Raw genomic sequence first — 72,089 nt, forward strand, 5'->3', positions numbered from 1 at the left:
GCAAACCAGTTCCAGTGCTTGCATGCTAACCATTTTGCCCAACATTCCCTTCTTGACTTGCATACAGGTAACCATCTACTTTTTCTGAAACATCAACACTTTTTTTCTTAAGCAATTGAATGTTTTTCCTATTAATTGCAATAACGTCATAGAAGAGTAACCAGAAAAAACCTGCAGTATAATACAAATGTTTCCAAACTCTGCAGTAAAAACCAAAACAATCCCCAATATTTTTTTCAGTACACTAAATGTTGTTGTAGAAAAATATACAGAAGCCCTTCTGTCCTCTTTCAGTATGCATAGTTAAAGCTCATATTTTTTAAATACTTTTTTAGAAGTGTGTTTTACACTAGTTATTATCAGTGTTGGTTCCTAGAGAGATATCAAGGTTAAATTTAAAAAAGGCTCTGCTAAAGCAGATCTTCTGAAAACAAAAGGAGACATCTAAAAACTAAATGTTGTAAAATATTTTAAAATAAATTGTGGTTACTCTTGGGTGGTCATTTTACAGAATTTCATGATCTGCTATTGAATAAAATTATGCTTTTACTAAAAGAGCTGCCATATAAAATTAGATCAGTTTTATGTACCTCTAACATATGTGTTCTTCCTCTTGCAAGACTTTGTGATTACCAGTATTTTGAAACAGCTCCTTGTTATTTTCCTCAATATTTTAAAGAAAAATATTTGAAACTCATTATCTTGCATTTTTTCATTTAGACTAAAGCATCATTGGAAAATTTTGTCAATGATTTTTTTTTTTTCTGGGACAAGAGGATTTTAGTTAATGGACAATGATGTCCAGATGTCTTGTCTAATTCATTCTTCTGTATCTGTGTGTGTGTGTGTCTCTCACTCTTTTTACCTGGAGCAGTTTCAGGAAACATTTGAGCAAATGGTCCCTGTCATCAAAGAGATTTAATCTTGTGTGTAAAGCAACATGCATTTATAGGTTTAGCTAAATGGGGATTAATTGGGCCCTTAACATAGACTGATTTAAGAATGATTTTGTGGGTGTATGGCCCAGAATAGAATCTATCCTGTTTGTCCAGTAAAGCTCTAGGTAATCTGAGAGTTGTTGCACTGGTATTCTATATCGTAATTCCTGTAAAATTTCCTTGTATTTAACTTCCAGGTGCAGATGGTCCTGTACACATCAGAGCATTTGATCACATGGCAAAGTCATATATTAAGTAAACTCAGCCACTTTCATATTAATAGGACATCAGGACACTAAGAGTTGAATTATTTGTATTAGTACCCTTCTTTTACAGGTGGCCTGGGAAAAACTCTAAATAAGTAAGAATCTAAATCTAAATCTAAAGAATCTAAATCTAAATCAGTAAGAATCAATGAAAATGCTCAAAGTGTAGCATCCCTCTCTTTCACTGTAAATATAGATGAGATCTTTTGATCAGCTTTAGGCACCAAAAGATTTAGTACATAGGAAGATTCCAATCACAGGCCTTTCAGATAAATTACAGATACTTTTTTTCAAATATATGTTTTTACATTTCAAGGACAATGGAAGTTGTTTCTAAAAAAAAAAAGTCACCATAAGGGCATTTATTGCCACATTATGGCAAAGATACCAGTTGCTGGTAGCTGATATGAGATACACAGATCATGTTCTTAATTACATTATTAATGAAACCTTGATAAGCAGGGATAACCCAGGAAATTTAGGAGAGTGAGTACTTACAAAACTTCCCTGTTCTGAAGTTCTTCAATCTTCAAACCAGAGTCTTATGCTGAAATATGAAGGTATTTCATTTTTAAGGGAACTCTTTGTGGCTTTGGAGGTTTTTTGGGGGTGTGTGTGGTTTTTTTCTTCTTCTGAAGCTTTCACATAGTCAGCTTAAGCTCAGATGAAGTCCACTTCTCTTTTTAGCTCCACTCTTAGAATACAGCAGTATTATAGCACGGCAAAACCTCCTGGTCGTGAGAGTGTCCTGCTAATGGGCTGCTGAGCCAGAATAACTATTCCCAAAGATAGCTCATGTCATCTCCCCATATAAACTTTCAAACTGTGCCAGAAGGGGCTGGTTTTTACATCATAGCCCTTTACTGCATTAAATATTCACTAGCCTTGAGAAAAAAACATGTTAACATTCCCATATGGCAAGCATTTTCAATTTGTGTTTTCACTAAAAAACTTCATTGAGTTGAGTTTTCTTCCTTTGGTTCCAGTTTTTACTTGAGGTTGCTGATACAGCACCTGTTGTTCTTCATGTGAAGTCACTTTCACGTCTATTTCAGATGTGCACTTCTTTGCTAAAGAGTGAATTTTACTCTCTCTTTTTTTCTTTCTTTCTGAGCTATGCAATTGGGTTTATGAAAGACTAGGTTCCTTAGGCTGAATATTACACTGGAAGCAGCGTCTAACCCAGAAAGACATTTTTTGGCATTTTATGTAGAGATTTCTCTAACTGATTCACCTTTCCCAGTAGAGATGTAAGAAAATATTTAAATAAATTATGTCTGTAGAAATAAGGGCAGTCAATTACCCTATATATACTTCTTACCACTTACAAGAAGACACTATGACCAACATTGGAAACTGCTATTGGTGATGAAAAAAATAAGACTTTATAGTTCAAAGTTGTGCTGGGTTTGGCTGGAATAGAATTAACTTTCTTCACTGTATCTGGTGTAGTGCTGTGTTTTGGATTTGGTATGAGAATAGTGCTGATGGCACATTGATGTTTTGTTGTTAAGTAGCAGCTAGGTGTTGCTAAGTAGTGTCCATACTAGTCAAGGACTTTTCCAGCTTCCCATGCTCTGCCAGGGGCACAAGAAGCTGGGAGGGGAGGAGGCACAGCCAAGGCAGCTGTTCCAAACTGACCAAAGGGATATTCCACACCATACGATGTCATACTCAGTATATAATGCTGTGAGAAGAAGAAGGAAGAGGGGGGACATTTAGAGTGATGGTGTTTGTCTTCCCAAGTAACTGTTAGACATGACGGAGCCCTGCTTTCCTGGAGATGGCTGAACACCTGCCTGCTGATCAGAAGTGGTGAATGAATTCCTTGTTTTGCTTCGCTTGCGCATGCAGATTTTGCTTTTCCTTTTCATTATATTGTTATTATTATTATTACTATTACTGTTTTGCTTTGCCTGTTAAACTGTCTTTATCTCAAACCATGAGTTTTCTCACTTTCATCCTTCTGCTTCTCTCCCCCATCCTGGGGTGGGGAGTGAGTGACTGAGTGACTGCGTGGTACTTATTTGCCAGCTGGGACTAAACCATGACAAAGGTAATGATGCAAGATCCATAGGTTTTCATTCTTAATAATTTCACATATTGTATAAACTCAGCTTAGAGAAACAGAGACATACATTAAGAGAAGATTTTATTTGTTTTCGGCAAACATTAAATCAGCAGAGTCAGATTCATATATCTTCTCTTAAGAAGTTACTGCAAAGAATAAAGGTCTTAGATTTAGATATATCCCTCTATATTCCTTAACATATCTTTGCCACAGAACCAGCTATATAAAACAAGCAAGGCTCCAGCTACTCCTCTGTAATCAAAATTTGCACACGCTGTGAAAAATACAGACCAGTAACGGTAATGAACAACTTTGCAATGAGATGTTCTTTAGCATATCTGATAAATGGAGTTCCCAAACCTTTTACTAAATCAGTTCATGACTGAAAAAGAGTCCAGGTGGCATTTTTCATAGCTAGCATTGTGTATGTACCAGCAGTAGAAAATCCAGTCTGTCATGAGCTCAGATATCTCAGAACAACCTGCTTAAAGCAAACAGAATGAAGTAAATATGTTTTGACTGCATCTTTTGGTCCTAAAAAGAAAATATTTAAATGATTCAAGACATTCTAACCTTATATTATTTATATTTTCCTACATTAATAATTCGTTTTGAGAGACTGAGACCCCCAGATTTTAAGTTATGCAAACATAATTAAAGGAGAAAAACAGCAGACTATTATTTATACCACCATTTCCTTTGAACAAATAAATCGCCTTAATAAATGTAGGCTCACTGTGAGGTGTTCATGATTAGTCTAACGGTTTAGTTACCAGAACTAACACTCAAAAGAAAAACAAAGAACACATTCACGTAATGGGTGAACTCAAGGAATCATGATTTTATGAGGAAAAAAAGGGAAGGGAAGGGAAAGGAAGGGAAGGAAAAGTAAAATTCTGTTTGTAAGGAGATTGTTATCTTTATGTAGGATCACTAAGCACGTATTCACATTTTGGGAGAGGAAGGAGTGCATCATACCATCCTACTGGGACAATATAGTCCTATAGGACAATGCCCTGTGTCATACAGTCCTATATGGTAATTGTCACTGCTTTTAAAGTGTGAGAAAGAACTAGTTCCCTCACCTGAACCTATCGCTGCCCATTCAGGTTATTCAAAATTGATCTACACACTATATGACAAGCAGAGTGAGTCAGCTGTCCTCACGTACATTCCCAGTCCCCAGACCTAAGAAAGGTAATATCTGCTGTGCAAGCAGTCCTGAGCAGGCGTTATGCATGCTGGAGTTCCTTGTGTTTTCTCAAGCAAGGAGTAATAAAGCTTATCTCTGCTTCAGTCCATCTCTGCCAAAGAAACACTCTGCCATTGGAAGCTGCTTGTTGTAGTTTCCATGTGTATAAGAAATATTACATCAAACAATTGGCACAGTTTAACTGCAGTCAGCAACTACGTACGACATAGCTGCTCGCTCACCCTCCCTTCCCCGCTGTGGGATGGGGGAGAGAATCAGGGCGGGTTGGGGGTGGGAATTAAAATCCATGGGATGAGATAAAATCAGTTTAATAAGGCAGAAAAGGAAAATAAAGCAATAATAATAATAATATACTTAAAATAAACAACAAATTATTATTATTATTATTACAATAAAAGAATATACCACACAAGTGACACATAATGAAATTGCTCACCACCAGCTGACTGATGTCCAGCCTATCCCAACTCCATGGTGTTCCATTTGCCTGGGTGACATTTAATATCTTCCTTGAAAGGATACTTTTCCTTCAAGCTGGACAGGAGTCACCTCCAGAGGCTGAGGGCTTGTGCCTCCTTTCCAATTGCTTTATCAATGCCCTGTTCCCTAGAAAGGGATCCCAGTTGTTTGGCTTCCCTACCTTCTAGTTGCAGGCTACTGGACCCATTATCCCAGCATCAGAGCAGCCAAGTGACAATGTGCTCTCATCGACAACGTCTGAAATCGTTTTGCATATCTCGCAGCTCCCTCAGGGATAGGGATTGGGTGGTTGCAGTCTTGTTTATGAGTTCTTCCTCTCCCTCTGAGGAAGAGGAGGAAAACTTCTGCCAAGATCTTCCTTGAGGGGAAGCGAGGAATTCTGCCTCATCCTGCTGTTCTTGTGACGGCCATGCTTTAGAGTAGTCTGCCTCCTTGCTGGGGGGGCAGTATACTTCTTGCTGCTGCTCCCTCTTAGGAGAAGATTCTTCATTCCTTACTAAACAAGCTGACTTTCACTTCCAAGAAAGTGGGGGTCACTGAGGGTGACAAGTGCCAGCACAGGTTGGTTTTTTAGTTCAGCTGTGGTCACTGGGGTTTGAGTAGCCACAGTGCCTGTCATGGGAGTTTGGAGTAGATGCAGTATTCTTAAAGAGTTTAACCCTAAGCAAGATCTGACAGACATTCAGGAGACATAGCAGTAGGAACATGAGGGTTTGAACTTCCCAAGGATATTAAAAATTCTCAGGAGATATTGTAATTAGCCTGGAGGGGCAGGGGAAGATGGAGGAAGGTGTCTCACAGCATCACAGAATCACAGAATAGTAGGGGTTGGAAGGGACCGCTGGTGATCATCTCATCCATCCCCGCTGCCTGAGCAGGTAACCTAGAGCAGGGAGCACAGGGCCGCTTGCAGGCGGGTTTTAAATGTCTCCAGAGAATGAGACTCCACAATCTCTCTGGGCAGCCTACTTCCTACTAGGAAGAAAATTAACTCTGACCCAGCCAAAGCCAGGAAAACTATTCAAAAAAAGAGGTCAATAATTAACAGGGCTTTTCTAAAAAATAAAGAGATGGAAAGTTGGATTTCCTTACCCGTTGATTTGGAGACTACCTGAAGAGATTCTGCATAACGAGTTCTTGCTTTATTTATTTCTTTTTCCCTGTGTAGCAGGCTAAGTATAGACCTGGGAATTTAATAAGGAACTGAATGAAATTCAATAGAGGTTTGTATCTCTCAATCTGCACTCTGATTGCCTAATTCTCCCTTTTTAAAAGTAGTAAAGATTTGCTTTTTTGTTTATTTGAACCTTGCTAAACTGAAATAGGCACTGATGACTTAAACACTTTCAATAATAAAATCATCAGTCTCAAAAAACTTCATTGCTGTCAGCTTTGTGAATTTTACAGGAGCATCGGTTTTATGTATTTGTATATTTGTGTATTCTTTGCTGCGTATAAAATTTGAAAGTTATTTCTTTAGTGCTCTAAAATAAAACTGAAGTAATTTGATTTTTTTGTAACATGACTATCAAGTGTATATCCAAGCAATGCTGTGTTACATGCAGATACATCATGTTATATATGAATGTGTTAGAGGCAAAGCACTGTCTGGAAATCTAGACAAGTTGAGTGATAGCAAAATAAACAGGAGACTATTTTATGCCAGACCAGCATTTCATGGATTTCAGGCAACATTTTTTTCTCCTTTCTTTTTAACTAAATCATGTGAGACGAAAGAACTAAGTTCCCAGCTCCACTGGGATTTCAGTAAACAAGAAATAGATATGGAAAAAGATCTGGTTTTGAAAAGAAATTACTTTTTATTCATCCAAATGCAAAACACTGTTCATCTGAAAACCTATAATGTTTGGTAGATGATTTTCAGTTTTCTGAAGAAAACCGCATTCAGTACAAGACCAAATACTCAAATCTAAACACAAATTAGAGAAAAAGTTAATAGAAAACTCTAGCTGGGGAGAACCAGAGCTGACGCCAATGTGCTATTAATTAGTTCCATAGGCAGCTGATCTAATTTTTTGTGTCTCTTATAATTTATTAAAATCTGAAGGACTGATTTATAAAAAATTTTTGCAAACTATTTAAAATGTCACTAAAATGCTTTCAGTGTTAGTGAAAATCTCCATGTACCTCATTTCAGCTCTGTGCTGGCTGTTCTCCTTTGTGGGACTGCCTGGACCTGAATCCAGGAGTATTAGCTCCCTAATTTTCCCAGAAAATGAGGTGAAACTGCCTGGGCTGCAGTTTTCCTACACTCTCCTTCTTGCATTTTTTGAAGGTAAGTGTGATGATTGTCTTTTCCCAGAGATTGGGAACCTACCTACTCGCCATGGCCTTTCAAAGGCGATATATGGTAGTCTTGCAAAGACATCAGCCAGCTCCATCAGCACCTGCAATTGTGAAAGATCTGGTGCCATGGGCTTGTGTGGGCCCAAGTGGGTTAAATGATCTCTAACTCTGCCTTCAGTTTCACTTCCACAAAGTCTGAATGTAAGCAAGCTCAGGAGCCTGTGAGACCTAATGGCAAAGCTTTCAAAAAAATCCATTGAGTACCTCAGCTTTCTTGACATCAGTTACCACTAGGTCCTCTCCCCACTAAGCAGCGGGCACACAGTTCCCTCAGCCTTCCTTCTGCTACAGATGAACTTCTATAACTTTGTCTTCTTGACCTTGACATCTCTTCTGAGTCCTAACTCCTGCTCTGGCTTTCTGATGTCTGACTCAGCACACACAAGCAAATCTCAGTGGTCCTCCCAGGTGGTTCGTCTTTGCCTCCACTCTCCTTACACTTCCTTTATGCATCCAAGCTCAATCAGGCATTCCCTGTTCATCCTTGCTGGCCTTCTGCCTTGCCTGCTCAACTTTCTGCATTTCAGAATGAACTGTTCTGTCCTTTGAGGACACTGTCCTTGAAAGTCAACCAGCTCTCTGTGCCATCTTGCTTTTCAGTCCAGTCTCCTGTGGGATCTTACCAAGCAGAACCCTAAACAAGCTGAAATCTACTCCAGAAGTTCATGGCTGTAACTCTACAATTTTTCTTGCTCATTTTTCTCAGGTTCTCAAACAACACTGTCTCAGAGTAGCTATAGTCAAGACTGCCCTCAATAAGCAACCAATTATTTGTGAGAAACAACTCCAACACAGCTGCTCCCATAGACTGCCTGTGTCAAAAAATTCTCCTCAGAGCTCAGCAGGAACCTTGTATAAAGCTCTTCTGTCAAGGTTAGCAAGCCAGATGACAAAGGTGTGTGTGCCTGCGTCATTTGACTATTAATTATTCACACAAATTGTGCCCTAGTTGTTTGTGAGACATAAGTCTTTTCTGTAGCTGATGCTCTGGTATTAACTTATTTGTATGATTTTCCTTCTTCTAAGAAACTTTCACATTTCATAAAAGTTTAAAAAAAAGAGGAAAAAATGTAAAGTAATTATGACACAGAATTAACTTCTAATTTGTACACTATTTTAAACTTAAATATATACAAAATAATTTAAAAAATCATTCTCACCTTTCCTCCTGGGCATAGCTGTTTCAGATTTAATATGGGGAGAGTACTTTGTATTTTCTTCTTTATAACATCTCTTTTCATTATATTCTTCTTGAAGTACACACATACATTTTTTGACCCCTAGCTATAGAGCTGTATAAGTTTAATTTCAATTTAAAAAAGTTTTCACTTTTTAGATGTTAGCAGTGCCATATGAAACAAGACATTTTTGCATTCCTCAGCTCTCAAAAATAATCTTTTGTCTGATTTACAGTTAATAGAAAAAAGTGGAAATATATCTTGAAAGTAAAAAAAGGCTAGGATTTAACCTTTTTTATTACAAAGGAATCTTCATATCATATGAATTCTGTTAAAAGCAAAACAAAAATCTGTCTTCCAGGTGTTTTCAAATTCGTACTGCTTATTATAAGCTAAGGGGATTTTAAAAAGTGCTCCATTTATACAAAACAACCTTTTTACATCTTTTCTACTGATAGTTTAAGGATTTTCATTGCAATAAACAATAAAATAAAGTTGGCTCGATGCCTTTCCTTCTCCTTTGGTTAAAATAGTAGGAAGCTTTTCCTTCTTTTCCTTCCTTCTTTAGCAATAAAGTTGCAAAATTCAGGATTTATTCAAATAGAAAGCATTGAATTACACAAAAGAAATTCGAAGTAGCATCTGTGAGTTCAGTCAGTTGACTAAAGCATATGACAAGAACAGTAAATTTTCAGTCATATCCACAGTTTATGAAAAAAAAATTGTTTTTCTTCTTAGAATTAAGTCCCCTAGCAAAAGAATTTTTTCATCTTTTTCTCTAGGTTATTCCAAAAGCTCTCCCTCCAAACACTTCTAATAATAGTCAAGTTTCAGCAATACTTAAATATGTATTCTGAAATCAGTTGAAAGTTAGACATCTGTTTTATCCTAATATGACACTTGCAGCAGACTACTTTTATTTCAGGGTTTTCTTAGGCTAAGATGACTTAATATGTGTCTGATTATTCAAGGGCTCTGCTCAAATTTATTTTGTTGGTAGAAGATCATTCAAAGAAAAAGAAACAACTACTAAATTCAGTGATATTACTGTAATTTACCTCATTAAAAGACACTGTTTTCTCATTGGCCTTTGGAATTTCTAACCATCACCTACTATTAAAAGATCAGTCAATTGTTTGAAATCCATTATAAAAACATTTTTCAGATGGCAGTGTTTATTGAATTTGACATTAGATGTAACTCCGGGTGAAGTAATTAAACTTTACATGCCATTAAAACTGGCTAGTCACACGTATACTTAATTTTCATTAATACTCCTTAGAACAAAAGATGACAGTATTTAAACAATACTACACATTTATGTAAGACAGCCATCATTTCCCATTTCACAAACATTTTTTAATTGAAGATAAACCCCAACGGTCTGAAATTACAGTTTTAAACTGCCTTTCTGTTATGTTGAGATATTTAAATGCAAGCTATCTAATGAATCTCGCTATGGCCCCTGTGCCTAGAAGTGTTTTGATACTGAAGACAAAGAAACGAAATCAAAACAAAAAATCTGAAATAAGGAATCCCAGTCTTTCTCCTTTTTAGCTCCTTCTTCACAAAGTAAGGCCTTCTTTCATTTTGCCTGAAGACTTCTTGCGTTCTGAAAAGTCTTGTTTTAATATTTAAAAAATATAATTAAGAGACCTTTATCTTCTTTTTTTGTTGTTGTTCACAAATGTAAGAAGTATATAATTCATATATATATTTGTGGTCTGAGAGTGATCTCATCTATGACAGTGTACAAAGGAAATGCAGTAGCATATCCTTCTTCAGCCGTGTGTGGATCAGAGACCATATCTATCGTGGCTGGTAATAAATTACAATGAGCATACCAAGAACCAAACAGAAAGTCACCTGTGGATTAGGCGGCCATTGAACTATGAAAGACTTCAAGTGCTAATTTAGAAGCTGAAATAGACAATCTGCATTTGAGAGGAGCAACTCGTTTAATTTTAGCTATACGAATGCAGGTTCCCCTTTTAAGCGATGTCTTGGTTCCCTAGGTCTCAGTGGAGTGAGGAGAAGACAACACTTCCTTCCTCTCATGCACAGCAGTAGAATGGGGAGGCTCATTTCCTTCATGATACACAGAGAGGTGGGAAGTGTCATTTTTAGGTGATTCCTTCCAGATGTCTTGTGCTACATCACGTTGGAAGTCTGTAGCAGTAGTGGGAAATGAAGCCCATCTGTGGAACTTAAAGTTCCACAAAACCTGAAAGTACTAAATACTGGTTGTGAATAATGGAGGAAACTGAACAAATAAGCATTTGCTCATGAGAGATATAGCTAGGAAAAAGCCTTCAGATAAATTGGATGACATGAATCTGTCATCTATTTTCTTTTTGAAGATAGCATTTCCCTTCATATTGTAATATGCGTATTATAGCTTATACCAAAATACTCTCATAAATTATAGCAAAAGTCTTGCACTGCCTCCCAAACTCCTTTTCCAGTTATTTAAGGCAAAACTGAAATTAATGTTAAATAGTCCCATTTTCCCCTCTTCATCGTATTACAAACTATCCTTTCTTGATAATTAGCTTTTAGTTTTATTTTCTGCCTTGTACAGTTTCAAGAAGCCCTTAATTATGTTTAAAATACTCCCTTCTATTTCAGTAGATTTTACTTCTTTAGTTATCCTAAAACAAGTGTTCCCATTTATTTTTACAGATGTCTTAGTGTTCCTCCTTACCAGACTTAGCTAAGTAATTATAAAATAAAGGACCTCTTATGAAAAGATCATGTAACAGAATTAGAATATTGGGCATGGAGATACTACCGTTTGCAGTACATGGTGGTAGTAAATAAGTATTTCAATCTCAATATAATAGCAGTGTGAGGAGGTGATATTTCTTAATTTTGTGTGTGACAAATCAGTCACACATAATATAAAAAATCACAATTCAACAGATTTAAGGAATACATCTTCATAAAATCACAACTGCTTATTTCCCAAACAATGAATAGGAATTAATTTTCATGTAGTGTACATAAAGGCTGGTTTTTTTCAAATTATAAATCTACAGGAAATATGATGTCTAATGTAGAATAAAAGAGCATTTTCAATTCCCTAGGGAGACTTTATTTAAAAAAGAAGATCTGGTTGTCTGAAACTCATGTGAGGTTTCTTAAATACCACACTTGAAATTTTTAATAAGGAAAATAGGAAATGTTTTTTACAGATATGTTGTTAATGTCATAACTGTTAATTTTATATTAGAGTTTAATTTGCAAATTGTAATAGGTATCTGTTTATTATTTTGCTCTAAGATCTTTTCTCTACTCTAAGTCTTATCCTGCTAGGACATAAATCGGAGACATTTTTATGTGTAGAAATTATAGGAAAGAATCAATTATGGTGTTGTGAATGGAAAACTACTTTTTAATTTAATAGAGAGAAATTTAATTTTTATTTCTAGATGTGATGTGAAGAAAGATGTACTTTGACAAGTTTCTTACAGTAACTGCTGTTATAATGAACATTAAAGACCATGGACATTAATACAATTGTTCCATTGTAATTCTGATATCAAAATGTAAAGAATTAATTATGAATAAAAATTTGATTACAGTCAAACAGCTCAATAGCACATCAGCAAATTTTATACACTTCAATTCAGCTTGTCTTCATTTTCTGATGACTCCTTCTGGTTAAAAGACAAAATTGTTTAAAACCTACCAAAATTTTCACTTTGCTGCCACCGACTAGCAGTTATGAAGTAGTTCATGCTCAAAAGAAGAGCTCTCTGAAACATTTCTGATGTGTCTGATTCGAGACCTGCATTGTTCATCTTCTCTTTTGAAGGTGAAAATGTCCAAGCGTAGGTGAAGAAAATAAAAACCTTTTGTGTCATGTGTAAGAAGAAATTAAACATTATTTTGAATATATGTTACTTTCAGATCACTTAGACAAGCCCTCCAGTGTTTTGCACATCACGAGTTGCTCTTCTGACCCTTAACGAATCTGATTCTCCTCCCTTACCCTTCAGTTCAGTTCAAACTTCCGTTCAGTACCATGACACAGGATTAGCATTTAGTTTCTAATCCTCTGTACACTCATTTAATCTTTAAACTCAAATGACTACATTAATTACCATAAGGTTGCTTCTCACTTCCACCAGTGTTAACAGGAGAACAGATAGTCTTTCTCCAAATCCCTCTGAAACACCTCTCCTCTCATTACAGAACGAATAAAATAATTTAACTTATGGATCACGTGCACTAGGTAAATAACATTTTTTTAATATAAAAAGCAGCTTTTTAATCACTAGATATAGGGATTAAAATTTCTGTCAAAAGCATTTGCTGCAAAGGTATCCACCAGAGAATGACAATGAATTGAGAATGTAATTCAAACATATGCGCTTTGACTGTGCTCAAAAAGGAATTTTGTGAAAATAGTTTTGTGTCATTACTTGTAATATCAGTGAAAAAGAGGACAAACACTGAACTACTTGAAGTAAAAGGAAGATTTTCCAGTTGTTTCCATGGACCATCATTTATGTCAATAAAGGGAAAAAATGAAAGATCCTAAAGAAAAATCAAAACTAAACCAAACACAAAACCACCACCAACAAAAAATACCCCAAACCAAAACACCTAGCCATACCATTTTTATCAGTCTTTAAGGGATTTGAAGAAAGACAAAGCCTTATCTCTGTTTGGTTCACTAAGCAGAAATATTTTGAACCTCTGTCTATGACTTAGGTAATCGAATGTTGCACTGGGGAAGATCAGGATCAACTGCCAAGTGGGAAATCTATGTGCCTTAACTGGAGGTTTAATACTTATATCCTTTCCAGATCATGAGCGTCAGGACACCTCCAGCCTAGAACATTAGCTTTACCTCTGCATATGCAAACCTCTGCTGTTGTGGCCCTTTCTTGGGAAGACCAGTCCTTTTCATTAACTGTGAAGTTCATTAACAGAGGCACAGTTCCTGAGCTCTGCAGTTCAGCTTCTCTACTTTAAAAAAGCTCTCTTGCTGAGTTATTAAATCATCTCTGGAAGCTTTGTGGCTTTCCTTGGAAGATAAGGGAGCTGTTGATTTTCATAGTGGTTATGATTACAATGATCATTACAATATGTATATACTTATATATGTGCGTATGTGTGCATGTGTATTTGTGTGTTTACATGTGTGTAAATAATATGTAGTGATCATTAATATGATTCTTAATCTTCAGTAGTGCCTTTAGGTACAATAAAAGTATAAGGAATTCCTTAGTAAAAATATTTTAGTAAGAAAAAGAAATCACACCTGCTACAAAAGCTAAAATTAAAACAGCAAGCATGATATAAGGTACATAGCAGTTATAAAAGCAATGTTGGCTGGAATTTAAGTGACAAAGGAACAGCTTAAATACGTTCATCAACGTGTAGGGGTATATGAATGGAATTATAGAGGAGTTAGAAGAAAGCACCGAAGAATTAAACTTTGAGAAGTGTGCAAAGATTTGTCTAGCAGTCAGCTCTGCTGGTACATGTGCTGCCATTCCCAAAAACACAATATTCAAAAATCATTTCCTATACCTGTCTCTTATTTGGAAGTCTGGTCAGATTAACTACCAGCTAAAGTCTATGCTCTCAAGAAACCCCAGGGTTTAGCTTCTAGCAATCCTTTATAGTTAGCACATTAGTCATCTTCAACTGGAGACGAACTTGAAAAATACCCAAAATATCTCCCAAATACCAGCCAGATGTAGAACTGCCACAGGTGCCCCTTATGGGAAAAATGTCACCATGTCTGTTAATCAACATTTTATTTCAGCGGAAACAATTTTGACAACAGTGTTTTTGAGGACAGTATTCAGACATGATATGAGAAACTCAGTAGCATCCCACTGCAGGTGTATAGGTTATGTCATGGCATACCTGACCTCAGCCACCCAAGTGCAACATTTTCATCCTCACCTTCCTATCATAAATGCCAATTTTCTGCAAACTGTTCTGATCTTCCTCTAAATTCCACTTCTTTAGACAGAATTATTTTTTAGCTGTATATTACCAGTACCACAATGTGTTTACATGTCAGAAAGGAATAGCATAAAAGTAAGTTCTGCTCATCTGTGACAGGCAAATATTATAATTTTCATTAGTTTTGACAGGACTTAGTTTGCCATAGGTAACATACATTTACAAGTTATAATTTACTAGCACATCAAATCATGTTGCACTGAATTACAATTTGTCACATAGTATTAGTGTTACTTTGTATCTGACAGGACATTGCTTCCACTTAAGCATACTAAGAAGTTGATAAACTTATGGGAACTTTATGTATTTTGTATATATCTTCAGCTCCCAAAAGGTGGTGGTGGTGGGATTTGTTGGTCAGCTGAACACATTTCTACTAATTAAAGTTTTGGGACCAGGTAGTATATTCTATTGATTGAAATCTTAGAATCTATTTTTTCTCTTTTTTTTTTTTTTCTTTTAAATAATCCTTTTTTTTAGCAAGCTTTAAAACAATGTATAAAAATGTATCATGCATCATTCACTAGTGGCCTAATCCTGTGTCATTGCAGTAAGTAGGGGCTTTGTCAATATCTTCAACCATTTGTTCCCTTTCAATAAAAGTGCTCAAGCTCTATTGCACTTTTTTACAGTTTGTGCAAAGTATTTTATGCGGAGTGTGTTCTGAACATTTCATAGAGTAACATGATAGGATTGCAATGCTAACTGGTATCTCATACATACTGAGAAATAGAAATTAAGAAGGATAAATTAGATATGTTTTCAGGAAATGGTGAAAACACATTGACCTAATTATTTCTTTTACAGCCTTTTTTCTATTTGAAGCAGAGGTAACATCTCATGAGACTTAGAAGACATTGTTAATGTATACTAACAGCCGTTACAGCATGCATAGGTCCCCCAGTCAGCCAGAGAAGGATTCCACAATATACTTCTCATTTGTACCTAATAAAAAAATAGCAGGAAAAAAAAGAAAATGAAAAATTTGTAACAAAAATTTTATGGACTAACATATGACCAGACATGCAATAAAGGTGAACAGACATGCAATAAAGGTAATCAGAAAAAACAGTAAAAGCCCACAATGAGATTATAACAATCAATTTAACAGGTTTGAAATACAGTGATTTTCCCTCTGGATCAGCCAGTTGTGAAGTAACTCATTTAATCACTTTTTCTAACTTCAGATGTATGTGTAGTCCATAAATTGTGCAAATGATTTAAAATTATTTTCACCTATTGAATTTTAAAATAATTGTTTAACAAAATCTTTTCCAAAGGTATAGCTCTTCTCTGCTTTAGGAGCAGCTTTTTACAAATAGTAATGAATATATATTGTTCAAAATTTGCATCAAAACAGGAACTCTGATTTAAATCTATTTAATATTTTGTTGTAAGTAGCTGTAATCTAATTAGCTACTGTTTAATATTTCCTATTATTCCCTATTGCTAAGGGTTTAATAATAATCTACAATCAACAAATTTTCCAGAAACTAGTAAATATATATAAACTATACATATTAATTATCTATAAAATTATATATATATTAATTATACATATACATACAAAGAACATAAAAAACAAACCCTCTCTCATTCAGGAAAATGCAGACACAGCCAAAGAAAATTAATCTCTCTTCATCTTTACAAAAGAGCTTTTCACCTTCATTTTAAGGCATCTTCTGTTATGATGGTAAATTATTGATGCCTTGTTGACCCAGCACCTAATTACTCTCCACCAACATTGTTATGGTTAAGTGAAACAGCAAAAGGTCTTTCAGTGTAAGTTTTTAAGATGGGATTTAACAAATGGATGTCGACCCTAAATATATGTCATAGTGATTCTGCATTAGACTGCATGACCTGGCAAGATTAATTTCATTATTTCATTATGATCTCTTTTATATGCATCCAGTCAGTAAAAGGTATTTTGGTTTTCTTTTTAGGTGGTGTGGCAAGTTGAGCTTGGCTGGCTGCTAAGTACCCACCAAACCACCCTCCTACCCCACCTCCTCACCAGGGCAGAGGAGAAAATCAAATTAAAAACTCATGGATTGAGATGAAGGAAGTTCAATACAGAAAAGCAAAGTCCACATGGAGAAGTGAAGCTAAGCAAAAAGATTTATTCTCTACTTCCCATCAGCAGGCGATGTCCAGCCACTTCCTGGAAAGGAGGACCTCAGTAGTATAGCAATTACTTCAGAAAAGAGACACCTTTACAGCAATTTCCCCATTCCTGCTCTTTAACTCAGCTTTTATTGCTGAGCATGACATCATATGGTATGGGATATCTCTTTGGTCAGTTGGGGTCAGCTGTTCCAGCTGTGTTCCTTCCCAATATCTTGCCACCCCTAGTCTACTGGCCTTTGTTGGAGGGGGGGTGTGTGAAGAGACAGCCTTGATGCTTTGTGAGTACAGCTCAGCAGTAGCCAAAACACTGGTGTGTTATCAACACCATTCTAGCTACAAATACAAAGCACAACACTTTAAGGGTTACAGTCCTGGGTTTTGGTTAGCTTGGAGACTAAATCCTAGCCTAAACAAAGTTTTCCTGGTTTTCCACCCCAAGAGCATTACATTATCTAACATCAATTATATACTGTATGTAGTTCTAAAATGTTTTAGGTTCCTAGCATAAAAATTGCTATATGCCCGCTACCACTACAAAAGAGAAAATGACATGTTCTAACAGTTTAAATACAAGGTAGGGAACTGGGTATTTGTGAGTTCTTGTACAAAATCCTGCTGTGGCTTTGGATAATAATAATAATTATTGTAGCTATTACTTAATGTGTCATATGCCATAGCTTGGAAATGTCAAGTGAGATTATAATCAATTTTGATCCCACACAAATTCTACAGCCTTTTAGTCAGTTGTTATCCCCCCAAAAAAAATCTAAAATATGAATAGATAATGTAAAGGAAAGGCTGAAATTCTTCAAGTATAGACCGGGAGCAAAAGCATTGAGTAATTAAGGAAAACAATCCTATGGAGCACAATCCATATGTAAAAAAACACCTTTTTTTTAAATCCTCAGAAATGGGTTTATATAGCAAGGCTATTAATTAGATTTATATTATATTTAAAAACAAAGAATATGACCTTGAAGAATCTGGACTCAAGTGTGAGGTACAGCTAAGACTGGGAGTCTGCAATAACCTTGCAACAAATCAGGAACAGTGCTTTATTCTTGATCCATCTTTGATCTCCTTGAATTAACCTCTACTGTAGTTAAAAAGAAAACCAAAACAAACAAAAAAAAAACCAACCACAAAGCTAAAATAAACCCAAACTTGAGATAATGAGATCAGTCCTATAGATTTGTTGTAAAGAATAACTAGAAGACCTCAGAACTGTGAAAAACCCTTACATTACAATTCTTATTTGATGAACTTAATGCATAACCCATTCTCTTTTGATATGCACTGCACATAGTACAGCACTGTTGCATATTGTGGAGGAAAGATATTATTTACCATTATAAAATGTCACCTCTTTTCCTGCCAAAATTCTTTGCCCATCTTTAAAGTAATTAGTTTTGTCATGACTATTCGAAATTCATTAATAGAAAATTCTGGCTGATTAAGCATGTCGAAGGCCAAGACTGACAAATAGTGATTCCTTTGATTTACACAGATTCCCAGAGTAAATGTTTATCTGACACTGAGCCAGAACTGCCTACATCCTTTATATTATGTTATCAAAGATTAGTTTTGCTCTTGATCACACAATCTCACTACCCTTATAAAAAATGGAATAGAAGGTTCAAAAGCCCATTACTTACCTGTGGGAACTAAACTCTAAAAGCATTTTGCCATTGTTCAAAAGATAGCATTTCCAAAAGCTTTTTTATTTCCCTGCTAGTAGGGGAAAGAAACTTGAAACTTTAACACAGAACCTGATTTTTTGTAAAAGGGTTCCCACTCCACACAATAAACCAAGAGCATGAAGTCTCTGATGACTACTTCCTTTTTTTTCTCCATCTCCTGATTTCATACATTCTTTTGGCAAACCTATAGAGAAATACTTGTTACAGTGCACTGCTCATATTTTGAAAACATCTGCAAATTATCCACTGTCAAAGAACATATAAGTGCAGCCTGCATTCAAAGAAAGGGGGAAAACAAACAAGCAAACTTCTGCAGCAGGAACACAAATGTTTAATGAAAGATTTTGTTTTTCTTCTGAAATTAAGCCTCCTTAAATTCAATAAATTCTTTTCTAGACTTTTCTACAGAGGCACATGAGCTCATGAAGATGTAAACTTGAAATTTTTTTATTACTGTGTGTACTGCAGAACTGTTTTATTTGCTGATTAATTGAAAAAATAGGACATTTATAGCCAAAAGTTGTTCTCACTTATGGACCAAGAACATCAGGAATCATTTCAAAATTATGGAGGTGGTGTTTCTATGTATTCTTAATTATGTTCTGAGATGCCTTAACTCTAGGAAGAAATACCAAATTCTGTATACACTGTTGTTATGAATCACCTAATAATTTCAATGTAAATATTTGTTAGGAACAGTCTTCTCAGTTGTGTGTTTATGAGGTTCCAGCCTAGTATTACAGGTCATGAATTAATAATATCTCTTTGCCATTTAAAAAAATGAGTCACATAAATTGCCTTTATAGCTGTGAATAACATCTAAGAGTGAGGACAGCTATATAGGGAAAGTCATACTGAACTGAAAGCTCTTAAAATTGCAGAGGCACACTGGTATTGCAGCAATGAAAGCACACTGGGATTTGGACTAAAATTCTAAAAGTTAGGTAACACAGGTGAAAAATAACATTTTGAAAGTGTTCTACTCCCATCAGACCTGCAAAGTTAAAGAAGGTTCAGGCAGCTTTTGTACTTTTGGATAAGCAAAATGTTTAAGACAGTTTCCCATGACAGTTTTGCTCACAGCTACAAGAACATGAAAAAGAAGCCATTCTCATGGTAGCAGCTGATGTAACCAGTAGGAATAAAAAGCATTTGTCTCTTTCTGCCTTCCAGCTTCTTGCCAGACTGAAACACAACTTATAGTACCTTTTTCTTTGCTTTTTTTTTTAAAATAAACCTCCCAAGATTTAGTCCCTATCAATTTTCATTAAAGTGATAGCTGTTGTGTAAGATGAACATGTAAGTGATTGTAAACAGGGAATAAAAATAACTTGAAGATTATATAAATTAAGGTATTTTTATATGAATATGTCACAATTAGAAAGAATTCCAGCCCTCTTAAAGCAAATTATTAAGGATCAAATCTTTGATAACACAAATACACAGAGTTCTATTGCTTTCAACAAATTTTATAAGTTAATTACAAAAGGAAAAATGGTCTTTTGTATTAGTTTTTCATAGACTTGAGGAATATCTTGTTTCCTGAATACTGTCACTGCCAGCACTTTGGAAGTGAAAGAGTCAGAGGGACATTGCTCCATCGTCCAACCTGATGTGTCTTCTGAACTCAGTTTTGCAAAGTGTAAAAAATCACATAATAGAATCTATTACTCAGATCCATAATGAATATTCACTGTGCATTGTTTAATTGTAGCCCCTGGCAGGAAGAACTAAAAATAGTTCAGAGGCCTTTAGAGGATATATTTTCATTCATTTCCATTCTTCTCCTTTGACATCCTGCACAAGTTTAGCTACTGTTTCAAAAATTGAGAAAATTAGTGGGGCTTAGATATAGACTCATAGAATAATATTAGTTGGAAGAGACCTTTAAAAGTCATCTAGTCCAACCCCTTGCAATTTGCAGGGACTCCTTCAACTAGATAAGGTTAAAAAAAAAATTCTATTGTGAGCTACTAGTGTGGTTTCAGGTCAAGAGCTTCTGAAAATGGAGATTTCTATGCTTTAGTTCATGTTATGAAGAAATAAAATGCAAGATGAAGACAAATATTCAAAGCGGCATTCAGTACTATTATAGTAAAATTATAAAAGGTTATTATAGTTGTATTGAACAAATAAATTGCATGGCAGTTTCTAAATTTTACACTTATTCACCACATGATTCAAGTTCAAACATCAGTACTTGTGTTTTCTCTTCTTGATTTTCTAGAAATCTACTTTGGGACCCCTACAATCGTATAATTCATTCCAACATGAAGATAGTAAAATTCACATTTCCACATGTGCAGGTGAACTACCTGTTTAAGCTCCCATTACAGAAAACAGATATCTAGTTAGGCAGTCAATGTGGCTTGGACTTATGCAGCTCACTCTAACAGAAATGAAGGTTAACCTCCATAGTAAACTGGATTCCTACCATGAACAATTACTTAAAGATGGTGAGCACCTCCCACTACATCTCATGCTTTCTTATATTTGGAAAGTTTTGTAATCAGACCCAGAACCTCTTTATGCTGTGAAATTAAGATGTTCCCATTTCAAAGGGCAGTACTCATCACAATGTAAAAATTGCGAAGATTGATACAGAAAGTGTTATTTATGATTTTCCATGTGTCAGAAGTGATTAACCTGTCTTGTGGAAGATAGGGAATCAGTCTGAAGACTGACTGTATTTGTACATAGCCACTGTAGGGCCAGGAGTTTGCGGGAGTGTGTCCTGGTAGCAATAGTACATTGTCCTTTGGAACCAGCAAAGCACAAGACATAGAAGCAAGATAGTAAATTCATCATTTCCCAGGAAATTGTTTCAGAATAGAACTTCATGTCAGTGCTGATTTTTCTGTCCTTTACAGGTTTCCTTCTCAGAGAGAAACCAGTGGGACCAGGTTCGTCTCTTATTGCATTCCTACTTGTAGTTCTAAAGCTTGGTGTTCTTTGGGACCTGTTACAGTTATTTAATTTCTGTTGGATGATTGGTAATTTTGTAAAAGTTGACATTTTTCACTAAAGGGGATTCTTCATATTCAGTTCAGTTAGTTAATTGTAAACATAGACAATCAGATTATTAAAGATTCCAGGCATAATGTGCAGCACCAGACTGCATTAATCCTACAGTCTATTGTATCCAAGAGGGACCTGATTCTGATATTTTACTCTTATTGGAGTCCTGATACCTGTTTAGCATAAATGTAAGATACCCCTAATCAGATCTGGAAATTTTTCAAACCCATTTTGAAAAATAATTTGTGTCTAAGCAAGGAAAAACAAAACCAGATGAAGAACGAAAGACCTAAAGACCTAAGACCAAAAGAAATACATTGAAATCACTTTGTTCCTCAGCTACAGCACTGCAGATATTTAATAGTTTTAATAATCTCAAAGAAATACTATATATTTTATTGATAAATAACATATAAAAAGTAATTTCTTCTCCCATTGTCCCAGGACTATCCAGTAAGCTGTTAACAGTATACAACAATTTGTTACTTTGCTGTCTACGTCCTTACCTATATTTTGCTGCATAAGGCAAGAGAAATGGAGCCTGTATTTTTAACTTACAATTTTTTCTCTAGTGATTAACACTTCTTTTAGTGATCTGAAAGTGTTCCAGTGCTGGTAGGTATTCCATACACTTTCTGCTTCAAAGGCTTAATTTGTGACCTAGGGTCATCGAAAGGTTACTGAGCCTATCTTGTAGTTTCTCTCTGAACTGAGGGTGGTGCCAGTCTGACTAATATCTGCAGAGTTTCTTAATAAGTAGAATAACTGTTTTATCAGAAGATCAGTAATTTGCATTTAAGAGAGGGTTCTCAAGATGAAGCAAAATATTTCCTCTTTGATAAAGGGCTAAACCATTTCAGACTGCACTGATGTCTGCTTACGAGAGCTACTGCTCAGGCTTTCTCTTAAACAATAATTATTGTGATTTAAAAGATGATCTATACCATCCAGATACATGTCCTGAGTCTACTCCATGTGGCAGTGCTACTTAGGTATGCTATAACTTAATTATCATTGCTCTAAATAGTGAAAATCCTTCGCATGTTCAGGAAAACCTGTAGAGATTTCAGCTAGTAAAAATGCAAATTATATTTGAATTTTAATACTCGATTATGAATACTTTGAATGAACAATAGCACTGCTTATACTTGTTGAGTGCCTGAGAGTTCATTGGCTATATCTTTATTGATTTTTAGTAACTATTTATCATCCTGAAATTAAAATAGTGTAGCTTAAATCATCCTGATGTTTGCATTTTTATTTGAAATGCTATCATCTCACAATTTGTTCAATATTAGATCATCTAGAATGTACTTATACTGGCAGCTAAATTTAGATAATGAAGAGTTGTCTGTGTCATCAGCCTTAAATTGTGACCCTTGAAGTTTTGACATATTTGTATAAAATAATGAGATTTTTCTAAAAACTTTCCCTTCGCTTTCCCTTCCCTTCCCTTCCCTTCCCTTCCCTTCCCTTCCCTTCCCTTCCCTTCCCTTCCCTTCCCTTCCCCTTCCCTTCCCCTTCCCCTTCCCCTTCCCCTTCCCCTTCCCCTTCCCCTTCCCCTTCCCCTCCCTTTCTTCACCAGCTTATACAAAGTCTTTTCCAAGTTACCCTACACTTGTAAGGTCCATAATCTTACCAGAAATTTTCCATTTCTGAAATACTTTTAAGTGTTAACATTGAGAAAATCACAAGAATAACTTATAGATATTGATTAAAATAGAATCTTGAAGGAGTAAGCTCTCTCAGTCTTCATCCAGGACTAGGTTTAATATGTTGATTTTGAGACTATGAACTACTGCATGAGTAAACAGTTACTCAGCTGATAACCTTTCCCTTCATTAGCAAGAAAGAACTTTGTCAAATGAATATTTTGTGTCTTTTTTTCTTGCTATAGAAAGCCTAATTGGGAAAAAAAGAAAATTGTTATCCCATTGCAAATAGTTTTACAGACATATCTAGTTAATTGCCCCAGAGTGAATTATCCACCCATTCAGGAATATAGGTGGTAATATAATTATGTGTTTTGTTTGAATAACTTCGTTGGTCTTTTATAGATTCACAATGCTTTTAATCCTAATATATTACTGAACAAAGCATGATGAATGGCATGAATTTTATGAGTTTTTAAAAAAAGAAGTTGCTTCCTGAGGAGGTGTGTTACTACTTATATACCCATTTCATGTGAAAATTTATAGAAATATATATACATTATAATGCCCATCTACAAAGTTACTCTGTTATTTTTTGTTTTGTTTTGATTTTTAAAGAAGTGTCTTCCAAACATGGAATTTTTTTAGCAGAGATATTGCTTGTTTTGTTAACAGATCTTATTTCTCCCACCTACATTTCCCGACAGTTTACTTTTCAGACAGCTACACAGTTTTTTAATGTTGAAAAAAAATCATTAAGTCAAATAAATTATTTTGGCATATGCTTAAGTGGTAGAAAAAAATAAAATCTGGGATCTTTTTTACAGTGTTCTGGTCTGAATAGTTTGTCTTAAAACAGATTTTGCCACCTAGGTTTTCACAGTAAAGCTATACACATTCTGCTAGGGCATTACTTTTCACCGAGAATAATATATACCAAATACATTCACTTCTGAGAGGCATGAGGATTGTTGGAGTTTCTGTCTGCAGCCATTATTACATGTAAGTGAAACAGTGAATGAATTAAACAAGTGAGCATTTGGAACAACGAAAACTAATTATATCCTGGGAAACTAACTAGGGAAATGCATACTATTAGGGGTTAGAAGATTAATAGCCTTACCATGTTCCAATAATCATTGAAAGTGTTTACCTAATGACTCTAGGGTTTGCCTAAAGACTCTAAGGAAGCTATTGTCTCTTTCAATTGAGTACACTTTGTTGAAGAACTGGGAAGTAAGAAGGAATAGCAAGAGAACATAGAGACAGGAAAAAATACAGGGACAAAGTGTAAGGATAGTTAATAATTAGGGCTGCACATTAATAATTAGGACTGTATTTTACAAGCAATAAGATGCACCTTGTGCTTGTATCTTCTATGAGCTCTGGGACAAATCGTTCAGCGTAGTACTCATCTCAGCAAATGTTATCTGTAGTCATCCAGGCTCCTTTTATAATCAATAGAGGGAAAGAGGCCCTGAGCTTATCAGAATGCCTGAGCAGATGCTTATGTTCCCCTGATGTAGCCATTTGCCCTTAGAGAACTACCTTGTGATTAGTGATGGTTAGATAAAGCAGCTTGGTGTCTCCTAGCAAGCAGTTACAGTACCAAGTATAGCAGATAAAAAGACAGGTTAGGATTGTAGGCAACCTGAGTTCAGACAGCTATAAAAATATAACGATATAGGCACTTAGAATTAAGACTGGGATGCACCAGACTTCAGGCTGCACAGGCTGAGCAGTATTATAGTTAATCCTTCTAAGAGCCCTGGCCATAAAATGGGAATATCTAGTACTTTACTGTCCCATGGGGGAGAGGAAAAGAACCAGTAACCACAAAATGGTAACCAGTAGTAGTGACAGCAAATCCTGCTTAAGGCTGATAGAGTAAGAATCTGATTTTGTCTAAAAAATGGTGAAAGAAAATATAAATATGAGGTTTGGGATGTTTCTCTTAATCAATACATCTAGAATGACTGGTAAAAAAGAGCAGTATTATCAGTAAGTGAATCTACCGAAAAAAAAGTAAGTCTTAACAGTGCAAGCAGCTAATTATACAATTTATATTTAAAAAAAAAAAAAAAAGGTTGTAATTTTGAATTCTTTTACTTTTCTTTCAAGGAGATGTCTACAAAGACATCCATAACATTGTGCTGTCATGAGCTGCCTAAGGAACAAAATGTCTGACCTGCAAAACATTTCTACCATTTACAGATGACTGCAACTCGATTCAAAAAAAAAAGAAAAGTTTAAAATTATTGGCTTTTATTTAGTGGAAGTGAAACCCCACAAGATTGTACTGAGTTTCCAAATTTCCACAGCTGCACTTTAATGAATTACTTTCTTACCAGGTTTCTGCAAACCCGCAAGTTAGCTAAGTGAGTTCTGTGAGTCAGTAAGGGGAGCATTCAATCACCAGACAGTAGCTCCCAGAGCTGCTACTAGAATTTAGCTGCTTCCAGGAAAACTTCTATTTCTATCTTTTTGGGGGTGTCAATAGTCCAATGAGCCTGGCAATCAGGCAGGACAGTTATGTCAGAAGCAAGTTGCTCTAGCCATCTGGAAAGCTTGGGAGATGCTTAGTCACACCTCCAGACCAGGAGCCAACAGAGCCAGTTGCTAAGGAAACCTTAAAGTTCATGAGGCACTCCATGAAATGCATCTAGCTAAATACCTGATTGCCCTGAAAACCTGGTGTCCTCGTTTCAGTTTGGATAGAGTTAATTTTCTACCTAGTAGGTGGTATAGTGCTGTGTTTTACATTTAGGATGAGAATAATGTTGATAACACACTGATGATTTAGTTGTTAAGTAGTGCTTACATTAGTCAAGGACTTTCAGCTTCCCATGCTCTGTCAGGTGCAGAAGAAGCTGGGAGGGGAGTGGGCATAGCCAGGACAGCTGATCCAAACTGGCCAAAGAGGTATCCCATACCATACAGCGTCATGCTTGGTATATAAGCTGGCAGGAGTTGGCCAGGTAGCGGTGATTGCTGCTTGGGGACAGGCTGGGCATTGGTCTGTGGGTGGTGAGCAATTGTATGGTGCATCACTTGCTTTGTATATTTTTATTATTATCACTAATCCTACTGCTACTATTTTACTTTATTTTTTTCAATTATTAAACTGTCTTTATCTCAACCCATTGGTTTTCTGACTTTTACTCTTCTGATTCTCTCCTCCATCCCACCACAGGGGGAGTGAGCAAGCGGCTGTGTGGGGCTAAGCCACACGCTGGGGTTAAATCACAACACTTGGTCAAGCTGGTGCCCTGACAGCCTGGGTTTGCCAGTGTCTGCCTCCCTGGGATCTCTGCCTGTTGGCCAGGTAAGAGGGCTGATTTGTTCAACAACTTTGCAGTCTTTTTGGCTGGTTCACAGGAGGAACAGATGTGGCGTGCACAGGATTGGAGAGCCAGACAGCTCAGCAGATGGAGAGTAGCAGAAATTTGTAAAATGTGTTGTGGGAGCTTGGGAAAATCACATAGATTTATTTGGAAGGCTTAGGAAGCAGAATGATTTGGTTTCTTGGTTTCCATATGAAGCACTGATATGATTTAATATTTTCCTGAAATATTGGATTTTTCTGGATCAGCGTTTTCTGTCAATTTTTTTAACCAGATCTAGTCTCATGGCCTATTAAGATCAGTTAAATATATTTGGTAGGTTCCACATAACTGGAAAACAGAATAGTTCATATTCAATATCACTATGTATTTTTATTTTTTACTTTTCATTTAAAGAGTCAATTTAACATTGAAAGACAAACAAAACAAAAACAAAAACAAGTGTCATATAATTTGGTGCTTTAATAGCCAACTGAGAAATCCAACCCAGCTGAAACACTACCAGCATCCGTTCTCTTGACCTTTTAGTCCTGAACCCACATCTCTTTCCTTGGCTCTAGAGATTTCTAGGCCTGGAAGGAAGTTTTTTTCTTTCAAATGTAAAATATCACACTCTGGCTTTGGGGCTAAATTGAAAATCTACTTGTCTGATTTAACACTTTAAAATGTCATTGGTTCTTGTGCTATTATTGACTACAGTATTTGCAGCTCTCTTAGGGGTGGAAAATAGCTGCTCAACGACGGAATCTGGATTGATTTTCATTCATTAACTTTGAAAAAGGACATAAACATCCTGAACTATGTATTCATTTAAAATTTATCATTCCTCCTTATGTTTTAATCATGCTTTAGGAACTGATCTTATTGTTCCTTTCAAGAAAGTCAGTAATAAGTAAATGAATTAGAACTTCATTTTAAAAAAAATCCAATGAAACTGCTTTTCAACAGATTATTTAGCCCTATAAAAATTAAGAAATTTTAAGAATTTGTGCACACACACACACACCCCCCCCATACTTTCAGGTACATAGAAGAACTAAAATACATCCAGCTTCATTTTTCTACTTGTTTTGATTGAAGTGAACTGTAAATTATAATAGTTTTGAGACCTGATGCTGGCTTCAAAAGAACATATGGCACCCTCTAATTGGAGCAATATAGCTAAGGTTTTAAATACTTGGAATAGTTTACGAATAAGATAGTCTTAGAACTTGCCATATGAGATTAGATAGAAGGGAGTCTGGAGACACTGTATCCTTGAGTAGAATGAATAAGGGAAATGTACTAGAATAAGATAGTTTAGTATCAGTAAGTATTGTGTAACCAAGCCAAAAATGAACTGAGCATGCCCAGAGACTGAGTTCAATGAGCGGCATGGTGAGGAAGACTACAGACGATCACCAGAGGACCCTGGAAGACCACCAATGGACTTGAATGCGCATGCATTAAGGACATTTGAATATATTAATGAGTTTCAAGAATAGTATTAATATGATAACAATTTCCTAGAAAGCTAATGAATATGTATGTTTTGCATATAACCCCTGTAGTAGAGCAACTCGGCATGCACACTAGGTGGAGTGACCCCCTGTGTGCCTGGCACCGCAATAAAGAATGTCTGCTTTCTAAAACTACAAACTGAGTTTTAGAGGGTTCTTACATTTGCTGACTTAGGGTATCAGTTTTACTTACACACCCACACATACATATGATATTAATTCTGAATTTCTCTTATAAAATAATTTACAAATCCTTATATGGGAAATTCACACATTTGTTTTTCTGATAAAATGAGAAGGTGTAGGAATGTGTAGTGAAATACATATAGTATAATGCATGCGCATCCTACAAAACATTTCACTATTTACCATTAGATTTTGGAATGCAATCAGAATTGCCAGAATTCCCCAAATTATTTACATCTGTAGTATGACTAGCATCAGAAAAAAACCTACCAAATAAAACAAATAACAAGTAATGAAGTAGTTCAGGGACTTATGGGAGGATAGGTTGCTCAACAGATTGAAAAACTGCTAAAAGCTTGATCTTCTCGCATCTTATGGCTGCCTTAACCCTTAGGATCTTCAGCACCCTATTAAGTCTTCAGCATGTTGACCACGAATTAACTCCTGGATAGAAATTTTCTCGTTCAGGGAATCAATATTTTACAAAAAAAAAAAGGGAAACACCACACCCACACACCCCCATTTTGTCATTGGAAGATGTTTAATCAGATTTATTAATAGGTGAGGAATCTGGGAAAACAGGCTTGAAGGAATAAGTTTCATCCACATATACCCCGTGGAATTCGATGAAAGACACTGGAGATGGAAAATTATTTTCTTGCATTGCAGGAATTTAATATTAAATAAAATAAAGATGACTTTTCTTGCCTCTTAGCAGAAACCATTAAAGTTTGAAAAATATTTAATGTACGTAGAATTGTTTTTAGAAAACAGAAAATTAAAGAATATAGGGCACATCTATACATACTGAGAAAAACTACTTATAGGACATCCATGTTGTTTCTTCTACATTTCCCTATGTACCTACCCCCAAATAATAAAAAGTCTGTACACTAAATCATACAACAACATCCAGTAAGATAATTGCTAAACAGCTCTAGATTTCAACTATATTTTGATGTCTTATCACATAGGAAGAATAATCTTGTGAAAATAATGGATACAGAAATAAAAAATTCCTTTCTATAGGACGCTACAAAAGTCACGGATACAAATCACTTCTGAAACATGATTGGACAAAATCCTCAGTGAAAAATGAACCCAATGGTTCTTATGCAAAACAGCTATGAAAGCCTCTAAGGCTAAAGTTGCCCAAAGCTGAGGGAGAGAGGGAAATGATGACAAGAGGGTACTGAAGATTTGTTCTGTTCTTTTGGCTTCTTGTTTGGAAGTACTGCTTAACTGTATCAGCAAAAGAGCTTCAAGATTCTTTTACTTGGAAGCTTTACTTTTTACACCATAGTGGCAAAAGTATACTGAGAAATGATCAGCCTGGAGGAATTCACTTCATGTTTATGGTAGTGAGGCACTTCAGAATTAGCAATGACCTGTCTAAGTTTTCTGTGGTTTAGTTTTTCAACATTTCTTATCTCTGCCAGAGTATACGGCTCATTTGACGAAAATGAGAGGTAGAGACTATCTGACCTAAGCTGTGCTCAGGCATTAGCATTGTTTTGACAACTCTGCAGAAGATGATACAGCACCTAAAAGCTCTAAAATATATTGGCAACTGAAGAGAAAAAGCACTATTACCTGTCAGCAGAAGACGACTCCTAACCCAGTCTGCTAAACCACGTAGTTTGACAGCGGATGGTTGAAAGATCCAGTTGATTTTTATGAAAGATGTTGCAATTGTTCCTTGTACTTTCAGAATTCATCCATCTGTTCTTCTCTGAAGAAACACAAAGCCTGTAGTGCACTTCTCTGCATTCTATCTTCTTCTATACTTATCTCTACAGGAAGTCTATGCATGTATGAAGAAACTGAAATAAAATAATTTAAAATTTTTCAGGTAAAGTTCTTCAAAGGATACTTTGAGATTTCAGAAGATTAATAGTAAAGGGCTGTCTTCACAGTCTCTTCAATATTTGAAGCTCCCTTTTGAAGAAATTCAGGATATTGCATGCAAGTTACTTTAGAACTTCATGAAACGCTCACTCATTGACTTTCCAGACTGTAAATATTTGTTCATGCAACAAAGACTTGCCTTATTTCTACTTCTTCAGAAATTTGATGTTATTTTCTTGAAGTAATCTCAATGTTCTGGCTGGTTTTTATGCAGTAGTGGGGCATGAAATACTTTACGTCTGGGAAAGAATTTCCCAGTGCCTGAAAAATGAAGTGCAAATGGAAGAAAAATATTATTCTAATAGACATTTTTAATATGCCCTCTGTGGTTATGTGTTGTGTGATTCATTCATCCTGTTGAATAAATTTTATTCCAACATAAGACTTTGAATGGTAGAATGGAAATTTCTGTGATGGAAAAAAGACAATGATGAGTACAGCCAGTGCCATACTCGCTTACTTACTCATTTCAGGAAATCTGTTTTTTTAAATTTGCAACCTCAGCTATACATATACAAGACATACAAGACAAGACAATCATATTATATGCCTTCAGTATTAACTCTGGAATAACTTCTGAAAAAAAGAAATCATCAATTCTCCAATTTTTCAGTAGGCTTTTATATAATTCAAATAATTTTCTATCTGCAGGCTAAAATATATTACAGAGCTCCAGTTGAGTAACAGTACTGCAATTGCATAGTTTACGTCTTCATACTTAAAGAAACTCCGGTGTACTAGCATAACCTATTTATCTGCTGTATTAACAGTTGCAGGCATTATATCAATATTACACATACTAGACTACTTGTTATGTTCAATCAGATGATAATAAAAATAAAATAAAATTCCAGACCAGGGAAAAGAAGGACACAAATAGCCTACAGTTCAGAATATTGTATTAGTTTCTTCAAAGCTATGATTCATGAAGCTGACAAAGACTCCTGTCTTCCTTTTAGGTAATTTTTATTATTCTGGCCTTCCTAGGCTTCTGGCTAAGCTTTCTTTCAAGTGTAAAAATGTAAGAAAAAAATATTGGAATTCCAACAGTCTTCATGTGTTGTTGTGTTGATTAGTTTTGTTTTGTTTTTCTGGTACAAATAAAAAAGTAATGCCCCTTGGTCAATGTTAAGCATGAGTTGGAAACTTTCCAAAGAAAATTATATTTACTAGAATATAGTGAATTATCAAAATGTTAAATTTCATGGAAACTTCTCAATCAGAGAGGCTTTGCCTTTAGGATGTAATTTCCCCATAAAATAACCAATTCGGCCAGCAATGCAGTGCCCAGGGATTACCTGTAATAGTTGTGACACGGGGCCAAGAACCTGTTTTAACACTCAAGCTACTGTTTCATATCCTACCTCAGCACCTTCACCATACCAGCTATTCTAGCACAGAGTCTCACTTATTTCCTCCTACTTCTTACAGTGTCTGTAAATAATGAAATACTCTTCAAAATAGAGACATTAATTTAATCTGTCCAAGACTCTGTATATGGGACTTTGATTTACTTACCGCAGTTTCCTTCCAACATGAGCCATAAAAGTTCTGAAATTTTAAAAAATTTGCAGTTAGTTACTGAATGCTTTTCCACTCTCTAATGTTCCCAGATGTAATTATTTAAACAGTCCTAGTATTCTCACTCTGTCTCTGTTTTCAGTGCTATGCAGCTCTTTCAAAAATTTAAAAGTTCTGAGGTTCTCAAAAAAAAATTTGGACATTAATGAAACTAAAATACCCTCCTTCAATCTCAACTGCTTCAATTTAAAATATGTTGATCTGACAATTTTTCATAAACTTTATTATAAATAGAGCAAGCCTAAAAAATTTTTTTGCAGTTTATAACCTTAAGGCTTCAAATTGTTTCCTGCAGCATGCTTTTATTTCCTTCTTGAATTTCTTTTTTTTAGATAGAACATGCAATAACACTGCTTTTCCTTTTCACCTTTTAACACACAGCCATTATGTAAAGTCACAGAATCATAGAATCACAAAATGGTGAAGCTGAAGAGGTCATCTGGCCCAACTCTCCTGCTCAAGTGAGGCCATGTAGAGCTGGTTGCCCAGGACCATGTTCAGATGGCTTTTGAATATCTGAAAGAAGACTCCACTGCTTCTCTGGGCAACCTGTCAGTGCGCAGTCACCCTCACAGTAAAAAAGCATTTGCTGAAGTTCAGAGGGAACCTCCTGTGTTCGGTTTGAGCCCATTGCCTCTTGTCCTATCACTAGACACCACTGAAAAGAGCCTGGCTCTGCCTTCTTTGCACCCTCCTTTCAGGTATTTATATTCATTAATAAGACCTCCCCTAAGCATTCTTTTCTCCAGGCTAAACAGTCCCATTTCTCTCAGCCTTTCATCATATATGAGCTGTTCCAGTCCTTTAGTCATTTTGGTGGCCCTTTGTTGGGCTTTCTCCAGTATGTCCATGTCTTTCTTGTACTGAGGAGCCCAGAACTCGACACAGTACTCCAGGTGTGGCCTCACCAGTGCTGAGGAGAGGGGAAGGATCACCTCCCTCAGCCCAATGGCAACACTTCATCTAATGCAACCCAGGATACCGTTAGCTGTCTTGGCTGCAAGAGCACTTTACTGGCTTATGGGCAACTTGCCGTCTACCAGGACCACCAGGTCCTTTTCTTCAAAGCTACTTTCCAGCTAGTTGACCCCTACCATATATTGGTGCATAAGATTGTTTCTCCCTAGGTGCAGGACTTTTGCACTTTCCCTCCTTAAATTTCATGAAGTCCAGGAAGATTATACAAGTTTCAAATCACGAAGCTTGTCCTGAATTCTCCAAATAATGAAGATACATGAAACAGAAGCATCGCTGGGAAGCTGATCATACATCATGTCTACCCACATAAAACTAGATTGGGAGCCTAAAAGAAGTGTTCACCAAAAAGAAGGGGCCTAAGAAGAACGTGGTGAAGATACTGGCTGGATGAAAGGTCCTGGAAGTTGCAGAAGGACCTGAATTTAGGGAAGACACATGGAGATGAACACAGGAGGAAGCTGAGGGACCTTGGATGGTAACACCCAAGACTGGTAACTGCAGGGAGTGGCACAGCACAATCCAACACAACTTTGTGCCCAGCCTTCTTTGGTCAACAAAGACCTCTCTGCTGGGAGAAGCTGAGACCTACCAAACATAATGTTGAGGGGAACAAGTGCGTGTGTGTGAGTGGTAACCTAGTAGGGTAAAAACTCCAGTGCCCTTGCTTCTTCAATAAACCCCAATACCCAGATCTGCTGAGGGTCATTGTACTCTGTCTTGCTAGCGAAACTTAGCTCTATTAAAAAAAAAATAAAAATTACTTGGGAAGATAATCAGAGCTGACCTTCAGAACCACTGAAGAATTTGACTACATCCCTTACTTCAGGCCAATCAGTACAAAAATCAATCAGGAGGAAGAACATTACCTGGAAAATATTCTTTCAGGAGTGTAATTATTACCAAATATGTTTCAGTATAGAGAATAATTTCATATTAAAACAAAATTATAAATTATTTGGAAATTACAAGTATGTTGATACTTTGAATTTTTTACATATTTTGGAATTGTTTTTTTAATGCAAAACTGAATAAAGTAAAAATTTGTAAAAGAAGATAAATTATCCCTAATAGATTGTATGACATTAAAATGCATAATATAATAATTTGACCAATGATAATGTAAAAAGTTGGGTTTATTTTCTTATCTTTTCTGCATTGCTTAATCGAAGAGATTACTATTTTGTAAAGCAGGAGATTTGTTTAGAAAAGAACGGGGAATTATTTCAAATGTATCATATGATCATTGATGACAGTAACCCCATGTGACCTTGACATTATTTTGTTCTATTCTTTCCATAATATTTACTGAAGATAGTATAACAGTGCTGTAACTCTCATTGTCTGAAGACATCTTAAAAGTAATTTGACTTTTTGTATACATTATCTCTAATCTTCCTTCCCTCAGTCATTTACTCCCCTCTTAATAAGAAACACTAAAAACCTTTCCTGTGTTCATTTAAATGTGTAATCTCGACACCAGCTAAACTATATGGTTCATAATAACTGGCTGAATTTTTGTTTTCAAGTTTTACAATTTTTTCTTTATACATAAGTATCCAAAACTCTGCTCAAGGAGTTGATTAGAAATAAATTATTGTAGTAAAATACTTGAGTTACTGAAAACTGTTTTTGTATAAAACCATATACTTCTTCTGAGATTATAATTTTACTTTTAACTGATCTATCCTTATAGTATAGTTAGGAGGTACATTTCTAAGTGAAGTGACTTCTTTTAAAGTATGCTGTTTTGATAGTTCCAGAGATAAAATCTCCCACATCACAACAGGAAATGCAAAATTTTCCACACTGCTCTGTCAAGACTATAATCACTTCATTTTTCAGAACCTGCCCACAAAGGTGCCAATTGTACTGCTGTATTGCAACAGGCAATCAGGCAGGAGGAATCTCATGCTGTAACTAAAGACTAATAAGCAGAGGATGTGTTTTGAAGTTCAAGGATAAAATATTTCCATCTGAATTGTCATGCAGTGCAAACCCCACCTCAGAGATATTTCTTTCTAGCAGAGTAAACTCATTGATGGAATGTGGAATTCATTAGCTTTCATGACAACGTTCATTACAACAAAGCATGTGCCACCTGGATGGTTGCACAGGTATATGCTGTAGCAGGGTATGCAGACCACACAACCGTTACAGACTATACCCTTGAATTAATGCTCAAAAAAATCCAGTCATGCTTCTCTGACTATGCTGTAACCTCCACAATGTCATTTAAGGGACATTTCCCACAACATGTATTAACTGCAGAAATACTGCAATGCCTGTACTTGCTTTTCCATTTGTACTAGGTCTGCTTCTGAAGTTGTATGCTACAGCAAACCTTACAGGGCATCTTGAGTGAATCTCACTCACAGTAAGGGAGATACTATAATGAAAAGATTTGAGGGGAATTACAACAATGTCCAAATGTCTGTGTCTGTGCAGATGCTTATACCAATATCAGATCCCCAGAGACATTTTGGTTGCCTGAAGAAATTGGGTGCACTGTCCCCTTCCAGTTCTAACTTCTTTTGGTAGAAAAATGAAGGCATGCCCCAAAAAAAAAAAAAAAAAAAAAAAAAAAAAGCGCTCATTAGTGCCCCATTTCCCCAGTCTGTTTGACAGAAACAAAAACACTGCGAGGCCTGTTACGCGGCACACCTATCCCACAAAATACTTTTGCTCCACTTGTCTCCTTGCTTGTTGCTTATTCCCTATGAAGACTTTGGAGACACTTGTTATGTTGGCAACACTCCCAAAAACTTGACCTGCTCTGATACTTTCTCAGCTTCTGCAGAAATGTATTAAGCCAAAGTTAGCTACAGTCAAAGTGAAATTCCTTTGTGTAGACAAGCATTCACACCCATACAACTAAATCCAAGTGATATTCTAAATATTAGAATATATAGAAATATAATTTAGACTCTAAGCAACGAAAAATCATTAAACTAGCTTTGCCAAGAAGAGGGTGATTTTATTGCTAGCACAACACTGGACATTGGCTCTAGGTTTGTCCTTTTTCTTCTTGTTTGCCTAAAATATCTGCCTTTAAGCCAAACAGTTACTTTGATATACTGATGCATTAAAAGTAAGAGCCACTGGGTAAATGGTAAACAAGGACTGAGTTAGAATGTAGTTATAAAACCACTTTTGAGTTTCCATGATTTTCATGATGTGATATTTGAAATAATTTGTCCCACATTAAAGAAACAAAGTAACTTGACACTTGCAATATTAAATCAAATATGTTTGTGTTAATGTTAGTGAACTCTGTTAAGTCTGTCTAGTACTGTCTTTATCATGTCTGGTATTACAGCTGTCAGCAAACAAGTGCAAAAAAGAACAGGTTTTTTTCTCTCTCCCTTTTTTGTTATTTCTGTGTCTGACCCCTCCAAGAATACATAGAATATAGGGCACAGTCTGATAGAGCTTGAATTTTTCCCTTTGGCTAATAACGCACTTTTAAGATGTGAGTGTTTCTTTTTATAGAGTTTAGCATTTCTTGTGTTTGAATTGATATTGCTGCTAACCTTTTTTCCCCTTTTTTCCCCTTTTATCATTCTCTCTCTTTAAATTCCTACTATTCAGGTCTTCTTCATAGCATTGTCTCATCGTCACCGATAAGAGAGGCAGAGATTCTTGATATCTATGAAAAACACTTCTTACCTATCTACACGTTCTTACCAGAATTCTGTTATATGAAAAAAAGAGGAAAATTCTGTGCCAGTGAGCTATAGATTTCTAGCTATTTTTATATTATTTATTTATGATCATATGAGTATATTAGTAATGTTTTAAAAAATCATCCTAATGAAGTTCTAATGAGGCAACTAAAATTATTTCTACAGATGAAAGCTAGAAAATGGAGAAATGTTTGAAAGACATAAGATAGTGCTCCTTAATGACATTTCCTCTTTTATAATTTTTCATAATTTCCCTATATCACTCAGTGTCCATCTCTGAATAACTTACTTTCTGAATTAATCTCTTCTCCTATATTTTCCCCTTCCCCCCTTGATTACATATATTTACTCTCTTTTAAATATACTTAGGAAATTAGAAGGATTTAAGGGTAAGGCTTTACTTGCAGAATCTACTCTAGGCAACAAACCAAGAACAGGCATCATCAGCAGTTATAGATGAATTTACACAACTCCCCCATCCCAAGTTAACTGTAAGTTCCAGCAATCAGAATTCTTACAGATGCTGTATTTCTGTTCTGTTGAATAATCAGGGTTTGGCAAGACCTCCACAGAGTGTCTGGGGTGAGATTAGCCTGCATACAGGCTTCAATTTAACTACCACAGGTGACCACTCTGGGAAAGATACAACAAAGCAATTGCAGTGTGGACATGTAAAGATGTCCAAACTTCACAAATTCCAGTTGGTGGAAAGCTTTATTTTTACAAAATGGTCTCTTGTGCCACGATATTAAGAAGTTGCATTAGATGTTATGTACCTGTTGAAGATATTTACAGCCTTTGCTCTGTAGGCTGGCTCATTTCTACAGCCTTGACTTTTAACAAAGAGTATGTGAAAACTGAAGCTATGGCTATATTTGTGAATCAAATTAAATTTAATTTAATTATCAATGACAATTCCTGAGGACAGGAAAGTGATTGTCCAACTGAAAGAATGGTGGACCTGTGGACATATAGCTGGCTGGAGCTATGATGCTCCTGGTACTTTTCCAAGGTTCCCATGTCCCAAGAGGGAGTTTGGCCATGACGTGTCTCTCATGCAGCCCCCCCCGACTCTATAACAGTGCATTGAGGACTATGAGAGCTTATTGAACCTGATGTCTCATCCTATGGAGTTGCCACCATGATCTGCAATCCTGGGTGCTTTTAATTTGCATATATTTTAGAGTTACTGTTTACTGCAGTGTGGTAAGCAAGCAAGCCTGGGTTAAAATAGGGCTTCTAAAATTTAAGGATCAGTCTTCCTATCACGTTATCTTTAAATCTGCACAGAGAAGGGGTTGTCCCTGAACTGTTAGCACTACAATTTAAGGTCCTTTGCTCTGAGGATATTCAAGAGGTTAGTTCTCCCAGAACATTAAAAAATACAAGATCTTTATCAACATGTTATATTCTGTCAATCCATGGATGTTTATTGCAAGATTTATTGGGTTTGGTGAATCAAAAATTTCTAAAAAAATCATGATTTCCAGAAAAAATTTGCAAACACATCTATGCCTAGGGTTCTAGATATGTTTGCAGAGGGTCTAAGAATGACTATATTTGTGTCTTTTTCCATAACTGCTATTAAAGTTAGCTAAATCAAAGCCAGAATAGTATAACTACCTACATTGCAATCATAATTCTGACATTTCAAAGTCTAGAAAGAAGAAATTCTACAAATTCAGGAGGTAAGTGTTGTTGCAAAACTTTATTTCATGTGATCATAATGGTTCATATCCATGTCATTGTCAGCTCAAGAATAGTTTCAGAAATTGTTTCTGTTTTATATTGTATACACATATTAAGAGAAAACTTAGTAAAAATATCAGTTGTATATACTTGAGGCTTCCATTTATTTCTTAACACTTACAGTTTAATTATTAATTCGTTTATTAGTTTATTATTTTTTGTTTTGTCCATAAATAATAATGTCGTGGTTTAGCCTCAGTCAGCAACCAAGCACCACGCAACCGCTCACTCACTCCCCCCTGGTGGGACGGGGGAGGGAATCAGAAGAGTCAAAGTGAGGGAACTCATGGTTTGAGATAAAGACAGTTTAACAGGTAAAGCAAAAGCTGCACACAGAAGCAAAGCAAAACAAGGAATTCATTCACTACTTCCCATGGGCAGGCAGGTGCTCAGCCATCTCCAGGAAAGCAGGGCTCCATCACGCGCAGCGGTTACTTGGGAAGACAGCTACCATCACTCCCAATGTCCCTCCTTCCTTCTTCTTCCCCAGCTGTATATACTGAGCATGACGTCATATGGTACAGGATATCCCATTGGTCAGTTTGGGTCAGCTGTCCCGGCTGTGCCCCCTCCCAGTTTCTTGTGCACCCGGCTGAGCACGGGGAGCTGAAAAAGTCCTTGACCAGTGTAAGCGCTACTTAGCAACAACTAAAACATCTCCGCATTATCACCGCTGTTTCCAGCAAAAATCAAAAACATAGTCCCATACCAGCTACTACAAAGAAATTAAACTCTATCCCAGCTGAAACCAGGACAAATAAATATTTTAACGTTATTATTATTTTTGACAGCACCACACAACTCTCTACATTTGGTGACAAACATGTTGAGGTTGTGCCAACTTTCATTCTGGTGCAATTTTTACTGCAAAAATTGTAGTGGTTTATTTTTTCGTGGAGACAGAGAATAATGAGGATATGCATATCATGCACTCATAGATAAATGAAATGTATGCATGCAAATATATATAAGTAATATAGGTGTACATGTACATCTATAGTATTTTTAGTCTTTTGGAACTACCAGAGTAGGTTTCATCAGTAATTTATTTTTTCCTGGGCCACAGAAGCCTTTTAGTCTTCTGTAATACCACACATCCAGAGCTCCTAGGGATTGTAAATATTCACTTAGTCACTGGGTTTGTAGCTGTGGCATTAAACATATACATCTTCTTGTTGTGTGTTCCCTGATCATGTCAAATGAAACTTTTGATAGAAGTAAGGAGTGCTTGGTTTAGCAGTTTTGTCTTAGATTTGTACTTGTTGTTTCTGATGGAAGGAGGAATCTTCTCATGTGGAAGGAGGCCTGGGAGCAAGGATAAGACACAGTAATGATTTGGAGATCTGTCAGTGGAAAACTTCTGCAAGCCTGATTTTAAGAATTTAAAATCATGCTTTTTGTCTTTTTTATTCACCTTCTGTTTCTCTGAATGTAGAGTCAGAACAGAACCACCCAATGTAACAAAGTTGCTTAAAGCTCTGGAGAATTTCTCTCTCTCCAGCATCTGTCAGGACACAATAAAAGCTTCAAGGGAAAAGTACTCTCTTTTTTGCTATTGTATTTGGAACAACTGAGCTCCTTGTAATATGCTTCTGGATAGGCTGCTAAAACTAGTAGAAGAAGGACACAAAGAAAAATATTAAAGCCATTAAAAATGCAATTTGCTTGAAACCAGTCAAAGAATCTTTCTCAAGATGCAAAGCAGTCATTCAATTGCTACAACCGGTTGCTTCAGAAGGAGAAAAGCTTCTGACAAGGGGAAAAAAAAAAAAACAAACAAAAAACCAAAAACCAAAACCAAACAACAACAACAAACAACAACAACAAAAAAGTAATATCATGGGTATTAGTACTCTTTCTCTGATACTGTGGATTATGTATTAGACACAAATATCTCTCTTCTTCCTTGGTTGGTTGGGTATTTTTTTCTCCCTTAAGAGTGTCTTTTGCCTCTGTTTCACTACTTTCATAGTCTTTCAGCCACACCTGACCAAACTAAATCTAGAATACAATGGAAATATTGTAACTTCTATCTTTATGTTTTCTGAAAAAGAAAAGCCTTTTTTTTTCAAAAAATTTAAATAAACAGGAGTTATTTTGTTCAGTGTATTTTACTGTGAGTGACATACTGAAGAGAGATGTTTTTAAACAGAAAATCCAGATCTTACAAAGGTGGCCCAATACCTATAACATCTTCATTTTGGTGAAGTAAAATGGAAGCAGACCTAAAAGTACTGATGATAGGAACAAAAGTATTACCACTATATTGAGGACATACACAAAGCAATTGGCTATAATATTATTTTATCTATTTTCCTATTTCTTTTGGTATATAATGGGTTATGCAAATTATCTCAGTTTACACACAAAGCCTGAAAGCTGAAATATTCTAGTGAAACTTTTGACACCTATTCAAATTTTCAAGATATGATATGAGAATGAATTATGAATGTGCATGAGGTGGGAGGAGTAAAAGAAAGGATTATGAAGACTTCCCATTCTATATCATCAAGCAATGTAACAGTCTGGAATAAATTCAAATTCTTGTTACTTTCACATGCTATATTGGATGCTTCAGACCAGCAGTCAGATGTAAAAAAAAAATGTGGCTGGTATATTTACCAGAAGAAATCTGATGGTTGACTAACAGTTCCATTTGGACTAAAATTTATCTCCAAGTAGAATTATGTATATTTAACATTTGCACTGTTCAGCAGTGCTTTAGCTTATCTGGTTGTTGTTAAATGAAGTATAACTGCCTCACCAGAATGGGTATAAGATATGAAAAGTGAAACTAACAGTGAAACTTTTGCCAAGTTTTAAGTGAGTATTTATTTAAGTGAGTATTCATTAATTCTATTATTTTTTATGTATAAAATTTAATACAGAGGTGGGGTCTTATTTCCGATTTTACATTTTTATAGATTTGAAATGGCAAGAAATTCCACTAGGATTATAAAGACTTGTGAGGTTTAACACACTGAAAGTGAAAGTTAGTGTTTTTCCAAGATAGGGACAGGCACAAGGAATGGACATCTTTCTAAATGTACATTTAGTGAATAAGTCAAACATTGCATTTTAACATACATGAAACTTCTCAGTAGAAAATGAAATCCTCAAATACAAGAAAGTAATCCTCTGCTTTTCTTACATTTTTCCAGAACTTTCGAAAACATAATGGCAATTTGGTATCATTTTCTTAGTTATTTTCTCCACAAAGCTGGAATTAATCTCCAAATTATTAAACAGTCCTGTATTACCTATTGGCACTGTATAATACTTTATTGTACAACTAGAATACTGTTGTACAGTATAATATGTTTGCTTTCCCATAACTAAGAATCTACTACTAAATTAAAAGAGAGTTCCTATTGCAGGGTTCCTCGGATTAGATATTTAATCCTGTATACAGATCCTTTTTGATGTTTTGCTCATGAAATCCTTCAGCAAAATGGCCACATTTGGCACATCTGAAAGTTTCTGTACCTATTTATCATCTGTTGTCTATTATATGTACGAGTCACACATAAGAGAGTCCACTGAGGAGTATCTCTGAAAAAATTCAACTTTCAAAATTAAAGGCAAAATATTATATTAGAAAATGTATACAGAAAAATAGTTGATAAAGGTTTCATATGTCCATAATATATAGAAACTTATGATGCTTCAAGGCAAAATATTTATAAATGAATGATTTTTTTCAGTGTTTGCAGGTCTAATTTCTTTTGCCTCTCCAGTGTTGTCAGTATTTAGAATTTTATTTTAGTTTATTTCAAGTCTTACAGCTTTTTCCTTCCCCTGAAAACTCTGTCAGGATTTCATATATTCTTGTGAGAATTTAAGCTTTTTATTTTAAACACAGCACATTTCTAGTTCCTTCAGGCAAACCTGAAAAGTAAACATAAGTGCACCTAGCAGTTTAAAACACAGTATGTAAATAAAAGCAACCTCTCACATACATGAATTTTCACTTGTTGTACTCATAATTTTTGCATATTAAGGGTTAATAAAACTGTGGATATTTATTTTCTTCCACTGGTACAAATATAGTGATCAATCTACTTCAGAAAATTAAAACTGGAGACTTCCATACATCTCCTACAGTGTTATGGCTGTCTCATTTCTTTCTGCGGTGAACAAGAGTCCTTTCAAAACCAGTGCAACGAATTATTTCTAGAATCTCCAATATCACGTTCTGTCTCACCTCCTATCAATCAGTTATAGTTATGTTCTTTCAGGGGGAAGGTGAATGGTATTTAACTGCCAGTAAAGCTGAAGGTTTCTTCTTTATGAATATGATAGAGACCAGAACTCTAAGATGCAAAAGATGCTGCCTCTTTCTATTGTCCTTTTCACTACACTGGAAAAGAAGCTTTTTTCTTGAAATATTTCAAGCACCTAGCACTTGTCTAGGGTTTCTGAAAAGTGCCCAGTTCAACACCAGTCTTCGCCAGACAGTTATGGTCCTACCACAGAAAATTCTGTTTGACATCGTCTCATCTGATATCACAAGAAATGAGATCACCTGAGTATTAAAGTCATAACAAAAAGTTGTGATTTCATTCAATGTTTGAGCTAGGACAGCCTGCATAACTTCATCGGGGAAGAACCTGCATGTACAAAGACCACAAGAGCACCTTCTTTAAACCCTGAGACTCTAGAATTAGCAGCCCCAAACCTCATATTTCTTTTAAATGACAGTGGAATTTCAAACCAGAACTTTGCCAGTCAGTGATAGATAACACTTAAACCTTTTACATGTTTATGACAAGCACAAATACAAGCTAGAAAAAGCTTTAAGTGAGGTTGCTTTGTTAAGGTATTTTTTAATAATTTATGTCCACAGTGTATTACAAACGAGCATCACAGCAGTACATTACGTGGTATAAGACCAAAATTACTCATCGAACCAGAGATTTAAACCTGCTTTTTACTTCAGTATTTGGAAATGGCTCTTGTAAGCCAGTGAGGAGAGCAGAAGGAAGGTGACTTTTTTTTGACAAAGGAAGAGAAGGATATTCCTTCCTTAGATACGTTCCATACTTTTATCCTCAGCCTCAGGCTGTCTATGTGAGAAATGTTTTTTCTACTTTTCTATTCTTGCTTTCATTACCTGTTAAACTAAAGGTCTATGAGACGTAAACATGAGGAGTTGGCAAAGTTGCACTGAAGAGGCTGTGAATGGTAATGGTTTTGAATGGGAGGTTATATTCAGTTTTAGGAGAATAGTAATTTCTGGAAGTTATTAATTTTCTTTTCTACTGCAGAAATGGAATGATAAAATTAAAGTGGTAAGGGAGGAGAGAGTACATAGGAAATCTTATTGAATATGTATCCAAAGTACTAGAGCCATGGTAACTAAGCCTCTTAGTCTAATCCAGCCCTGAAAAGCAATATTCTCTGACTCTCCAAAGTTACTGCTGCTAAGTAGAAAAGGCAATGCTAAATATAGAAGTACGTAGCTTTGTTTGCATGTCAAGGATGGTCCTTACATGCAAATCTACTCAGCAATGCAAATTCCCCCCCCTTATTTATTTATTTATTTACTGGGAGACAGAGTAAGAATGCTCTTATTAGTTTCAATAGAAGTGATTACAACTGCAGTTAAATATCGACCCCCAGATATCTAAAGAGCTTTTCCTTGATTTGAGAAGGGTTTTCTCTACTTTTAATTACATTTACACTCTGCTTTCAGAGCAGAATAACAAAACCTTTTGTTCCTGGAGAAAACTGTTCAATAGTTTACACGATCAAACCCAATATAAATGGAGATAAGTCATCACCATCTTTTTGTTATATTTTTACTGTTGGCTAACATTTTCAGGTTTCTTTTCAAAACCCAGGTTAACACCTAATGCTTCGTAGTTACAAATTTATATGTGAAACATCTCATCTTTCATACAACACACCAGAAAAAAGGCAGATTTGACACGGAAATGCTGCATCTACATCGTGTGATTACCAATTTAAATATGCATTCAAACAGCTTAATAATAATTATATTCACTTTTTTCTTTTCTTGATAGAATGAAATCTTCTGTATTGGAAGGGATGTTATTATTTCTCTTATTGAATTTGACTGCAAAAACCTGTTTCTTTAGTAGGGCATAGATTAATGGTATTACTGAGTGTACATGGTGATCATTCCATGTAGTTGCTTCAGAAACACAGTTAATAAAAACACTACATAAAATAATTCAACAGTAGGGTATTTGTGTTCTTGGTTAATCAGCAATTTGTTTCCTGCTGCTGTATCAGTAATTTACAGATGATTGTTGCATTTTTTCTTGCATAGACTTTATTGGGCACAAATGCCTTTTCTGTATCAAATACAGGAAATGCTGTAAAATATGCTTATATCACTTATGTGTGCTCTGTACTTTAAGAAGAATGGATTTGATTGTTTCTTCCCTAGAAACAAATATAACTATATCAGTGTTTCTCTTCTTATTAGTTGAAAGTTAAACTGTGATGTGGAAAATGGTATGTCTAGCTGTGAGAAATTCCCTAAGGGATAAGAAATGAAATCAGACATCTTAGAATGAATTTTCCCAGGGAGTTATTTTCTTCTTGTGGTTTGTGGGATGGAAAAAGGCAGTAGGAACTCTATCCTTTTAATCTATGTTTTAATTACTTGAAGGGATTTCTGTAAATCATATTGTGCTAGTTTTAACACTAGCTTTCCTTTCCTTTCCTTTCCTTTCCTTTCCTTTCCTTTCCTTTCCTTTCCTTTCCTTTCCTTTCCTTTCCTTTCCTTTCCTTTCCTTTCCTTTCCTTTCCTTTCCTTTCCTTTCCTTTCCTTTCCTTTCCTTTCCTTTCCTTTCCTTTCCTTTCCTTTCCTTTCCTTTCCTTTCCTTTCCTTTCCTTTCCTTTCCTTTCCTTTCCTTTCCTTTCCTTTCCTTTCCTTTCCTTTCCTTTCCTTTCCTTTCCTTTCCTTTCCTTTCCTTCTTTCCTTTCCTTTCCTGTCCTTTTTTCTCTCACTAGGGATTCCTACTCACTTGTCTTTTTATTTATTTATTTATTTTAAAGTGGCTTGAGGTGCTAGGATTCCCAGGAGTGGATTTGCTATAATTTTGGGATATGCTAGCTAGTGTGCAGCTATGGCATTTTATTGTGAGATTTTAATCTCACTGTTCAGTCTTTCCTGGGACCTAAAGAAGGATAATTTTATATGACTTTGTTGTGTATATGGGACAAGCTTTTCTTTTTCTTTATTCAAATTTGCTTTTTTTTTCCTTAATTTGATAGACCTGTGGCAAAAACATGCTTTCCTGCTTATTTGCCAACTGTGTTTTTGTTGTTTCCACTTTTTCCCTCACAGATGAAAACTTTCATGTCATCATTTATTTATTAAAGCATTTTATACTGCCAGAGTGGAGATCTAACCATTAACATAAGTAAAATAAAAGGAAATTAATAGAGTTTCCCCAGTTCCCAAAATATGCAATCTTATTGAATTAATTTTGCAGAACTAATCTTATAGGAACTTAGCACATGATATCCTATGACATGCCTCAAGTAAAACTAAACTTTCAGCAGGTTATTTTAGCTTTTCGACTTTAGATTTTAAGTAGAGATGTCATATATATCTGTCCAGTAGTAACATTTCTATTCCCAGTGTAAGTCACATGATGAAAACCTTACAATATGAAATACTTAATGAAAAAGAGATTACTTCAAATTTCTGGAAAAGGTCATTCTGTTTATTTGAAGGAATGAAGATATATTCTTTTTCTTCAACATGTTCTTACCTTGCCCTCTAAATGATGTCAGTGAAACAAAACTAAGTTTCTTGTTCAGAATAATATAGTTAAAGTCTTCTACAGATGGTTCTTACCTTCCATTTGTCACTGGTTTTAAACTAGAAAGACTATAATACTAGCAAATTTTCTCTATTTTCTTCAATTAATAACAACTGCCCCATGGACCAAATTCTGTCTCCATGTATACAATTGCAACTTTTTGTACATAAAAGCATATAAATCTAAAGGACAAGCTGTATTCAACCCCAAATTGGAACACACCAAATACAGAGATGACAAAAAACTTGTGCAAAACTCCATATCTCCTGTACTTGATATCTAAAATAGACAGTACAAATTAATTTAGTCTTCTGTTTCCCAAACTAAGAAAATACCACACATAATGTCTCATGGAGAGAATGACCCACTAGGATGTCCAGCCCAGGAGGGATAACTGAAAATAGGTAGTTTTACTTACATATTCTAATTTCAAGTTCTTTCTGTAAGATGCTTCGCTTATTATGAAGGATGAAGAGAGAAAATTTAAAATCATAGGTATGCAAAAAGTGAAAGGAATAAGTATGCATGAAGCACAAAACTTAGTTTACAAGTTCAATGTTCTTATTTGTGGTTCTTCAAATCATTTCAGAGCAGGAGTAATGTAAAACAACCTAAGCCTTTGAAGTAGCTTACAGTTTTCTTTTTCAGATTCCAGATGAAAGGTGCTAGAATGCCTCTGAACTTTAGAGGTTTTAAGGAAAATTTAATAACAACACAGAACAAAACAGAAACTAAACAACTCCAACAAATTTATCAGCAGGTATATAATAAGATGTCCTGAAATCCTTGACGAAATTCTCTCTCTACGTCTGTGCATCTCCACTGACTTGCCAGAGTCATTGTAATCACAGAAAGGTGGTATTTTAACGCCATGGTTCTAGATCCAGTTTACTGGATCTCTGAGATCTTACCGAATACCTTTTGTTTGTTTTCATTTACACTGTGGCTTTTTAAAGTGCTACGCGTTTTCTAAGTGCTACGTGTTCTGGTCGAAAAAGAAGGGCTGAGCAGTGAAGGCAGAAGCTGCCTCTTTGCTTTTGGCTGCAGCGTTCGTGTCTGGGCAAAACCTTGCCTGATACCTGTGAGATATTTTTGTAGCTTCCCTATAAACAGTGTTTCAAATATCAAACCCCGTATCTCTCAGGATGATGAAGTGACACCCGTCTTGCTGACTTCATAGAATCTGTTATTAAACACAAGTGCCAAGTTCTCTGGAAAGTTTTGCACACATTTCAAATTCTAGATAATTGCATTACAAAGATTACATTTTGAACACAGTGAAATTAGAGATCTTCATGGATATATCTACAGAAGTCAGCACTGTGTTTGGAGAAATTTTTTGAGTGATGAATGTGTTTTTGCTTTTTTCATTCACGTCATTAATCTTGCAGTTTTATTTTTTAAGTAAGGAAGAAACAGTGGAGCAATATGGCCTATACAGAGCCATCTGTCTCAAAACCTAACAGTTGTTTTGAAGAAAAGGGTATTTCTCCCTTGCCCCTGTCTGTCCTGGGAACTTTAAGCTATCTAATACAAAGAAATCCGCATGTACTTTAAAAGAATTAGTTAAAGTCAGCCTTTATTCATGCAACTTCTGGTCAAAAATATTGCTAACCCAAAAATAATGGACACAGACTTAAAAATCATGCAGATTTATATGGGTTTAGGTTTTTCTATTTTGCCCTCTGTTTTTCTGAGCACAGATATTTGTTTGTGGTTTGATATTTTTATAAGATTTCAGACCTTATTTGTAAGTAAAAGGGGTATAAAAATTTTTCTATATATAATTAAAAAATAATACTGACATTTTTATAAAAAGACACCCGGAACTCCAGAAAGTGAAACCTGCATTATCCTACATTTCAGAAAGTATGATGAGCTTCTTATTAACAAAATATCCAGCCCTCTTAGTTATTTAAAAGAAATGGTCAAAAATTGTAAAGTTTTATGAAGTCCTTTTCTGGTTCGATGAGTAATTTTGGTCCTATACCACGTAATGTACTGCTGTGATGCTCGTTTGTAATACACTGTGGACATAAATTATTAAAAAATACCTTAACAAAGCAACCTCACTTAAAGCTTTTTCTAGCTTGTATTTGTGCTTGTCATAAACATGTAAAAGGTTTAAGTGTTATCTATCACTGACTGGCAAAGTTCTGGTTTGAAATTCCACTGTCATTTAAAAGAAATATGAGGTTTGGGGCTGCTAATTCTAGAGTCTCAGGGTTTAAAGAAGGTGCTCTTGTGGTCTTTGTACATGCAGGTTCTTCCCCGATGAAGTTATGCAGGCTGTCCTAGCTCAAACATTGAATGAAATCACAACTTTTTGTTATGACTTTAATACTTAGGTGATCTCATTTCTTGTGATATCAGATGAGACGATGTCAAACAGAATTTTCTGTGGTAGGACCATAACTGTCTGGCGAAGACTGGTGTTGAACTGGGCACTTTTCAGAAACCCTAGACAAGTGCTAGGTGCTTGAAATATTTCAAGAAAAAAGCTTCTTTTCCAGTGTAGTGAAAAGGACAATAGAAAGAGGCAGCATCTTTTGCATCTTTTGATTTCAGAAATTAGTTCATTTTCTCAATTATTTCTCTGCAGATACAGGGCTAGAAATTTATCCTTTTTTTCTTTCAAACAAAAGCTAAAGCATTTAATAATTATACATTTCAGGACTCTAGAAAATTTTGATGAACAACGAATATCTTGATATTTGTAAGTAATATTTTCACTGTCCCTTATTTTCCTATGGAGAGTCTGTGAGAGGAAGGTCTCCTGCCATTAATAAAACTTCTCACTCATTCCTGCAACTCGCACCTCCAATAGTAAAATCCTTCTTTACTCTATTTTTCCCTTCCCTTGCATTTATTTGTGTGAATGATATTTGGATATGGAGTTAACGGATTTTATTGTTTGGGTTTTTTTCCAATTACTGGTTTTAGGAAAATAAACCAGTTACTTAAGATGTCCTTCGTATATGAAAAACATGGCAAATCCCAAATTAGTGAATATTTTTTCTGTTTATTATGTAAGGCAGTCAGTCAAGTGTAATCTTCAGACTCATGGCTGTTTATTAGAACTTTGATCAATGTAATTTATGAACCAGACTTGTAATAAATATTTCCTTATTTGTGTTTTATGCTTGAATTGAAAAACTCTGAGACAAACCCAGTCTTTCAAGCAGCCTCTGAAATTCAGTAGATCAATATAGTCGTTAAGTAACCTAATGCAAAATATAGTTTTATTGTTGGGAATGGGGGGAGGGCTGGGTCTTTTTTAAGTAAATAACTAGTACTTCTCCGACAATGTAAAATAGGTCTGTAGTCAGAGATTAGAACTGGGGCATGAGAGACAATGGAAGAAATGTGAGAAAACATAGATTTTGGGTTGTAAATTCTGTGTTAGAAACCTCATGGTTCTATGATGTTGTTAGCTAAGCTGGTAAGAAAAATCTGTTGTATCTGTTTCTAAAGAAAGGTAGACTTTTGCCCAAATTATTTGAATCAATTTTAATAAAATTATTTATTTTTTAATACATTTTTTCAGGTTTATGTCAAAGTAAATGAATATTTCTAATTATTGTTTTTAAAAAAACATGCTTTATTTTCATTTGGGTCATCTTAGATCCTGAGTCTTTCAGGGACAAGTTAAGGGATATGGGAATGTCTTTCCCAAAGATATACTAGTTTAACATCCACATCAGTCTTTAAAAGCATTTGTATCTTTTGTGCATATTTTGTGTCTATTCTCTAGGTTTTTCAGGACAGCATCTGTTCTAATTTTTCGTTTTAAGCTAATCAAGTCTGCTGTTCATCCCTGATTTTTATTATCATAAAATTTTGTCAGGTCTATGTTTTCTCACCATAACCAGAAGTAGAAATATTTTAATCCCCTGCAGCTTTTTGCAATCAGATTTTACATGCAATCCTTGTGATTCCATAAAGTGTTAGAAACAGAATTTTCTTCATATATGTTCATAATTCTTTCTTCTGTTCAAAGAACAGTCATTTTCAGACATAATTCTGTGCCAATCAATAGTAGACAATTATAACTTACATAGAAACAAAAGAAAACAAAAAAATGTCTGTATTGGATAGAACATCGTCAGCTTTTTTGTCCTGTATTGTAAAGACATCGGAGGTAAAAATATTCACTAATTTTTTAAAAAAGTTGTTTGCCTGGGCTTTTTGTTTGGTTGTTTGTTTGTTTTTTTGTTAATGGAAATCTAACCTTGAGAGAGTATCAATATTCTCTAAGAATGAGTTTTATATCTGTCTGAGATGTTTTTTAATGGATTGGAATGATAACATTTAGAACTGGAAATTACTGTATGTGATTGAACAAGATATATTTTGTAAGAACATGAAACAAATTCTGTTTAGAGACAGGTGAAAAATTACCTCAGGGCAAATAAAGCTGATGCGAGTTTTTGGTTTTGATTGATGAAAAGCTCAAGTAATCTTTACCCAATTCTAAATTGGAAGTAATTTAAGTTCATCTGCTTTGTCAGTTTTTCATTTGGCCAGAAAAATAGCTATTAGGAAACAAGTAAAAGTGGCAAGTATTACAGGTTCACCTGGGTTTGTTGTGTTCAGGCCGATAAGCCATGGCTGCTGAAACATTTTTACTTGAACAGACTGCTGCTTTAATTTCATCATTACTTTATTAAGAACTGAGTTTTCTATTTTCTGTATGAAACATAAGCTGTTTATTTACTTTTAAGTAAGACTAAACCAACTTTTCTAAGGATGTTGAACTTAATTATTACCATTCTAATTAGTGGCATAGATATCATCACTTCGTAATCTAATTTCGCCAGTATTATTTAGAGAACATTGAAAAGAATTTATCTTCTTGTTTACTTTGGTACTCTTTACTTTAGGAAAAAATTATTTAAGGTTATGAAAGATTTTTATGCTATACAGTGCCCCAACATGACATGATATAAATGTATATGTACACTATTTAACTGCTTGTCTCTCGTCCTCTGTCTCACATATATTCATATATGTATATGCACACATTTATATATATATATATGACCACAATTTAACTTATTTCCAGTAAATTCCATTGAAAAGTCCCATTCTTTCTTGGTTTTGATGTTTCTCAACAAAGCTACAGAAAAACCTTAACAGAAGTGCATATTTTAAATAAAAATTTATCTTCTTTTTTTTAAAACTTTAACAATTGTGTATCTTTTGTTAATCTGTTCCATTTTTTAAAAAATTGGTTGTGAGATGGAAAATCGTTATTTATCTTTTCCTGGAAAACCAGAAAAGAATTCCCACTGAGGCTGGGCAAAATACTTTCAGGTACTTTAGCATTTTAATACATAACATAATTAATTTTAGTAAAATTTGGTACTGAAAATTTATTTTTTAAAAGAAAAGTTGGAAAAAAAATTATTTTCTATATAATTGCAGGTAGCCTTGGCTCACTGGAAATTATTTTTTAACACACATTTCTATCCAGCTGGGCTGAACCGTTTTTCAGAGATGGATCCTACATTTGGGATAGTGGGATTCTCCCTCACTAGAGCTTTACCAGGTGTAAACATATTTTCTGAAATATTTTTCCTCTGGGATAAGCATCGATAATAGGAGTGCAGATGACAGTATTAAGGTTGACACCATGGATCTCTTCCAAACAGAAAGCATTCAATCTGAAGCTGGTCCTGTTTAAGTTAAATATTCAGCCATGGTTGGGGTAGTTACTTGCTCAGTGGCTACTTAGTTCCTGGGCTACTTTTTAGAGCCCATAAGATTCCACGTAATGTAAATTGACCTCAAGCATGCTCAAAACTAGATTTATTTTTTTTATATCACAGGGGATTCATACATTCAATAAATGCATTATTGTATTAATTAGGAATATTATTCACTGCTTTTTAACCTTGTATATCATAGTAAATTGGTTATTTTTCTGAGCTATTGAAGCTTTGAAATGTATAGAAGTAAAGCATCATGTTAAAATATATTTTCGACAACAAAATATCCCATAAGGCTAAAGAGCTCAGTATAAAAAGTTAAAATAATCAGGTTACATAGAAGAAACAACTGATCATCTCATATATATTTGTAACGTGCCTTTTTTTAGAGTTTCACTTGTATTTCATCATGTAAGCTCGAGTACTAAAACATGGTCAGATTTCAGAGTCAACAAAGTTTTAAACTGATTTTGTAATATTTTTTTTTCAGTAATGATGACTTATTTAGTTATAAATAAACCACTGTCCTACCAGGAGGGAGGGTTTTGGAACAGTCAGTAGCCTATGTTCCTTGTCGCTGTTTTTCATTATGTACCACACTATGCTTTTATAAAAACAAGGATTTTGTTGTAACAAGAACCCTTGAAAGGTTCCAAGCCGGAAAAATACTATCTGCTTGTAATATCCAGCAAGAGCAGCCTGCTTTCTCTTTGAAAAGCTGCAACACCCTGGGCCGCTTATCATCTCTGGTAATTGCAGAAGCAAACAGCCCAAGACACAAAATCTGTTACACAGATGTGGTCACTTCTAGACAAAGTACATTTGTTCTTTATTTCTGTTAAAATCTACAAAGACTCAGCATTTTGTTCCTTCAAATTCCTCATTAAAACTTTTCTGTGGTGCCCTTTAAAGGAGGTCTTGACAAAGGTGAGGTGATCTATATGCCCAGACTGCTGCCTATCATGCTGATAAATATTATCTCACTGTCTCATTGCAGTCCACTCTGCTCTTTTTGTCATCCTCTTATAAACCCTTTGCTAGAGCTGTTTTACATTATTATGCAACTACTGTCTTTGACAAATTAGTTTCTGTTCAGCTGAACTTTGTTTCCATAGTTATAAAGCACAAACTACGTAAGTTTAGTTACCTTCAAAGTTTTAGGAAAATAATTTAAGCAGCTGGGGGGTGCATAGTTTTTCAAAATACAACCTGGCTGACTTAAGGCGATCAGCTGTGGAAGTAATTATCGTTATCTCTTATCAGTGGAACAGAACCTCTGTGTTCTAAAAAAGCCCCAGACCCAAAACCCAAATAACTGGTTTTGAACACTATATCATTTACACAAAATAATTAAGATGTCAGAGCAATTGTGGCTAGTGTCCTCAATCAACCTTAATACTCAAGCTTGAGGTCTGATAAAACACAAAAATATTGAAATCAACTACTCAGTGGTCTGTTGGGTTTATTTTGTCAAAATGATTATGTAGATAACTTTAGACATTTTAACATTGTTACCACTTGTTAAAGGTTCTGCGAACAAAAATAAAGACTCAAAAGATTAATGCTGAATGATTTTATATTATTTTGCTAATAGTAGCAAAGAAATTACTTACTCCTATGACTTATTTTACATATGTGTGATGGGTTGACCTTGGCTGCCTGCCAGGTGCCCACCAAGCCACTATCTCGCTCCCCCTCCTCAGCAGGACATAGCAAGAAAGTAAGATGTAAAAGCTTGTGGGTTGAGATAAGAACAGGGAGATCGTTCACCAGTTACAGGCAGAATAGACTTGAGTTGGGGAAGATTAATTTATTGCCAATTAAAAATAGAGTAGGGTAGTGAGAAACAGAGACAAAACTAAAAAAACACCTTGCCCCACCCTCCTTTTTCCTAGGCTCAACTTCCAGCCTTCATTTGCAAGTCTTCTGCCTCCTCCCACCCTGAGCAGTGCAGGGGTTGTGAGGAGTAGGGATTGCAGTCATTTCACAACACTTCACCTCTGCCCCTCCTTCCTCACACTGTTCCCCTGCTCCAACATTGCATCCCTCCCACCAGATACAGTCTTTCATGAACTTCTGCAACACGGTTCCCCATGAACTGCAATTCTTCAAGAATTGCTCCAGCATGGGTCGTTTTCCATGCAGTACTGTCCTTCAGGAAAAGATTGCTCCAGCGTGGCCCCCCCCACCCCCCCCATGAGCCAAAAGTCCTGCCAGAAAACCTGATCCTTCATGGGGTGCTCTTCACAGACCACAGCTCCTGCCAGGAACCTGCTTTGCTGTGGTTCTCCATGGACTGCAGAGGGACAACCTGCTTTTCACAGTCATCTCCACAGGCTGCTCTGGTGTCTGAAGCATCTCCTCCCCCTCCTTCTTCACTGACCTTGGTGTCTCCAGGGTTGTTTCTCTCACTCCTCTGTCACACAGTTTCTGTGTATTGTTTTTTACCCTTTCCTAAATATGTTTTCACAAGAGGTGCCACCAGTACTTCTGACTGGTTCAGTTCTGCCCTTCAGGGGCTCCATTGGAGCTGGCTGGAACTGGCTGTGTCCCAGATGGGGGCTGCTCCTGGTATCTTCTCATGGAGGCCACGCCTGCAGTCCCTGCCACTGTGAAAACCTTACCATGTAAACCCAATACAATAAGCAATGTTTAAAGCCCAAGCTAGGAGGTTACTCTCCTTAAGCTTTCTGTGCTATGGGTAGTTTTCTCTATCAGGTAACTCATAGCAAGAGTTCAAATTACGATCAGTGAGGTGGCTATGCAAGCTCTGAAAAAGCGTGTTTCTCTCCATTGACTGTATCAAGAGCTGTGCTAAGACTAGATATGAATGAACTCTTTACTTAGGTGTTTAAAGAAGATTTTGTGCTCAATACTTTTGGCAATTATTCATGTGCGACAAAGGATTTCTTTCCTTGCCAGTAAAGCTTACAATAAACAAATATTTTCTGCAGATTTTATTCTAGCTATCTTTTTTTTTTTTTCCTTCAGCTGGTTTTATACTGGAGTCTGAAATGATGACTCAATCTGTTTAATAGGTGATCAATTTTCTTTGGGTATGAAAGTTAGTGTCCTGGTTTAACACACAGCTGGCTTGAAACTTTTAAACTTCCAGTCCGTGTATGTATAGTTTATAATTCATTCCAGGATTTTAATTTTTTTTAGTAAAAGGGGAGATTTCCATTCTTTTATTACAAATCCTAGATATGTGCACATGTGGTTGCATAATGGTATATTTTTCATGTCTTATAACATCTGAAAGCATCTGAGGAGCAGATACAGTAATAAATGTAATCCAAGTCATACACTGTTTCTTTTGTAGTGCTTGGTCATAATCCTAGGTGAAACTTAACAGTGCAAATTCATTTTTAGCAGATTATTTATATTCATTTTCAGCAGCTTATTTATATTCATTTTCATTCCTGTAATGTATCAAGCTATCGACTGTTTCTGAAATGGGAGGAGAAAATTGTGTTCTCTTGAATTAATTAGAGAGAACACAAAAAGAAATATGTTAAGTCAACTCAAACTCGACAGTACAAGTTTGATAATGAATAACCTCCAAAATCACAATGCTTGTTACAGCATCACTTTTATGACATTTGGAGCTAAGGGTCTTCCAAGGCTATATAGGCACTATGTAGAAAAAATGTAATACAAATTGCATTCTAAAATTAATCATCTTTTTGAAAACCTGAAAGATTTTTTATTGACTATTTTTGTCCTGTGAGTATTAGATGAAAGGTTTGGGTATTTATGGTTTCAGGTTTTGTATGCAAATATGTGTAGTTTTGCATGTGTTCACATGCAAGTTTCTTTATTGGTATTAAAAGAAATAGAACCTGATTTTTTTTGCAAATTGTGTAAACATTCATAATTATTGTTACACTGTTTTTAGACAAACTGCTCCATCACAGCCAGACCTCTGATTTGCCTTATGTTACCCTAAGGAATAATTTTTATTTACCTAATTATTCATTTGCTTGAAGGAGACAGGGAACAGGGACTTTTTTCCTTTTTTTTTCTTAATACTAGAAACGCACAAAAATACAGCCAGACTGTGTTGTCAGTCAGCTAACAATGGAGCTCTAACCTGTCTTCAGCTTTCCTTTTTCTGCCATTAGCTCTGTAACTGATTTTGGTCCTCCTTTAATGTACCTAATCATCTGAACGGTGCTCTGCAATACATAATGAAGTATAATGAAGAACTGCAGAAAATTTAAATGCACTCAGCCAGAGCTCGGTTAGGTATAAGGAACTCAGATCTGAGTGTAGTGTATATACAGCAAACCTGGGGAGAATATTCAAAGATGTGGGAGAAGTTGAACAGCCTTTTACCACTGCTGCTATGTGTCTGTTACAGAGGGCAGGATGAGAGTCTGAGCCAACATAACAGTAAAATAAATGCTAGGACTATGGGGAGCCAGTGGCTGGATGTTTTACTCAAAGCTATTGGAGAAGTTATAATTATACAATTCAATATTTTCTTTAGGTGTTGACTTTCCCAAAATTGCCAGGAAAACTAAATTTTTTTAATTAATATTTTATCTGTGAGAATCAATGTATTTAAACTGAACTTCCCTTGGAATGTTTCCAAAAAGAGGTTTGGGAAAAGTCTTTTGGGGCTTATGTTTTTGGAATGCCAGTTGAGTGCTTTTATTGAAGCTTCGCTCTTCCAAATTTCTCAGGGTAGACTTCTGAAAGAGGTAAGGTCTCAGAAAGATTTGCTTCTCTCTCATTGTTTAGTAAAGCACAAGTATACACAATTGTTGTTAAATGAACAAAGATATCCATACCAATTATTAGGTCCAGTGTTGTTGCCTGATCCTGTGGCAGAGATTTTAGCTCTCCCTTGAATGCACCGTGTAATCCATACGGAATGTATTAATACCATTTAGAGACGATCAACTGCCTCTCCATACTGAGATTTCTCAAAGTATTTTCCAGCTGATGTGTTCCATATACAGAACATATATATGCATCATAAACAAGCATCAGCAGGAAGGCACTGTGGATCGCACAGAGGTTACAACCCCAGAATAAAATCTGGGCTTCTTTAATGCTGTAATTTATATTCCTCCAATAGAAAATAAATACATAAATAAACTGGCCTTAAAAGCAGACACCTGATAATTACTTAATGTTATTCATACAATCTATTCTAGGACTTTATTTAATATCCAAAATCAAGATATTTTCCTTTTCTTTTAGAGGAAAGAAATATGCTGAGACATCTAAAACCTGTTTCTTCTCACAAATGTTGCTGTGGCATATCATTCAAGTTCTGACAGTTTGAAGTTTGAACTGAGTTACTGAATTTGGAAGAATAAAAAATTTCTATGAGAAATAAAAATAACAATTTTTAGAAGATTTTAAAAAGCTTTTTTTAAATATAATTAAGGTCTACAATTAAGAACTAATTGAAGGATATAATGTTGAAGAAGGGCATAAATTTAAATAATACCTGAAAGGATACCAATATCTCATCTTATGGAAGAAAAATGCTGAACCTAAGAGTTGAACAAACTTTCCATGTAGGATGCCAGGTGCCCACCAAGTTGCTTTATTACTCCCCTTTTTAAATGGACAGAGAAGAGACAATTAACAAAAGGCTTATTGGTTGAGATAAGGACAGGGAGGGATCACTCACCAATTATCATCATGGGCAAAACAGATTCAAAGTGGCAAAATTAATTTAATTGATTACCAATAAAATCAGACTAGGATAATGAGAAATAAAAACAAATCTTAAAACACCTTTCCACCACCCACTTCTTCTTCCTAGACTCAACTTCATTCTCAATTTCCTTCCACCAAATGGTGCAGGGGGACAGAGAATGGAGGTTGGGTCACAGAATCACAATGGTAGGGGTTGAAAAGGACCTCTGAAGATCATCTTGTCCAATCCCCCTGCTTGAGCAGGGACACCTAAAGCAGGGGGCACAGGGCTGCTTCCAGGTGGGTTTTGAATATCTCCAGGGAAGGAGACTCCACAACCTCCCTGGGCAGCCTGTTCCACTGCTCTGGCACCCTCTCAGTAAACAAGCTTTTTCTCATATTGAGGTAGAACTTCCTGTGTTCCAACTTGTGCCCATTGCCCCTTGTCCTGTCCACTGAAAAGTGTCCAGTTCCATCCTCTTGACACCCACCCTTTAGATATTTATAGGTATTGATGGAATGCCCCCTCAGTCTCTCTTCTCCAGGCTGAATAAACCCAAGACTCTCAGCCTTTCCTTCCTCAAAAGGAAAGGCTTTTCCTCAAAAGGAAAGGCTGATCATCTTCGTAGCTCTCCACTGGACTTGCTTGTGCAGTCCTCTGTCCTTCTTAAACTGGGTGAGCCCAAAACTGGACACAGTATTCCAGATGTGATCTCACTAGGGCAGAGTAGAGGCAGAGGATAACCCCTATCAATCTGCTAGCCACACTCCTTTTAATGCATCCCAGGATACCATTGGTCTTCATGGCCTCAAGGGCACATTGCTGGCTCATGGTCTTCTTGTCGTCCACCAGCACTCCCAGGTCCTTCTCAACAGAGCTGTTTTCCAGTGGTTCAGCCCCCAGCCTGTACTGGTGCATGGGGTTGTTCCTCCCCAGGTGCAGGACCTTGCACTTGCTCTTGTTGAATATCATGACGTTCCCCTCAGCCCAGCTCTCCAGCCTGTCCAGGTCCAGTTCAATTCATCACGTGTTTTCTTTGACACGCCTTCCTACTCATACTCTTCCCCTGCTCCAGCATGGGGTCCCACCTGCAGGAGACAGTTCTCTATGAACTTCTACAACGTGAGTCTTTCCCTTGGGCTGCTGTTCTTCATGAATTGCTTCAGCGTGGGTTCCTTCCAAGGGTGCCATCCTTCATGAGCAGACGGCTCCAGTGTGGGTCCCTCATGGGGTCACAAGTCCTGCCATCAAACCTGCTACAGCCTGGGCTCCTCTACCCATGAGTCCACAGGTCCTGCCAGTAGCCTGCTGCAGCACGGGGCCTCCCACAGGTTCACTACCTCCTTTGGGCATCCACCTTCTCTATCATTGGGTCCTCCACAGGCTGTGCGTGGATATCTGCTCCACGGTTAACCTCCATGGGCTGCAGGGGCACAGCCTGCCTCACCATGGTCTTCATCATGGGCTGCAGGGGAATCTCTGCTCTGGTGCCTGAAGCACCTTGTCCCCCTTCTTCTTCCCTGACCTTGGTGTGCACAGTTTTTTCTCTCACATATTTTCACTTCTTTCTTCCAGCTGCTGTTGAGGAGCATTTTTTTCCCCTTCTTAAATATATTGCCGCAGAGGAGCTACCACCATAGCTGATTGGCTCGGCCTTGACCAGTGGCAGGTATGTCTTGGAGCCGGCTGGCACTGGCTCTATCAGACACAGGGGAAGCTTCTGGCATCTTCTGACAGAAGTCACCCTGGTAGCTTCCTTGCTACCAAAACTTTGCCATGCAAACCAAGTACAATGAATGATATATTTTGTATGGCTTTCTGAGGGATATGAATTTAAATTCTGAAATAACATTGGAAACAACACAAAGTTAGAAATTGGGACCTAAGAGTTATAAAATTAGTATGAATAAAATCCAATATTTGCATTAAATTATCTCTTTAGTTATTAAACATTTACTCTGAAATTCAGATACTTCTTTTTCTATCCATGCTTTTTGTTATGATTAACTTAAAATTAAACAGAAAAAATATTAGAAATACTTCCTGTCCTCTAACTCAGCAACAGAAAGAAATATTACTTGTATTAAAATAGACTTTCTTTACTAACATAACAAGAGAAGGCTAAAATGTCTCAAAAGTGACCTTGTTCTTTTGATAAGGTTCTTCAGAAAAGATGTCAAGATGTGAATAATACTTCAGAATTTACAAAGCAGGGGGAAAAAAAAAAGAAAATTAAGAATGAAAAGAGAATTAAATCTAGACTTTCATTCAAAGCAGAGTAAATTTATGGAATAAAGTGTCAAGTAAATCTAAAGCAAACGGAATTTAAATTGAAATAGATAATGCATAATGATATATAGTATAAAGGTTTTATAACCAAGAATTTGTGGTGGTTGATTAATGACAAGGCTTTCATAGATCAGTGTTGTGGTTTACTTTACAGTTCTGATTTTTGTTGCAGAAGAAGGAATCAGACTATTCTGCTTTGAAAATTCTATTTAAATGTGAAATTTATGTTTTTATCAATGATTCTTCATAGTGTTTGATAGAACTAGAAACTTGAGGTTTCTGTTCTTCAGTCATGTTATACATTCTTTTGCCTTCTTTTGCATTTTGCCTTTTGCCTTTTTGCCATTGACATATTGTTAGTTTTTGCAAATAGGACCTGTGCTAACTTAGAGATGCTTTCTTAACATTCATGTCCCAAATTCTGTACCAATACAGGGGTTACAATATGTTTTTGCTACAAAAATATATGTCATTCAGTAGCTCATCCACTAACCAAAGTCTAGACACTGTAGAAATCCATATATTTTTTGTTCAGATGCAGCAGCTTGTAGAAGCTTATGGCCTCAGCCAATGCTGATTTGTTCCTAGCATTACTCTCTAGAGCAGACAAAACAGCTTGAAAATCACAGAAAAAATTATACATAGTGGCAGGACATGTCCAGTTAGAAGGGACCCCATGTCATGTTCTCATCCTATACATTCCTACTGAAATGAGTGTAACTTTGCAGATGAAATAAGAATAATGTATCCAAAACCATTGTACATAGGCCAATTTATTGTGTAGCTGAAGGAGGCATAAAAACCAGGTCTTCCAGAATTTAGAAACCAAATTATCCAAAATTTAGATGGATATTAGTATTTCATTATTTTTATTTGCATGTAATACTAGCAAACAATTTTGAAGAATGGAATAAATTCCCAATACTACATGATTTCCCTTCTGCATTACTTTACTATTAATGGAAATGCCTCTTTCTTAATTTGAATCACTGTGAGTTCCTACTTATGCATTGTGTGACAGGTAAAGATATAAACTTGAAACAAACTTGAATAAAAGCATTTCAGGCAACGTGGCCCTTTCTTATCCAATAAAGCAATTAATTATTTTTTACCATTGCAATGAGTGCATTTTAAATGCACATTTGTACACATTCTGCCACTAGTTATAGTTGCAGCCTGCATGATTAAATGTTAAGAATATTTGTTGAGTTATACTTAGGTTCTATTTGCTAGACTCTTCAAAACATACAATATTCATTGCAGAAAGTAACTCTCACTTTTACTGAGACTTGTTAAGCATTGTGTCAATTAGGAATGAATTTAAATCTCTCTCCTCAGACTCTCTGAATACTCATTTTCAGCTGTGCACTATAAACTCTTCTGGGTAACAAACTCTATTTATTCAGACAACATGGAGGAATAAATGCAATTCAGAAAGTAAAACAGTGAGCTGTAGAATCAAACCTAGTGTTGGCTAATATCTTTCTTTAGTACTGGAGAAAGTATGCATATTATTGCACGACTTCTTATCAACCTTAACCTTGCAGCCATCTTCAGGAAAGAAGACTCAACTTTTTTTTTTTTTCCTTCTCTGTTAATGCCATTAATGCCATTTGCAAGGGTTCAGTGCTTTATGGACTCTACATAGAGTTAAATCATAACATCAGAGGGTCGTGTTAATGAAAAACATGAGATTTTGTTGTTAAAGAAATAAATTATGAACCAGTCAGCCTTCCTTCCCAAAACAGCCTTCTTAAAGATGCTATCGCTGACATCCATTTAGTAAGTCAACCCTCATGATTCAGTGTATTTTATATAAATAATAGATAATAATGAATACAAATTAATGTAGGATCTCAATGTGTTAGAAATCAATATTCTAAAAGCAGGAGAGTACTGTGTAGCAATGGATAGAAGTTGTTTTCAAATATGAGATTAAATGAATTAGGAGAAATATTAACCTCCCCCCATTTTATATGTCACAATGAGAATATTCAGTTCTGTTTTCTCTAAATATTAGGTTAACAAGAACTAAGGCTTCCATAGTTTGCAAATTTATCAAGAGAATTATCATCTAATATTCTTTTAAATATGAACCATGAAAGCCCATGTAACAGATACTTCTTGAATATCTGTTACAAAGGAAATTATAATAAATGTTGATCCAGAATGAATAGTATACAGTGTGTATCCCCATATCAATTTTGTACTGCTTTAACTGGACATCTTTCCCTTTTAACTTTTTAATAAAGAAACTTCCAATTCCCATTTACAGCTCTTTTATATTGTGTAAAAGTATCATCTTCAAGAAAAAAAAAGTTTTTAAAGATGTAGATTTTATTTTCTTGGAAGTGTAAAATAAACTGATAATGACAACTTATATTTTTTTCATAAAATAAAATAACCATAATCAACCTAAAATAGATACTATTCTGCAGATAAAGATTTTTTTTGTGTCGGAGTAAGGTTCATCCCCCTATTCTGTCCTATCCACTAGATAAACTAGTCAACCTTTGTTTCAGTTTCTTCTGTCTACTGGAACGTCTATAAAATAGTTAAGCATGAGTTTTCCTCTAGAGAGCTTGAGATCATATCTTGGTGATTAAAATACTCATCTGGAATATAGAGAACCAAATTCATACCAACAGTTCACTTAGGGTGTGATAAATCTTTGACACTGAAAGCAAGACTCATCATTAATGACATTTCTAGGATGTTTTTGCCTCATTGCAAATTCTGCTTGTATCAGATAAAGCTACTGCATCCTTTTTTCCTGAAGTTTATAATACTCTGAAACTCAGATTGCCTTAATGCTTCATGTCGTCTAAATCTGGTGCTAAGAAGTAGCTGTGCTAAACACATCCTTAGGGAGTTTACTAGATGTGGGCCTCCAAACTTGAGGATCTGCCCAGAGGAATATATAAATGTGTTCCTGTGGTTTAGCTTGACAGAGGGTTATCTCTCTCACCAGTTGTCAAGAAAATGTATAGCATTTAAAGGAGCATGTCTTTAAAAAGACAGGTTGTTGCAGTGTTTTTAGGGAGTTCACATTTTACACAAACATGCAAACAGGTTTCTCATCAGCCCCCAGACTCCCTTGTCTGGAAATTGGACTGGACCTTTTGGTCTGGTCCCTCTTGTCCAGGTGCCTCACTCCAGGAGATACATGCACACCCCTGGCTTCCAGGCCACATAACTTACTGACTTCTCTGACATGATCTCTGCTAGTGACCACACCCTGTCTTGTGTACCCACAGTTGCTCCAGCTGCTGGTACCATAGATACACAACAGACATGCTGTTCCCTGACCCACTCCAGCTGCTGCATTTAAGCCCCCCTACATGCACTTGTGCACAGAAGAAAGAGTCCCTCTCCCAGGAAAAGAGTTAGAAATGGAGTTTAATTAGAAGACAGGACAGACTGCACTGACCAGGGCAGGGCATGGTCAAACAAGCATATGGTCCACCACACTGTTTACAAGCAACCAGACCCTTTCACGCCCTTGTTACTTTATTATCCCATGCTTGTTCCTCCCCATCCTCTTTGATACCAACCTTTCCTTGCCTTACCTTGCCCCTAAACATCCCATAATAAGTCTTGCACAATGCTGCAATACCCTTCCCTGGCATCTCATGAGTGCCATCCCCCAAGGCAGGGACCCCTCAATATGTCTGGTGCCCCAGAGACTCACGGTGCTGGGTCTCACCTGGTCTGTAGGGCTGGTGCTCTCTGGAACAGCCCTGGGGAGCCAGAGCAGGGGCTTGTGTCTCTGAGTGGGGCACTGGGGCTCTCTCACTGCCCTCTGCCTCTGTGCTGCTCTGCACATATGTGTGTCTGTGTGGAGATCTACCTTTCACAGTCTGATACTCTCCTATAGTGGCCTAGGGAGCTTTCAGGTTCTCCTACATGCCTGCCTCCTTTCTGTGTGTGGAGATGAGCACTTTATCACATAACCTAACTGCTGTATTAAGCCTTCATTTTCTGGCCACATTTTTGATTGATAGGCTGAGTATGGTTGAAAGTAGAGAACATCTAGAATTTTGTATATAATAAATGGGAAAGATATGTAGATAGCTCTACTAGCCTATCTCAGTGTCAGAGGATAATAATAAGTCATTGTATCACATGTTTCTCTAATTTTAAAATAAGTGAAATGATAGAACTTGAAATATGATTATGTGAGACAAAAATAAAGCTATTCTCCCCTGTTTTTAAAAAATGTCCCTCTGTCCTATAAACACAAGCAAAAACACACAGACATACACGCAGGAGTGTGGTATTTGCTAGGTCTTCTAAAACAACACACATTCATGGTTTGCTTTATGGGCACAATGAAAGAAATTCAGTAATTAGTAATTAGGTAATTGGCAGAAACTCTTTTGATGAGACCTTCATGTACAATAATTGTACATAATATCTTAAACTTATTATTCATTTCAGCCACAGATCTAAAGGGTCTTCAAATATGAACACAGGAAAATAAATATAACAGATTGGTGTTGTCTTGCCACTTTTAGCATCAGTATTTTAGCAAAAACATTAAGAATATATTTGCATGGAATAAGGTTTAGAGATGATGGTTGAGGAAAGAAAGGCACTAAGGTTTGGTCATTACAGGCATTTTTTGTGAAGAGAGAAAGGTGAAATTCAGACTAGAACATAGGCATGTAGGGTAGGAACTCTGTTAATCAGTTCTAGTCAGCAGTGTATGTAAAAATGGATTGAAGAGGAGAGATTAGACAATAATCTGTAGGGCAGAGGAGATTACTTTTCTGAAGTGAGAGCAAAACCTTTTTGTGCTGAATGCATAAAGAATCTGAAAAGATTTTAGAGGCTGGGCAGAAATGAAAGAGTAGGTCTGAAAGAAGTTAAAAGCTGCAACTGGCTGTAGATACTTACAAAAAGGGTTTGAAAAACAATATGCAGGAAAAGGAGAACTGAATGAAAGTAAGAAGAAAAAATTGCAAAAAATAAGAAGCCAATAAATTTAAAAAAAATTAATCTAGTTTAAAAGTGTCTAAAAAAAGAAATTTCAGTATGATATATGGAGAATGAAAGTTCAGTGTGATATAGTGGAGCATTTCCTTCACCCCAAAACAATGGTGAAGATTATACCATTAATAAATGAAGCTTACCACACTGCATTTCAGTGACTTCTAAACACTCTGGAACAATATAAAATCCATAGCCACTTGTCTTAATATCTTTTTTTAGTTGGGACAAAGTTTATGTTCTTAGATGTATTGCTTTGTTAGTCTGAAGTGTTCACATCAGAATCATTATTACTTATAAATGACTCCACTATTCTGTTTCTATAGGCTCCCCAAAGACAAATGTGATTTATAATACATACACCTTAAATTAGAGATAGAGATTTATTGCTATTGTTCTAGTTCTGATGATTGTTATGTCTCTATTGTAATGTATGTTCTTCCTCTTGGGGTAACTTTCAATTTTTTTCTGTTCACATTGCCTGTTATATTTATTGTTATTTACTTAATTTCTTTAAATCTTGCACTCATTCTGTTAGTAATTCAGACTGGTACATAGATAAGCATGTAAAACATTTCTTGCATTACACTGACCAAGGCAATATATACTATATGTAATGCATTCAAGTTACCATGTTTAAAGTTAATTATATCTTTTTTCACTGTAAATAAGGTATTTCAAATGTTCCTTGTAATTTACTATGGAGCGATTATACTTAAAAGGATTGAGTAATGGGGCTAACCTTTAATTATTTTATACATTCACTCCTGAAGAAAATTCATAGCATATTTATAATGCAAAGCTATGTTCTTGAAAAAAAAAGAAGGCAATTCTGTAAAAAGCAGCAACGACAGATATTGTATATTTAAATGTACAAAGGGACATAGTGGTTTGGAGAGAGGTAAAAGAATATTCAACATAAGGAAGGAAAAAGAATATAACTCTGAAATGTAATGAAAGGAAGGAACAGAAATATGTTGGAAAAACATGCAGTGGTGTTAAGGAACAGTTCCTCCTGAGTTTTAGGGGTAAATTTTAAAAGCCAGCCTGCAAAATTAACGATAGTTCATTCCCAGAGACTGAAGCTGACTCAACAGAGGAGCAAATAACTTGGCCTAGGTACAAGGGAGGTAGATGCTCAGAAATCCTTGAGAGAGATGGACAGACTTGCAGATGAGTGATTAATTGCTTGGATATTGTCACAGGTGGACAAGCCTGAAACTGGGGCCCTTAATTTGTCTACCGAAGAGGGATTTAGCATTGCATGGGCAATATTCACTTGCTGATATTTCTTATGAATCTCCTGACAAACTCCAGGTTGTCATAGCACTCTGCATGATCTAAGCCTTAGTATTGGCGATGAGATTATGACTCTCAAACTTACCAACTATAAAACCACTGGTCATCTTTAAAAATTGTGTTCCCTTGCTTATACTGTTTATTTATCCCATGTATCTTGTGCAAATCAGACAAGAAATTAGGCTTTTTGATTATCCTTTTTTTTTTTTTCACAAACCAGTGCAATGACAGAATTTATAATTCTCAGGGAAAATTGATGCATCAAATAAAAAAAGTTTTAACTGAAATAACTGAACACTTGCCATTAATTCATTTTTTATTTTTATGTCTGCATATACTGAAACCCACTGAACATACATATATACATAAATGATAACCAGTGTCATTAATCTACTTTGTTCTTTTCTTTCTTGTGTACAAAGTAAATCAAAGGCAAATTGCAGAATACCAGGTGCAGGCTTTCCTGAAAGTCTCTTACCAAGTCATACTGAAATTGTGGCTCTCAGATAAAGGACAAGGACAGAAGGAAACAGTGAGTATGCAGTATGGAAGCAATCAACCCTTACATTCATTTAAAAGCAGGGCACCTTTAAGGAACCATTAGCAGTTTGTCACAAAATCAATGGGTCTGATTCTCTTTTCACTAGCACAAATACAAATTGGGAGTAACTCCAAATTTATGAATGAAGTTTTATTGGCATAAGTGTCAGTGTATGATGAGCCTAGAGGACAAAACTGTCAACTGGCTTCTTTTTGCATAGCTCCAGACTCACACTCACTACTCACTACGCTTGTAGACAAGCATATGTATAGGTTCATGGATGCACTGACTTAAATTCTCATTCTCTTTTTGCTTATCTATATCCTAAAACAAATAAATTTCTGAAAGCATGAACTTAACTCATTACATATTATTATTTTTTTTAAGATTCAAGTTTGTCTGAAATGTAATTCATTACTACAAGGAATTTTAGATCTAAAATAAAAAGATTAATATTTATTTTTTAATGATTTTGATATCTTCTGGTTCTGCACTTTTTAATATAGTGTCATTATAACAATGTACCAAATTTACACCCAGTTGTTGAATAAAAACAGAAGTCTTGCTGAAGAAGACAATGGTCATTTTGCCTCCCAAAACTTTATTCTTTTCCCACTGACCCTTTTGTGTGACTGTTATTTTTCCCTTTCAACGGTCAGGTCTGTATAAAGTTGCAAGGGCCACGCCATCAGAGAGTGACAAGTAATAATACTTTACTGACACAAATCATAGAATCATAGAATCATAGAATCGTTAAGGTTGGAAAAGACCCTTAAGATCATCGAGTCCAACCGCTAACCTATCACTGCCAAGTCCACCACTAAACCATATCCTCAAGCACCACGTCTACCCTTCTTTTCAATACCTCCAGGGATGGAGACTCAACCATTTCCCTGGGCAGCCTGTTCCAATGCATGACAACCCTTTCGGTGAAGAATTTTTTCCTAATATCCAACCTCAACTTCCCCTGGTGCAGCTTGAGGCCATTTCCTCTTGTCCTATCGCTTGTTACTAGGGAGACGAGACCTACCCCCACCTCACCACAACCTCCTTTCAGGTAGTTGTAGAGAGCAATAAGGGCTCCCCTCAGCCTCCTCTTCTCCAGGCTAAACAACCCCAATTCTCTCAGCTGCTCCTCATAAGAGTTGTTCTCTGGACGCTTCACCAACTTCATTGCCCTTCTCTGGACACGCTCCAGCACCTCGATGTCTCTCTTGTAGTGAGGGGCCCAAAACTGAACACAGCATTTGAGGTGGGGCCTCACCAGTGCCGAGTACAGGGGCACGATCACCTCCCTGCTCCTGCTGGCCACACTATTCCTGATACAAGCCAGGATGCCATTGGCCTTCTTGGCCACCTGAGCACACTGCCTGCTCATGTTCAGCTGGCTGTCAACCAACACCCCCAGCTCCTTTTCCTCCAGGCAGCTCTCCAGCCACTCCTACCTAAGACTGTAGCATTGCATGAGGTTGTTGTGACCCAAGGGCAGGACCCAGCACTTCACCTTGTTGAATCTCATACCGTTGGCTCTGGCCCAATGATCCAGCCTGTCCAGGTCCCTCTGTAGGGCCTTCCTGCCCTCCAGCAGATCAACACTTTTGTCCAACTTGGTGTCACCTGCAAACTTACTGAGGACGCACTCAATCCCCTCATCCAGATCATCAATGAAGAGATTGAACAGGACTGGCCCCAACACTGAGCCCTGGGGAAACACTGCTAGTGACTGGCTGCCAACTGGATTTAGCTCCATTCACCACCACTCTCTGGGCTCGGCCATCCAGCCAGTTTTTAACCCAGTGCAGAGTGCACTTGTCCAAGCCGTGAGCTACCAGCTTCTCCAGGAGAGTGCTGTGGGAGACAGTGTCAAAGGCCTTACTAAAGTCCAGGTAGACAACATCTGCAGCCTTCCCCTCATCCACTAAGCAGGTCACCTTATAGAAGGAGACCAGGTTAGTGAGGCAGGACCCCTTTCATAAACCCATGCTGGCTGAGCCCGATCCCCTGGGTGTCCTACATGTGCTGCATAATGGTATTCAAGATGATCTGCTCCATGACCTTTCCCGGCACCGAGGTCAGGCTGACAGGCCTGTAGTTCCCTGGATCTTCCTTCTCACCCTTCTTGTAGAGGGGCATCACATTCGCTTTTTTCCAGTCATCTGGGTTCTCCCTGGTTGACCAGGACTGCTGATAAATGATGGACAGTGGCTTGGCGAGCTCCTCTGCCAGCTCCCTCAGTATCCTCAGGTGGATCCCATCCGGCCCCATGGACTTGTGAACATCCAGGTGAATGAGCAGGTCGGTGACTGCCACCTCTTCAACAGCTGGGACTTCATTCTGCATACTATCTCCATCTCCCAGCACAGGGGCCTGGCAACCCTGAGGATGACCGGTCTGACTATTAAAGACTGAGGCAAAGAAAGCATTAAGTACCTCAGCCTTGTCCTCATCTTTCCTGGCAAGGTTACCTTCCGCATTCAACAAAGGAGGGAGATTCTCCCTGGCCCTCCTTTTGTCACTAATGTATTTATAAAAACATTTTTTGTTATCTTTAACAGTGGCGGCCAGTTTAAGTTCCAGCTGGGCCTTCGCCTTCCTAATCTTTTCCCTGCATAACCTCACAACATCCTTGTAGTCCTCCTAAGTCACCTGTCCCTTCTTCCAAAGGCGGTAAGCTCTCCTTTTTTTCTTGAGTTCCAGCCAAAGCTCTCTGTTCAGCCAAGCCGGTCTTCTCCCCCACCTGCTCAACTTATGGCACACAGGGTTGGCCTGCTCCTGTGCCATTGAGACTTCCATCTTATGGATTTCTTTAGATCAGAGCCACCTTATGCTAGATGCCATGCTCAAACACCTAAAACAGTGTTCCAGGCCTAAACTGTTCTCAGTAAATAGCTCCACGACTACAGATAGTACTATTTTGATAGACACAGAAATGCTAGCTGTTACTGAAGTGATTGTTTTGTTACTTTCTAAACAAAACTCAAAATTTGATAAAACATTGCTCTTATTGACTTTACTGTTTTGCTATGCAGTGTCTGCAGCTCTAGACAATAGATCTGTCATCTCCACAACTCACTGAGTAAGGTTTGGTTTTGGCTTACAATGAAAGTTCTTATGTAAACCTCATCCTGAAAAACAAAGGTATGTGCAACACATATGTCAGGATACAGTTTACTGTTCATATCTACCTGTGCGGTAAAAACAGCTGGTGCAAGAAAAAAAAAATGTAAAACTTGGTAAATGAAAAAGGATCATAACAAAATAACTTATCTTTTAAAAACTACTTTGGTTATTGTTTGATATATCAAATATAAGGTGACTGATAGTCACTCTTTTTTCCAGAAGAATCTGCCACTCAGACGAGGGAAGAGCTTCACACCAACTAACTTCAGAAGATAGGCATGCAGCCAGGGAGCAAGTATAGACATACAATACCACCAACGGGAGGTGACAATTTCTCTTCGTTGACTATAGATGGGGCTGAAAGAGATGAAACTTTTTAATTATACGTCCTCACTTGGGAACCCAAAATAAGTATGATGAATTCCCATACTATCATACTATCATACTATCTCACCATGTCTGGGCATGATGCAGTCACCATACTAGAGTGTATATGATTACATTCCATACAAGAGCAATTGTGACTAAGCCAGTGTGCTAGATATGCTGATATGAGCCATGAAACATGGTATTACAAATATGGTCATACTTTGTAGTACAGTTCTGTAACATATTAATCTTGTATATGCTCAGTTGCTACACAAATGACTAAATATAAATGTGAAATAAAAATTTCTCCTTTTAAACCAACTTCAAACATAAACCAGCAGTGAGTATACACTTTATCTATCATCTTAAGTCTAAGTCTGAGCATTTTGAAGTACCAGATGTTTTGGCAGGGGGTTTTGGAGGGTTTTTTGTTTGTTTTGTTTTGTTGTTTTTTTTGGGGGGTGTGAGTGAATTAAATGGGTCACCAGAATTAGGAGTTCAATGGTTTTATACTCTTATAAATAATTCTCATCTTAATGAAGTATTGACTAAATATGTGTTCTTATAGCCTGTGTGGTCTGCCTAAATCTGAAGTAGGACATTGGAGAGGCACTGAATATGCATTTTCTTCAATAAAATGTTTATGGTTCAGATTCTATATTGCAAAAGCAAAGGTTCTTACAGATGCTCTATTTACTCTCTTGAACCTGATGCAAAATCATGCAAGCTTATAAATATTCTTTCTCTTGTTGAAGTCAGCATTAAAGTTAAGAATTTCTCTGCAGGGGTGATGTTTTGGGAATTATCTTGAAATATCCTTTGTACTAGTGGTCTATTGCATTGACCTGGAGTGTTACTGACCTCGCTGAGACTCAGGGAGATGCAGAGTTTCAGCTGCACTGAGCTCATTACAAAGCTATAGGGTAGAAACTCCCATTGTTTTCCAAAAGCTCACATTGCCTTCAGTGGGACCATAACATTTTTCTCAAAGTACAGGCTATTCAAGGGAAAATAAACAAGAAAGTGACACCTCTAAAACTTAATCTAAGGATACGCTTGATCAACACAAATATTTCTAGACAATTCTGTATTTTAAACAATCTACATTGAAACTTGTCTCATAACATTTGTGTTCTAATTGTATTTGGTATGGTATATCGACACTTATTTTTTTAATGGAGAAAAATGACATATGCTTAATGTTCCCAGGCTTTTTGCCTTTTTATTTAATTTGCAAAGTGAGCATGGTCATAGATCAGTTTCTATTTTTCTTTTGTGTTTCTAATGCTTTTTAAAATCTGTATTCCAATACCTTGCTTGCACATAGAAGGCATTTTTAATATTAATGTAATTCAATTATAATTTATTTTAAAGGTTAAATGTTACTGCTCACTGAGTTTTTGGTAGACTTCATGTAGTGGCACAAAATCGCACAGCATAAATTTAAAGAGAGGTGAACTCTTATTTTGATGTGAACACCATTTTTCTATTTAATGCCATTAAATCTAAGAAAACAGAAACACGTATCTTAAGGTGAGAGATATACATTAAGGAAAAATTGAGAAAGATTGTTCCTGCTCATGTGGTTTGTCTTAGTAACAACTAAGTTACTACTTAATATTAACTTCAGACAATCTTGTATAAAATAATAATTTAGCTTCCAAAGTCAGAATTTTCTTTATGGAAATACAGTTTTTCCTAGTCTTGTTCATATAGAGATACAGTACATCCTCTTAGCTGCAAATAGCTGGTTTGTGTTTACATTACCAGCTTAATTAGCTTTTATTTTCTTAGTGAGAAGAAATTTTGGAACATATTACAAGTGAGAACATACTACTAAAGTGGTGTTAATCAACGTCCAATGAATCCTAACATTCAGATATTAAACATAACATGTTTAATTTACTTGAAGGTAATAATACATACAAACAAAAAAAACCATCCCAGGTCAGAAGAAATGTGTGTGGTGACAGTTCTTAACCTGCTGGTGTTGCATGTTCCTTTCAAGCCATCTGCTCCATAAAGACCTCATGCATCGCTACAGTTTTCCTCTCTGCAAAGTTTCAAGAGCTAGTGCTTTATGGACATATGCTATTGAGGAAAGAAGAGAACAGAACCTTTGGAACATGGAAAGTGATTGCTCAAACTTCCTAGGCAGGTACAGGCAGGATAAAAAATTATTCGGCCATTGTTGCTCTATGGTAGGATTTTGCAGTCACTCTTGACAGGCATATGTTCTCCATCAAGAAAGTTTCCACTCATTGCACACAGGGCTTCTCAGGAGGACCTGCACACAGGGAATTTACAGCACTAATTAGTAATCCAAGTAGGCACTTGGAATTACTCGTCAGAGGATTTAAATGCACCTTTCTCTCTCT

This window comes from Phalacrocorax aristotelis, chromosome 2 (assembly GCF_949628215.1).
Source record: "Phalacrocorax aristotelis chromosome 2, bGulAri2.1, whole genome shotgun sequence".
NCBI classification, from domain to species: Eukaryota; Metazoa; Chordata; class Aves; order Suliformes; family Phalacrocoracidae; genus Phalacrocorax; species Phalacrocorax aristotelis.